The sequence below is a fragment of the Papaver somniferum genome, chromosome 2 (genome assembly GCF_003573695.1).
Source record: "Papaver somniferum cultivar HN1 chromosome 2, ASM357369v1, whole genome shotgun sequence".
NCBI classification, from domain to species: domain Eukaryota; kingdom Viridiplantae; phylum Streptophyta; class Magnoliopsida; order Ranunculales; family Papaveraceae; genus Papaver; species Papaver somniferum.
In genome coordinates, this window is record NC_039359.1 from 134,675,807 (window position 1) to 134,747,895 (window position 72,089).

Genomic DNA, 72,089 nt, shown 5'->3' on the forward strand with positions numbered 1-72,089 from the left:
CATTTTGAGTGGCAGAGAGCTGTAGCCTATGCCTATCCGAGTACTATGAAATGTTGTTTAGGTTTTCCTCGGCTCTACCACGCCGGCAGGAGCACTTGAGGGTTTGCCGCTTGACTTGTTTAAGAGTTTGCTGACATAATCCAAAATTAGCACATTACTTTGTGTACATCAAATTAAGGTTTAAATTTCTTCAAATTTGCAGCTAAGCATTTTGTAAGATTTGTAATGCTAAATGTTTGAAGAACTCTGTTAGTTACGCAATTAGATAAATTGTTCAAATTACAAAAGAAAATGTGATATAAACATATAGCAATTGAGCTAATCTATTCTGTTGTCCTCACGTTGATCGATTCCCTATCCTGGCACACCGAGAAATAGCATTGCACAAGGCTCAATAAGGAACAGGTACCCTTACTGAGGCAGGACCAGATTTTATATCCTCCAGAAGAAGATTAAAAAGTGCCAGTGCAACTGGACCTTCTTTGCCTGCCAAAAACCAATCACAATGACAAGTTAAATCGAGTCCCAAACATAATATAACTTGAAACTGAACATCTGTTTGTTCTTACCGTTGCCAATGACCTGATCATCCCACCGCACCACAGGACGCACAAGAGTCCCACTTCCAATAAGCATCATCTCCTTGGCTCCCTTTCCTTCTTCCTCAGTGATATTTCCCACCCTGATTCTAGCAATTATTCCCTTCTGCACAAGCCCCTCGGCAAGAGCCAAGACTCTTTTAGCCGTGCACCCACTAAGAATTTTGTCAAAGTATGGCATCAGAAACTCGTTTTCTTTGGAAACAAATGCCGCATTCATGTTTGGTCCTGTTGAACATATGTCAAGTATCCAACCCAGCAAGGATATAACGGTGGCCTCAAAGCAAGATAAGAAGACCAAGTCATTTATCATCCTCTAATCTAGCTAGATATGCTTTACATAGTCAAGTTTGTTATCTGGGTTTAGGTTTACTGTTTTCATATCCTATTTTATCATATAAATAGGAATACTCGTGTAATTGTAAATCTATCTCTGTGAGTTCTAGAGATCTTTAATACAATTCACCCTTATGGGTTTTATCAGTGGATGTAGGTCAGATGGACTGAACCACTTTAATCTTCTGTGTGTTCTCTATTTCTCTCTTACCATTCATATTTTATGATGGTACAGAGCAGGAAAAGATCCTTGCTTCCTCTTCTATATTTTTCTTTGATTGATGATGTTTTATCTTCCTATTTACTATTCATTATAGTGATCTCACCTGAATACTAGAAGAGCCTACAGTGTTGGATGAGTTTTTCACGTTTTTTTTTTCTTTTTCCTTTTAGCATCATCATATTTTTCTGATCAAAATCAATCACTTCTGCTTCCGCTTCCATTTCAATTTGGTTATGATGCAGTCACTCGTCGCGTTTTTCACTGATTTTTGTTTCCGTTTTATGGAGTTCCAAACACTACAGAGATCCTTCCTTTTATTTTGCATCACAGATCACAACTATTGCTTTTATTTTTAGTCTAATCCAAGACTAAAATAATTTTTCGAGATCCTTGTTTTAAATATCATGGGTTCGAATATATTTTCTGTTCGTAATATGTCATTATCTCACACCTTTATTAAGGTTTCTTCCTAATACCTAATGACTCTTGCGGATACACAGTTTTTTGTTTTCCTTCATTCTTTTTCCCTATATTCTCAGAACCTTTCCGTATCATTAATCCGTAGTTTTTAGTTGATATATTTTCCAAATCCAAACACTCGTCTTCATATCCTTTCCTATATTCACTACAAACCGTAGTTCTCTTTTCTTTTTCATCTTTTTTTTGGAATGGAATACTCCTGTCTGTTAGTCATGTCCACTAATATACTTCGTACAACCCTTTAGCAAACCTATAATCATTTGAATTCTATCAATACCACTTCAAAATCATGCCAATTATTTCTATTTTCTTTCTTCAAGGTGCAGAGTGGCTATCGTGTTTCTTATTTTGTTATGGTGGTTCTTATCGGTGCATCTAGGTTTGGTGTGTTTTTGGTTATACCCAAATTGTGAAGACCGATTGTTATTTGTTTTTTGGTACTGTTGCAGTCCAAGCCGTGTCATATTGCTGTTCAAGAGTGCCGCACCAACGCGAATTGCTTGGTTATTGATTCTCCTTGTCGTTTCAAGAGATTAGTGTGAAGACTTCCATTAATGTTACTGCTATTTCTTTTTGGTGTTAACCTTCAAGGCCAGGGTTTTCGTGTTTGCTGTTCAAACGTGTTTTGCAGCAGTTGGAGCTCGTAATTATTCTTCTCAAGTGCATTTTGTTCAAGTTGTACACTTCAAATCATTCCGTGTCCAACTTGAGGGGGGGTGTTGAACATATGTCAAGTATCCAACCCAGCAAGGATATAACGGTGGCCTCAAAGCAAGATAAGAAGACCAAGTCGTTTATCATCCTCTAATCTAGCTAGATATGCTTTACATAGTCAAGTTTGTTATTTGGGTTTAGGTTTACTGTTTTCATATCCTATTTTATCATATAAATAGGAATACTCGTGTAATTGTAAATCTATCTCTGTGAGTTCTAGAGATCTTTAATATAATTCACCCTTATGGGTTTCATCAGTGGATGTAGGTCAGATGGACTGAACCACTTTAATCTTCTGTGTGTTCTCTATTTCCCTCTTACCATTCATATTTTATGAGGTCCCTCTGCAACAAAACCTTCATCATCCAACCATATTCCAGCAAAAACACCCTTTTCTTCAGCTTCCATCTTTGAAAGCACATTCGGCAAGTAATTGACGCTCTTCACCGTGGCAAATTGGGGTGGTTTAATCGGAATCGTTGAAGTTTACACTTTAACCCCTTTTTGAAGGTGAGGACTTTGACTCTGGAACACTTTTTGAAGGTGAGGACTTTGACTCTGGACAATAGCATACATAGAGGATTGATGACAGCCTGATGAAGATAGTTGGAAATCACCTGGTCCGGCAGAGAGCCAATACCGTAGAGATCCTTCCCTACATTTTGATGTTGCAACGGTTTGTATCAGGATGCTTCTTATATGTTCCCGGTTAAAAGGGAGGTTGATCTTTGCGTTGGTTGCTGACCTTAAGAAACGGTCAATATGTCTAGGATGGAGGCAAAAACATTACCAAAATTGGTTAGTGGTTATCAAAAAGAAGTCGAAAATCAACTAAGTGGCTGACTAGAGGATTGGATTATTTCTATAACCGAACATGAAAGCAAGTACTCATTTAACTGGAGAATTCGTAAAACACTAAAATTATCAAAACCTGAGTGTTAAGCAACAAGCTCAGTCTCCAGTGTGTCAGCATGCAGTTCAGGATGTTAAGCAACAAACTCAGTCTTTCTAGAGTCAGCATGTAGTTCAGTCATCCTCAGGACTAGCTAACAATTCACATTGACTGCGTGCAACTCGTTCCATTTTCTGTTAGCTATTTTGCCGTCTTTTGAACTCTATCTCTGTAACTTCTTATTGTATAAATAATGAATGAAACTCCACAAGTCAGGTGTGGAAGCTATTCTACCAAAGTCCATGTTCTAACTTGGTATCAGCTTTTGATCCAAGCCACCTTCCGCTAATCAAAAAAAAAAAACTCAAAATCAGTTCTGCAACTTCAACAATGGCAGATACTACAAACACCCTTCGCCAAGTGCAAATACACCATCTAGTAACCCTGAGACACACCGAAACAAATCATTTGATCTGGAAGGCTCAATTTAAACCCATTCTTAAGGGTCATGATCTCACAGGTTTCATTGATGGAACTAAAGAAAAACCAGCAAAAACTCTTCCAGATGGTGTGACAATAAATCCTAGTTTTATTGCGTATGAATCCCAAGACTCACTGATAGTTGGATGGCTAAATTCAACCTTGACACCTGAAGTATTAAGCACGGTAGCAAGACTAGACACAACTAAAGAAATATGGGACAAGTTGGAATCAGAATATGCACCAAAAACCTTTGTTCATCAGATGAACCTCAAGAAGCAGCTTCATAACCTCTCAAAAGGTAATAAGACTCTTCATATACTTAACAAGCAAAAATAAATGCGAAGCGAGGAGATAATAAGCTAGAACACACTGAATTGGGTTTGTCATAAACTGAATTGCCAACTCATTTAAAGTTACACGTAACTGAGGGAAGTGATGCTGACCAGTGGAGATGAGGCAGGTATAAGTAAAAATATGCAGTAAATATGTTCAATTCTTACCCATCTATTATTGCTGCTGTATCAAAAACGCCATGTCCTCTATGAACGATGTGATCGTCCATGGGTATGACCATCGCGGAAGAATCAGTAGTAATTCCACCAACAACACTAGAATACATAGCCATGTAGTTCTGCTTACTTTCATGGTTTCGTCTGTAAGCTCTTAGCTTCTCAATAACCTAGAACATACATACATTTAACTTTATTAACTAAAACACACTAATCAAAAATGAGAAAACTTCACAAACATGAACATTAAAGCAAGTCATTAAGATAAACCTCTGAAGATGAGAGAAGCGGAACAGCATCATGAATTACAGTACTGTTATTAGTATACTCTGTTGTTTGATCAGAGGCCTGAACAGCCTGAATTCGTGTTAGAAGTGATTTTCCACGAGTTGTAAGACTAAAATGACGAAACCCAATTCCCTGAAACCCAATATTTTGCCTCGAATCAAAAGAAGAAAAAGAGGATGCAATTTTGGTGTAGTTTGATAGGGGATTTGATGCGGGTTTTTGTAAATATGAATCCATTGATGAGTTCGATCAGAAACTTTCTTTTTGTGATCTCAAAAGAGGAAGATCAGACCAATTATACTGAAGAAGAAAGAGTTGACTGTATCAAACACTCAAAATAATCCCTAGGAGGTAGGGAACGCAAACTAGGGATTGATTGATATTCTGGAGTGGTGATTAACGGTTGCGATATGATAACCAAAATAACCAAAACTACTCCCCTTTTGGTTTTTGATTCAAACCTTATTTTATCGTTTTCAAATGAAAAAATTTCGTAGATTATATTTTTTTTTATTGTCAATTAATTCTTTCAAACTCTATTTAGTACTTTATTTTGTCATTTGAATGACAAATTAGATCTAAAAATTTGAAATTGTTGAATTACAGTTACACAGTCGTCCTGGTATCTCTTCGTTGAGCACGACGATTTTTCATATTTATTTTTAGTCGTCAAGGTTGTAGGATGAATAGAGTGACGACTTTTCAAAGAATTTTGTTTCTGAAAGTAACATTTTATAGGATCGTCATGGTCTACATCTCTAAACCTTGACGACTAATAACCCCCATAAACAATTTTTTATGTATCCAATTTTGTTGTTAGTCGTCATGGTTTTGTAGAAATAAGATGACGACTAATTGACAGTCGTCAACAGTCGTCAGTGTGCTATATTTTCGACCATGACGATTACTGTGTAGCCGGCAGGTTTAAAAATAACTAACATGCTGACTAATCAAGCATTTACAACACCTTTATGTCAAAAAACATATAGTCGGCATATTGATTTATTATCGACTTTGCAGACTATTTGTGGTCGTTATCTTCCAAATTTGTTGACCTTGCCGACTTTTCATACTTTCAGAACAGAAAGTGTTGATTCCTTCTGTCATTTTGAGTATAAAATCACCCAAAAGCTTTACAATGTCATATTTATACGTGTTTGGGTAGTATGGTTTCATTTCTGTTACAAACACAATTCTCAAAAAAAAAAAAAAAAACCCTCAAAAATCTACTCACATAATCCATAAGTTCAATCCAAATAAAACCTAATTTTAATCATTTAATTAACTAAATTAATTAATTAACCTAATCGGATTTTTAGTGTTAATTAAGTAAGGGTAAATTAGCCATTTTGGAAATATGTGATAAGGGATTCACTGTTTTACTTCAAAATGGCCTCATTTTTGTCTCATTGGGTATACCCCAATCTAGACAGTTTTTTTTTTCTTTTTTCATAAAAAGATAAGATATCCACTGACATTACATTTCATAGGTTCTTATCATGATATATTATCATTAAAATACTGAAAATTGGAAAAGTTTAGCAAGCCTCCTAATTCCTCTTCTTTTCATCTATTTTGGATATTATAGATTACAGTAAGTTGCAGTGTTGGCTGTCCACATTACATTAAATTTTGTACAAAAATATAAGTTCTGAAGTTTTAAAATTTACGAATTCATAATTGTTTTTGGGATTTTGTGACCTGAAGTGATAAATAGATAAATAAATAAAGTGGAAATGACGTGGATGTCTAGAGGAACAGTAATTCTACCGAACCGCATAAAAAATCGTATGGAAAAACCGTTTACTCACAGACGGGTGGGTCCTACCCCTCCGCTTGGGGAGAAATTTTATGTTTGGATGATTTTTTCAGTGATTGGCGGTACGTTAATAATTTTTGCGAGAGGAATGGCTAAATCAGAGCACCTTCGACGAATCTCCAGTATAGTTTGTATATGATGGTGTTTTGAGACATCTCTAAAGCAAATATGTGGCTAAATTTTCACGCTTTTGAGAAGTTAAAAAATCTTATCTCCAACCAAAATTACACGATCTTAAAATGGATCATCATTAAGTGTTTAACTGAATTGATGTTCTAATAGGGCCGGCCGGCCGGCCGGAGGGCTCGAAGGGAGGGAGTCCTTTTTATGACCACTTTTTTGTAAAATGAAGCATAACGCAAATGTGCAACAGATTGGAAATGGTTTGGTGGTAGTCTTTGGGACATGAAAAATCGAAAATGCCTCTCCCTTTTAGTCAAATTATTATAACTCCTTATGTATCCTATTTTTTCAGGGGTATAATTGACAAGCAAACTAGAATATAGCATATCTAATAATTCATGCCTTGAAATTTTACAAATTTTATCTCGTTGGAAATATTTTAAAGAGATATGCACAATGAGTACAAACAACAATATCAAATTTAGACTTTTTACGAAAAATTTGGAGGTGTTTATCCTTTTTGGAAGAATTTTAAAAAATTGAATGCACAAGAGTGGGGTTTAATGAGATTACCTTGTAAATTTGTTTGATACATAGTCAAAATCATTTCATCTTCGCAAGTGGATATAGATCATGTTGATCGAATCACTATAAATCCTTGTGTTGTTTGTATGTTGGATTTACTTTGATTTCATATATTTATATTTCCTACCTTCATTGGTTGTGTTAGCTTGTGTCATTTTTTCTAAAAAAATTGATTGGATTTGGTGACATTATTCAAGTGAAGGTGGAGATTTGTTGTATTATGCCTTGAACACAAGCCTTTGCATTCTGTTTGGGATTGTCCAAGTTTCTGGCCCAACAGTCCATTAGTTACCTTGTAACCTAAAGGCTACATGAGATAAAATATATTTTATTTTGTTTGTAAGAGATTTGAGGCATAATGGTAATCATTTCATTGTCTTCGCAATTGGATATAGATCATCTTGATTGAGTCACTATAAATCCTTGTGTTGTGTATTTGTGCTTGATTTACTTTGATCTTAATTCTATTTCATATCTGGAGTTCAAAAGCATTGGGTTGTTCCTTTTTTTAGCGTAGATCAAAATGATCCGGTTGGATTATATTGCCTCTCACTAATCGGTGATTTTGAAAAACTCATCTTAAATTTGATTGATTTATAAATGATTGCATTTTTAGGTGTTTTTTGTTTTTTGATGTTTAAATTAGATTTTCAGAAGAAAAAAAATTATTTAAAAACAATGACGAACACCAAGAACGCGAAGCAGATGAACAATTACAACACCCCTCACATGAAGTGTTAATACTTACAACACCCTCTATATATAAAGTGTTAACTGTTAGAGCATTGCTCGGTCGAACTCGCAAGTGTTTCTATCTCAAGCTTGTTGTAAAATTTAGTTGTCAAAACTATATCTTGATTTCTAGTCTACAATTAGTTAAGTCTCGGGTTAGGATAGAAGACGTAGTTGAGAAAAGGGACATCACAACAGTCATCATTGCGTTCTACTGTTTGAAGGCCAAGATCAACCGAAGATTTTAGAGAACTTCTTCAACAAAAGGTAAGTGAAGACTGAACCACCTATATCTCAAGTTATATTCATCTTTCTATCTATATATGAGACGATGTCGCATAATAATTAGACTATTTCAAGCATATCAAGAATTTCGAGTTAAGTTTATCTTGGTAATTAGTTCTCGAAATATGACTAAGCTTAATGAACCTTTGTTCATACTTCATGAATTTCTGTTAAGAACAATTCATTGTTCGTAATCTAAATTTTGATTCAAGATTATCATTCGAAAATTATAACACCCCGTACTTTTAGCATGGCGCATTCTAAAAGATGCGCCATGGCCCGAGATGAAGCTTCATCCAAAGCTTCCATTGCGTAGGTAAATGAAAATTGTCCCTTGGCCAATGCGTTGACAATGTACAACCATCGTGGCTGCACATCAGGTTGGCAGTGCACAGCCATCAGGGCTGAACATCGGGTTGGAAATGGACAGCCATCATGGCTGAACATCAGAGTTGGCATTCGCAATGAACATTTTTTTTTTTGCTAAGTCAAAAAGTTTATTAAGCAAAAAACGTAATTACAAGAATTACAAGCAGGAGGCACATGGCCTCCTCACCCCCATAAACCAAAGGGGTTAAAATAAATAACCAAAGTAAGTCACAAAAAACTAGAAACTTTTAACTGAAAAAATAATCAAAGAGGAAAGAAGAAGAAAAGACTAGAAGCCTAAATTGCTTCACTCTTTTAAGCGCCAAAGAAATCTACCAAACCTACTCTCAACAAAGAGATTAAGTGTTTCCACCTCCTTTATTTTTCTTCGTCGGAGTCTTCATTCTTTGTATTTCCTTGATATACTCCTTTCGAAAAATTAAATCATGCAAAAACTTTTGTTGATTATCAAGTTTTTTAATAGAACAAAAAACTTCATTTTCCACTTTTGTTAACTGAATATTCTTGGGCTGTGGATTTTTGCTCCCAGAACTGGAATCCGAGCAAACATCAGTTTCTTTGTAAACATCTTTCGTGTCTTCCTTGGACTCTGTTAAAGAAACCCCATCCTGTAAAACTCCAAATTTATTCGGAGATAACACTCCAGAATATGAAGTCAGATCTCTCTCCAAACCCTCACGCGCCTTCAGCAATCTTTCTAATTCTTCTTCCCTTTTTTTTAAGATCCATAACAGTATGCTCGTCAACCATCAACCCAACAGTCTCATCTACTAAAGATGTATTGGATACACCCTCATGCTGACCATGCACAACATTAGATAGTTCATCATCTTGTTCAACTTGCACCTTACCTTGTGTAATCTCACCAGTATTTGTAATTTGTTGTTACCAATGTGTTGAACGTCATCTGTATTTACAACTTCAGGAACAAAAGGAATGACTGGATCATTCTTTCCTTTTTTTCTTACGGCCATCTTCTTGCCATTCATTGTCACCATTAGAAACCTTACGGCCCCCAATATCAACTCCATTTAACTTGCGTTTTCTGACCTTGAGCTGCACTCTGAACTTGAACGTTGTTAGAATTGTTCTTTGGGTTTTTTCGACATTCTTAATTAGAATGACCAATAAGCTTACACTTGGAACAAAATTTAGGCTTTTTTTGAATCTCAAAATTCTGCCAAGAAATCCAAACCACCCACTGTTATGTGAATTGCATCTGTGTTGAGCTCAGCAAAATTTATATCAATAAGGACTGAAGCGAAATTCACATACTCATGATCAAGAGTACGTTTATCTACCACAATGGGTTTTCCAAAGGTTTTACCTATAGCCAGCAATGATTTTCAATCCATAATTCCATAGGCAAGCCAGGAAACTTGACCCAAACAATATCATGGGAAGTCTTATGCTTATCCGCATCAAACCCTGGAAACCATTCCATGAGGTTGAGTTTTTTTTGATCAAAAAGCCATGCTTCCACGTTGAGTAACTTATCTTTGTCTTCCTGAGATTGCAACTTAATGATAAAAAATCCCCTATTCATGGGAACGAACTATACACGACCCTGACCTAATTTCCATTAAAGTTCAAAGTTATTCTTCACATCTTGGAAGCTAATCCCCTTTTGATTTAAACGACCAATGAGACTGAACTTCCAAATATCGCATCCTTCATTATAAAAATCATCAGGTATAATAACTGTTGGTTTCCCTTCTTTTACAGTAGGGTTTGGTAACTTGGATAAATCAAAAGATGTAGTCGGGAGTTGTTTTTTACCCAACACATTTTCAGCATAGGTTAGAACTCTCTTTTGAGATGGATCAGGAAGATCCTCCATCTCAAATCACCCAAAGATGATTGAGAAGGAAGATGAAAAATGGAAACCCTAAAAAAATCGCCAGATAAGGAAAACTTTTTAGGAGAGAGAAAAAATCTTGTTTTCTTTTGTTGCCGTAAGCTCTAATAGCACATTCGGAAATGAACAGTCATCTTGGTCGGTTATTCAGAAATATATGGCAACGGCTATGAATAGTAAAAGTGAGACTTGGTGAATGATTTTTTCTTCTCTGATCAAAGTTGTAAAAATGTCAAGTTAACATATATAGGGAGGGGTACTTGGTTGAAGGTGCATATACGGACCATGCACCAAGTAAGATAGCCTTGGATATGTACAACCATCACGACTGGACATTGGAGTGGCCTATGGGCCAAAGCCGGAAATACAACCATCACAGCCCTTCACGGGACCTGGCTCAAGAAGGGTTCAGCCATTATGGATGGACATTGAAACTAGAATGTGAGCCAGAACTGAATGTACAGCCGTGACGGTTGTACATTGCTTTTGGCCAGGAAGTTATGTGCAGCCATCATGGCCTTGGGACTTGGTGAAGTCATTTTGTTCCCCTTTCCAAAGTTGTAGAAATTTCAAGTTAACATATATAGGGAGGGCTAGTTGGTTGATAGTGCATATGCGGCCCATGCACCAAGTAAGCTTTATAGATTAGCTGGAACGGTATAAATGATGATTAGGACTCATTTATAGCTGCGTAGACTTTCCAATGGAGCATGTTAAGCATGGGCATTACTATGCCATGCCACGGGCTCGATAATGCATATCATGTATGCATTTTGACGAAACGGACTACATGGACTAGGCCATTACCATTATTTCTTGGCCACGACCTCGCAAACGAGTTGGTTTAAGTTTTATGTCCCTTCGATGATCAAATATTGTATGTTCTTGATGCCTTTAGAGTATGGAAGGGTACGTAGGCATCCACAATGAGTTGCAGCATTGGCGGTCCAGCACTTTGTCGCTCATATCATCTAACTGTGAGATGATTGTGGCATACTTCCCTCTCATATCATCTGGCTCGGTAGATCGACGCAAGAGATGATTGTGACCAAACTTGATAGGAAAAGTTGATGCAGATGAGCAAGTTATAGCCTATCTGGAGGCTAAAAACCCGAGTGTCATAATTTAGCTCAAGATGGGTCTAAATTGATTGGAAATATCACAAAAATCAAGACGTTATCTTATGCATGACGGTCTTGGAATTTTAGCCAAATTCTATCGTTTAGGGCCTCAAAAGGTCGTTTTTGCCGTTTTAAGAAAGTTTTTGTTTTCTTAATGAGCTCTTTGCGGAGCAAGGGTAAGTTGGAACGGTGTGGAAGCTAAGTTAGCTGCATCATGCACCACGAGCGTGCTTGCAAGGAAAAATGGACGTGCATTTGTCTAGCTATAAGGCCCGGTAAGTAGCATCATCATGGCGCAACGGAGAAGTTGTGGCCTGCGCGCCCAGGCGTGTCAGGCGTAATTTTCTGGTCTATCACAAAAATAGCCTGGAACACTGATATGTGTCATTGATGTTATTTGGGAATGTTTTGAATTGATTAGAGAGAAATATAGAACTACTGTAAATTCGGATATAAGACAGTATACATATCAGTCTTACAAACCGGAAAAAACTGTTAAAGTCTGAAGCCGCAATACATGTACTCAGTACACGTAATGGAGTAGTTATATGTTGACAAACAGTTTTTTGGTACGCATACCCGTATGCACACTTTAAAAAGACAGTATCCATGTCGATACGCATACCATAAAAGTTACGTGACCTGCGGAACTCGGCTATGTTTTAATGGTATCCATATCAGTATGCATACCGAAAAAGTTCTGTGAACTCCGAGACTCGGTTATGTCTTAAGGTATACATACCAGTACACGTACCATGACATAACTGTTCACGAACATGTTAAGTATATGTACCCAGTACGCCTACTTACCATGTCGATTAAATTCATATGCACATAAAATTATTTCTCCGAGATAATTAGCATTTGAATAATATCTAAAAACACCATAAACATATTTGATCACATAATTATGACTCAATTTAAGCCTTAAGTGTTATATGAAATTGCTCAAGTTTATAGTTTAGTTGGCTAGTTTCGACTAACCATTCATGAGCGTGGTCTTTGTACACGGTTCGGTTGCGGTTCATCCTAACTAGAGTGTATATCTCGTTATGTTAATCATATTCAAAGATTCATATAAAGTCTTCAATTGAGTTGAAGCAACTCTTAGGCTGTAAATGACGTCAGCTAAGGGAATCATTTGTGCGGAGTCCTACTGGGATTCAAGAGGCGTACGTGAAGGTTTAATTCGGTTTCAATACATTCCAGTCTGAAGTTAATTGGTAGTAGGCTAGTGTCTGTAGTTGCTTAATACAATTTTGGTGTTCAAACTGGACTAGGTCCCGGGGTTTTTCTGCATTTGCGGTTTCCTCGTTAACAAAACTTCTGGTGTTTGTATTATTTCTTTTTACGCATTATATTTTTTATCTTTATAACTGAAATATCACAGTTTGTGAGTTAATCAATCAAAGTAGATACATCCATCCTTGTTTGTTGGATACAACTTGACTGGTGCTTGGAAATTGATTTTTGGAATCACCAAGTACTCTAACCTGCAAATCAGGTTCACGGACTTGTCTTTGTAAACTTTCTGTCTGTGAGTGAAAGAGATATGAATATTATTCCTTGATTTAGATTCATCAAGTTGAACTCTCGGAATTATATTTAAGTTTGTCCATATAGGTTTCCTAAGAAAAAGTTGGTGGTGTATTTTGGTACTCCGCATTTTCATTAACATTTATAACCTATACAGGAAGATATTGAAGTATAAGTTGTAATACCTCGATTTGGAAGGTAGGGTCCGCTGAATGGAATATAGGTAATGGTTTGTCCTTTCCTTACACCGAGATCTTTTCAGTACAATTGTCTCCAGAGTTGGCAGAAAATTCTGTAGTTAGGCGTGCTCAGACGGGAGTAATCCAGGGATTGGTGGTTTCCCGGGAAGCTTCTCCTGGATGACCACAGCGGTGCCCATTGAAAACCTCATACTGGCGGATAACTGCAGAGGCTAAGTGGGGATAGAATCGGTGGAGGGCCGGGTCATTACAAATGGTATCAGATCCGACGACGGTTCACCTGTCCAGTGTCAAAAGGTATGCTGGACGGGGTTTCTCCAAGTGATTGTCTCATGAGGGTCAGGGAACGTCGAAGATCTGGGTATATTCCGGACCCGAGTACGACTCCAGTTTAAGGTGGTGGTACTGTAACACCCCGATTTGGAAGGTAAAGTTCGCCGATTGGAATATAAGTAATGGTTTGTCAGTTCCTAGCACTGAGGCCTTTTAGCCAATGTTTTAAAAATCAGACCGGCCATCAAACCAGTAAAATTAGTGGGTCATGGTCAAATGATTTAACCAGTGGTTCAACCGGTGGTTCACTGAGTCACATATATATATACAATAATCTTCTTCATTTTTATAGTGACAAATACTCCCTCCGTTTCTGGAAAAGTGAAAGTATCACTTTTCTAGAAAAGGAGGTAGTATTGTATTGTGACATTTAAATTGCGGTGATCATGATAAGTCAGTAAATTATTAGTAAATGGGGGTGGTAGTAGTAAATAATACTAATATAATGCAAGGACGTGAATAGAAATAATTATTGTTGTAAATTCCACCCGTAAATTGAATCTGCTGATTCTTTCCCTTTTCACTTTCGTTTCACATTCTCCATTTCTCCCTCAAACGTATTGTCTGTAGAGAAGAAAGCATGACTCTATAACCTTCTTCATCTCCTTCTTCGTTAATTCAACATCTTTTGATCTTCTTTAAGTTTGACCTTTATAACATTTATAATATTTTTATTAGAAGCTCAAATTTTATTTTTTCATTTCCACATTTGATGAATAAATGAATGGAATTTGATGCACACTCGATCTGATTCCCAAGTTGGTTTTTTAAGGCATATGTATTTTTCTTTCGATTACAATTCGTTTCAAGAGAGAAATAAATCAACTCTATGAATAATGAAATTTTCAGATTTAAGATATGAAATTGTGATTGAAAATGACCCGTGAATCGGCAGAAAAACCCATTCGGGTCGACTGGATCACCGGTTACACCGTCCGGTTTGACCGGTTCACTGGTTTTTTGGACAAGTTGTTGGGTCACTGTTGACCCAACCCAGATTTCTCACTGGTTCAGTGGTTCACCGGCCGGTCCGGTCCGGGTTTTAAAAACACTACTTTTAGCATAAGGACAAACCAATTGTACTTTAATATCCTTATGCTTAATAGTTTGTCCTCTTTAGCAAAAAAAATCTGCAATTAAGCATGTTTCGGCTGGAGTAATCTAGGTACGGGTGATCTGTGATCTCCCGGGAAGTTGTTGCTGGATGACCGCAGCGGTACTCGTTGAAAACCCCACACTGCTGGATAAAAGGAGTGGCTAAGCGGGGAAAATATCGATGGAGGGTCGGGTAATAAAAGAACCTCATATATGTATCAATAAATATTGTTAACACTTACAATACCCCTACGTGAAATGTTAACATTTACAACCAGTGTTCACGTGAATGGTATCCAATCATAAAAACCTTACATGTGTCTCAATAAATGTTATTAACACTTAAATTATCTCCCACATGAAATCACATTTACAAAAACCTACCTGAATTGTGAACAATTAATTAATACACCCTTTACATGAAACATGAAATACATCCAAGCAAAAAACCACCACATACGTCTCAATAAATGTTGTTACCACTTACACCACATCCTACGTGAAATGTTAACATTTACAATACCCTCAGCGCGAAATTTTAACGCTTACAACTCCCCTTACGTGAAAAGAAACAAAAAAAGAAAAATCCTAACACTTTGATCCATTTGTGGGTTGTGGAGTATTGTTCCTCGATGAGCTGAGAATTCAGATAAGCAAAAAGAGTGTGGGTTTTATGGGAATAAGTGTATACTTAAAATTTGTAGGTTGAGAAAATGAATTTTGATCAATTTTGTACAAGATTCATGTTTGTACCATGAGTAAAATTGTCGCATATAGGGCCAGAATGTTGCCTGGGCCACTGTTCAGCCGTCATCCAAGCCCGCTAACCAGTCAACCGAAGCAGCCCACCCGCCTGCCCAGTATTACAGTGATCGGTCAATGGTCAAAATCAACGCTCTGTCAATGGTCAAAGTCAACCGTTGGTCACCTGTCAAAGTCAGGTCGCACGTCGCACCTCTAGCCATGTTTCCAGCAATGTTTCTAACCAATTTCCAGCCAAATACTCTGCCGCACTGCCAACCAGTTTCGAGCTATGTTGCCAGATGTGCTGCTAACCAGTTTCCAGCCATGTTGTCATATGCGATGTCATCCAGTCTCCATCCATGCTGCCAGCTCATTATGCTTGTCAACCATCAATCCAGTCAGCCAGCATGCGAATTAATTCAGGAGGCATGCAAAGACAGTTTCATGCAGAATTTAACATGGAGGCATGAATGAGCAGTTTCATGCAGAATTAAACAGGGAGGCATGAATGAGATGTTTCATGCAGAATTTAAAGGCATGAATGAGCAGTTTCATGCGGAATTAAACAGGGAGACATGAATGAGCAGTTAATGTCATTTAAGTTTGTATTGAAATTAGGAATTCAACTATATAAATAGGGAGGTCCTGAGGGCTAGAAGGGGGAAGCTAGCAATGAGAATAAAATACTACTGTAATTCTAATATCAATAAAATACCACCCCAAGAGGACTCGTCCGTGGATGTAGGCAAACCATGCTGAACCACGTTAAATTTGTGTCTGTCATTCTTGACTATTTTCTGTTATTAGCGATGTTTCCATCAACAACACCAAAATCATCGTGTTTAGTGTCTGGAAATATTTCTAGGTGCAAACAATTCAGTTTTGATTAGTGAACTTTATTTGAATTGATATATTCATTAGCAATAATAGATCCTTCCATTGTTTGACTAGCTACCATGCACAAAGGCAGGTTGTTGGTTGCTAATGACTTCCATCCTGTAACAATGGCTTTTAAAGTAACTATGTTGATACCGCCCATGTTACTTATAGGTTTAAAATCTAAGATATGCTTAAGGTATTAAACCTTCGGAATTAGCACAAGGAAAGTAGACTTAAGCCTCAAATTGATGACTTTGTTATAATAAGCCATATCCATGACCTGCGTGATATCGCTTTTAATAAAACTGCAACACATACATATGGAAAACAATAAGCATATCTTGAGGACCCAGAGTTTTACCTGGCCTAATTTTGATGGCATCATCATTGTTAGAGATTGTCGCGAAAGGAGCCCATCCACCTAGGTGTATTATGCATTTTCTTATTGAATTAATAAACCTTGATAAAAGCTAGCTCACTAGCTCCTTCTTGATAAGAGGTGTATCTGTAGTCATTATCCCATTGATATTTAGTTGAGAGAGATCAAAAAGTGATGGATGTCGAACAATTTTATCAAACACTTAAGCAATGCGATCTAGTAATTCAATACAAAATTAATATTAGAAATATACGTTTTAAACAAATTGATTTTCATTTATTGTTCTCTTAAAAATTGTTTTCAATATTCGTAATCTTTTACATGAAAAGGAATTTATTCTTTTTATAAATGTTACACCGTATTATGCACAAGGTTTTAATGACTTTAATTATATCACAATAATGTTTTCGTTAAACTCCGATGAAATCTTTGACTATAGGATCATAGTTTAGTTAGAAAAGAAAGAGATATTTAAAATAAAAAGATTTATTGTGAAAGACAACAAATATGAAACCTTATTTTGTTTTATGTAAGTATGATTCTGAGCAAGAACAAAAGTGTATAAGTATCACATTATCTCGCAGTGCAATAGAATGAACTAGTTGTACAATTTTGGCAGAGACGAGAAACATTTCAAAGGCCATACACAAGCTTAAGTCTAGACCCATAAAACCATGCATGCATGAAAATTGAATGACTAGATTTTAAAATTTCTGTTTAAACAATTGTTGAAATTTGACTGCAAAACAATTACAGTTACAAAAACAAAATAAATAATGTTATGCCTCAGTCATTTTGTTGGTCGAACTGTGAAATATTTAAGTTCATGTTTATATCTATTTTTCCTCCTCATGAAAATTAATAACGCCTTATAAAATGGAAAAGAATAAATAAAACTAATCAAAAACACAAATAATCAGATTTTTGTTTTAACCAGTTGAAATTAAAATACTAGTGGGTTCTTCATTTTCGACCAAGTCGATCCTGAGGTTTCAACCTTTTTCTTTTGTTCAGTTGAGGTTTTTTTTTTTTTAAGTTTTACATTCATTTTGTTGGTCGAACCTTGGAAAATTTAAAATCATTTTTTCCTCGCTAGTAACATAAAACACCTCAAAAACAATGGAAAAGGAAAAAAAAACTAAGCTAAACCATATAAGTAATCGATTTTTGTTTTTTCTAATCCGACGAACGCAAAATTTGAGTGCATTTTCCATTTGGACCAAGTTGAACATGAGATCTTGCTTTTTTTTTTTTTTTTGTTCATTTGAGGCCCAACCAAATTCCACAATTAATATTTTTCTTAATGAAAATAGTAATTTCTTATGTTGAATTTAAAAACTCGGTCTCTTTTTAGTGCCATCCCTTATTATCCTATCCTATATGGTAATTTCCGCGGATTATAAAGTGTCAATTGCCTCATTATGTGATGTACTATGATTGTCGCTTGCTGGTGTTACTTAAGAACATGTCTGGTGGTTTTCTTAATAATATGGTCTGCCGTAACATTGAAAGAACATGTGTGGTAGTTTTGTTTATAATACGTCCGGACTATGTTGTTTGTATAACTACCCGGTTGTTTTTTGTATATTTGACTGAATATTCTTCATTTATAATATAATAGGTATATATGGGTATCCACATCGTCCGGTTCTTCGTGTTCTTGTTAATGAAGAACATCAACTTAGAATCGGTATTCGTGTGACAATGTATATGCTTCTAGTTTGATGTTCTTAATAAAAATAACTTTTTTCATGTCTTGACAATTAATGAACACTAGTTAATTTCACATTAACATGATTGTTTAGTACTAAAAAAACCGAATTAACACTAATTAATTAGAGACAAATTAGCCATTTACAAAAATAATTGGATAATCCGTTTTTTATTTTACTTCAAGATGACCCGATTTTGTGTTCTAGTGGTAGGCATCAAATTATCCAGACAATTAAAGTCAAAGTAGTGAACTAATAAATCCCAGTAGAACTTGTATACTAATACAATAGAAGTTCCACATCATCTTAGCGTTTCCCTGTGAAAGAGAGGATTCATTAAGCATATTTTCAAAGTAAATTAAGATGATAGATTTTGATTATGTTTCTTTTTTCTTCTAACTCACCTGGCTCGTCCAAGTATGACTCATAATTACATTTAAATGTGATTTACTATATATCTGACCTAAAATGAACAAATAATATGACTTAAAATTAACAAATAGTAAGATTATAGTGTTATCGAAAACCTTTGAATACATGCAGATATATATACCACCGATACACTAGCGAGTTACATGTACCTTATGCTGATATCCTCAAGGTGCATATATGAGTCTGATTCAAGTCTTCAGTCAAATATTAGAAAAACAAAAGATCAAGCAGAGTGATATAAAATCAGATCCAGATTCCGAGTCAGATCCAAAAAAATAAGGTGTTAGATGGACCTACCTACCAGCTGCAAGCACCTGCAGTTAGGGATGTTAATGGGTACCCAAATACCCGGACCCGGCCCAAAACCAGGTGAATCGGTTCAGGGTCTAGGTCCCAAAACTGGACCTATTAGAGAATTCGGGTCTTAATGGGTAGGACCCGAATAGACTCGATAATAAACGGTTCCATCCGGGTCCTTCCCGCAGGGTACCCGCGAGTAATCGGGTACTACAAGAGATACAGTTTCAGAGGCTAGTTTTGTAATATGCTTAAAAAGATTTAGGTTTATAGTGTTTTATTATTTTTTTTTGAAGCATGCATTTTATTGAGTTAAACTGACACATGGGAATGTTATGCCCATAGAGTCTGCTATTACGATATAATTTATAGGTGGGGTAATTATATTGTCCCACACTCTTGTTGCAAGCTTTTCTATAGATCAATCATCTAATGCTCGATTTTCCAGACCGTCCGCTGCTTGATTTCCTTCTCTGTAGACGTGCCTAATAGTATATTGCGGAATTTGGGTAAACCTATACTTGATTTCTGCAATCTGGTTAGAAATATACCATGGAGCGCCGGCGTTTGAGGTTAGAAATCTCGTTAAGTTCTCCGAGTCAGTTTCAAATTCAACTTTTGTACATCCTCGTTCCGTTGTCATTCTAGAAGAGATGAGAATGTCCCAAGTTTCCGTTGCAAGTGCAGTGGTGATACCCAGTGGTTGTGCTATTGCTAAAATTGTACCGGCCTCCTCGCTTCGACATATAATACCTGCTTCCGCTATTTCAGTATATTCCGTTGCTTCTTCGTCCGTGTTAATTTTGATCCAATCTAAGTGGGGTCTGATCCATCCACAAAGATGGTTGTTGTTGCTAGTGTTGTTTGCGATGAGTTCGGATAAGGTTGCGTCCCAGGCAATACTGGCGGTAGGTGGTTTTGAGACCAGATATATTCCTGCTGGAGTTTAATGGCCATCTGCATTATATTCGTTGGATTTGGAAGTTGTTGGAAATAGACTGCGTCGTTCCTAGCTAACCATAAGGACCAAAGAAGGAAGCAAAAAGTTGTGGTGACTGGGGAAGGAGCTTTTGTTTTGGAGAGCAGGGAGATTTTTGTATGATGGGCAGTGAAGTGTGTATGCTATGAGTAGGATTTTGGTTATTTGTAAGATGAGCTAGTAGGAGGTTCCAGGAATCAATGGTTGTTTGACAATGAAGCAGAATGTGACTAGACGTTTCAGGACTAGAATTGCATTAAAGACATATGTTGGAGTTGGTGAGTTGGATGCGGTTGAGAATGTTGAGGGTTGGTAGACCCTCATTAATTGCTTTTCACAAGAAAATCTGTACTTTTGGGGGACACAAGAGTGTCTAAAAGAAGGTAGTTTGTGGGAGAGGGTTTTGATGGGTTTGTACACAGTCGTTGATGAGGCAGTTATATCCTGATGCCGTCGTATATTTTCCGCTTTTGGTAAAAGGCCAAATGATCTTGTCTGGTTGGTTATTCTGTGGGATGGGATTGCTAATGATTCGTTGAAATATGTGTTGGGGAAGTAATTTCAGCCTATCATGATTCCAATTCCTTGTTGACGGGTCGATGATGTCAGCAACCGATTGAATGGGATAGCATAGAGCTGGATTAATGTTGTTATTGAATTGTAGAATCCAGTTTGATTGGATAGGGGTATTTAATCCATCTCCAATTTGATGTAAGAGATGATGTTTAAAGGTTGGTATGAGCAATGCTAGTTGTCTCCCTTGTCGGCTGGGAGACGACGGGAGGGGAGGAATGTTTTCAAAAATGGGTGTCTGTTTGAGGTATTTAGCATTATATAATGCTAAAATGGAGGTAGGTTTTTAGTGAATGTTCCAAATTCGTTTCATGAGAAGTGCTTTGTTGTGCTCCTTGCTGCTTCTGATGCCTATTCCTTCCTAAGCTTTGGGTTTGTATAGCTTGTCCCTTCCTAGTGGGTCGAGCTTCTTGATGGAAGAGTCACGGCCTTAATTTTTTTTTGTTGCGGTACGATCTATTCTTTTGTGGATATGTGTAGGAAGGGTTTGTATTTACATAAGATGATTGGCTGTAGGGGTAAGGTACCATTTAATGAGTGTGAATATGCCATCTTGGTTTAGGCATTTAGTCATCCAACCTTTTGCTTTTCGAGTTAGACGCTGAAGGATTGGGGCAAATATATGGCTGAAAGATCTCCCATGTTTAAATTGCACTCATAAGTAGGTAGTGGTGGTGGTGGTGGTGGTGTGGGGGTGGGGGGTGTTGATGTTGTTGGCATATTGAAGGCTTGTTTTAGTTCATCCAGTTGGTGTTGTTCAAACTTCGGGTGATGGATGACTGTAGATTTTGATGTGTTGATTTGTTGACCTGTCGAATTTACATAAGCTTGTAGCAGATGTTTGAGGTGATTGGTGCCTTCCAGAGTTTCTTTATATGTTATCAATAAGTCATCAGCGTACACGAGATGTAAGTATTGGCGGCCTTCTGGGAAATGCGGATCCCTTCTATCTTTTTATGGTTTTCAAGGATTCCCAAATTTGTGGATAGTATTTTCGTGCATATAATAAATATATAGGATAAGAGAGGATCTCCTTGCCTTATTCCTCTAGTTGGGGTGATATACCCATGAAGAGTGCCGTTGATATTGATTGAGTAGGTTACTGTTGATATGCACAACATAATATAATCCACAAAGGTAGATGGGAAGCCTAACCTGGTGAAAGCTTGTTTGATGAAACCCCAGTCCAAGGAGTCATAGTCTTTTTGAATATCTAGCTTAAGAGCTATTTTTGGGATCTTTAGTGCGGTTTGAGGTTCTGATGTAGTAAAAAAGTTCGGCAGCGACGACTATGTTGTCGCGAATGGATATTTGTTGCACAAAGGCACTCTGATATGTGTTTATCAAAAATGGGAGTAAAGGTCTTATGCGATTGACCAGTATGTTTGAAATAATTTTATATGTGACATTACGTAGCCCTATTGACCTAAATTGGGATGGTTTTGAGGGGTGATCAATCTTTGAGATTAAGGTAAGATTGGTATGGTTCATGAGATGGTGAATACTAAGGGAAGTAAAGAAACTTTGAAAAACTTACTGGTATATCCATCCGGTCCTGAGGAACGTTTCGATCTCATTGAGAAGAGCGCCTCTTTGATTTCCTCAGGGGTCATTTCGGCATTTAGCATGTTACATTGTTGTGGGGTTAGCCTTGGTGATACTGCTTCAAACAGGCTTTCCTCAATTATTGTATTGGGTGTAGTATACTGATCTGTGAAATGCTCAATCATGAGCTCAATAGTTTCTTCCTTATCTATTAATCCACGTGTTTTGATGATCCTGGAGTTGTTGTATGTTGTTACAACTTCTATAAATTGTAGTCATGATATGAAAGAACGTTGTGTTGCGGTCTTCCGATTGAAGCCATTGGATTCTGGATCTCTACTTCCAATAAATTGCGTGACAATCAAGTATATTTAGATGTTCAATTCGGAGTTGCTTTTCTTGTTTATACTGTTGAAGATTGAGAAATGAAACCTAATTTCATCCTCCCTTTCATCTTCAATTTCCATCCGAAAGACTGCATATACCAATGTATTAAAGAGATTCCGAAGTGGGATCAAGTTAATTTTAATCAGAACAACTGTTATATTTCAACATTTTTTTCCAAGTAAAGTTGTTTTTAATTCTCTGTATCTATTCAAAGTCATTTTACTTTGATATATAAATAGAGAAACAATAGATTTAATTCTCAGTATGTTAACTGAACCAATCAATAGAGAACAAAGGGATTTAGATCAATCCTTGACGGTTGTGATCATCTGTGTCTTGCTAGCCGTGTATTAATTAACCACTTTTTAGTTGCCCTTTTTTTATTGAACTCGTTCACCTTGTTCGTTGCTTGACAAACTTGCATTTTCGTCATCTTGAAATTAATAGTATGAGCGAGCATTTTCATCATTTGCTATTATAAGCTTATTGATTTTTCCTTCAAAGACCATGGTGATTTCACTTATCTCACATTTTTTATCCGATCAAACATATGAATATTGTAATATACCTGTTTTATCATTAAACTTGAAAACTATGCATCTTGTTGTTTGATCGAATAGGTTGGATCTCCTCTATATGTAAGTTTAAAGATCATTCTTCAGAATTTAAGAATGATCAAACATATGAATATTGTAATATACCTGTGTTATCATTAAACTTGAAAACTATGCATCTTGTTGTTTGATTGAATAGGTTGGATCTCCTCTCTATGTAAGTTTAAAGATCATTCTTCAGAATTTAAGAATGTTTCTCACGATACCCGATAAATACCCGGACCTGATAACTACCTGTTATTTTAATCGGGTCCAGTTCTGGATCCATAAAATTGAGAGTTGAACCCGAAACCATTAATAGGGTCCCGTTCCGGGTCTTATGATATCCAAGAGGACCTGGACCCATTGACAACCCTACTTGGAGCCTTCTCACGTGACAAGTTCGATTGGATGAATCTACCAGGTCCATCGTACTTATCCGTTATTATTAAATTAAAAATTAATAAAAATTCCGTGGAGGATCAATATATAGACAGTTTCATATATGGACTAATGGACGTAACAAAAGGGAAAAAATTGAAAGTAAAAAAGCAATCTTCAAAGAACCGCAACGACACGTTACAAACAAATACAAAAGGGTGGTGTTACACCTATCTATCTAACTCATCACGCCCTCCCTGTCTCAAACACACACACGACGACGCGGTCGAAGCACAAATTCTGCCAGACCATAAAATTCTCATCGGCATCTTCTCTTCGTCTTCATGGAAACTGCGAAGATGGAAGACTTCACTTCAGGTGCAAGTGGAAGAATAATTCATCTATTCAGAAACATTAAACGATCTGTCCTTTTGTTAACATCTTGAATCCGTTTCTTCATTTTTATTCAATCGTTTTTTCTTTGGTTTCTCCTTCTTTTACCTCGAAGAAATCATCCTCCGTTAAAAAAGAAGAAATGGGTTTTTATTAGGAGGAGGAAATTTGAAGATGAACATGATGTTTTGAGAAGAAGAGAATTAGCTGATAAATTACAGACTGGCCGTGGTGATGGTGATAATGGTGGTGGTGTTGTTTCTAGTACTTCTTTGTTCTTTGGGTCTAAAACGTGAACAATTAATACACCCCTTACGTGAAACATGAAATATGTCCAAGCAAAAAGGCGCCACATATGTCTCAATAAATATTGTTACCACTTCCAGCACCCTTACGTGAAATGTAGGGTTTTATGGGAAAGGGTGCAATCAATTTTTCATAAGATTCTGTTTTGATTAGTACACTGCGCTGAATTGATACATTCATTAGATATAATAGCTCATTCCATTGTTTGACCAGCTACCTTGCACAAAGGCAAACTATTGGTTTCTACTTCCATCCTGTAACAATGATTTTCAAAGTAACTACATGTTTATACTGCTCATCATGCTCATGGGTACCTAAAATCTAAAATGTGCTTAAGGTATTAAACCTTCGAAATTAACACAAGGAAAGTATTCTTAAGCCTCCAGTCAATGACTTTGTTAAGAATTAGATAATTTTGTTGTTTTCCTTAATCTAGGTGGGTTACATGAAATAGGAGGATCGGGTGAATAATGAGTTAATTCATTTCGAAAAATCGATTTCAAAATTTTGTCATACTATGATCTCCATGCTTCAAAATTCATTTATTATCTCTGTTATCGTTTTCTGTTGATGTTCTTTACAAATTTCTTTCATTTGAATTTCTTCCTTTCGATCAGAATTAGTGCTATAGATTTTATTGATTTCTTTCTAGGGTTTCAGTTGTTTTCACTATTTAAAATTTACATCTTTTATTTCTCAATCAGTTTATCCATCTGATTTAATGGAATTCTAATTCACTTTTGCAGGGTTCCTCGTTTATCATCATGAACAAAATCCAGTATGGGTTCTCTCGGTTCTATCTACTCTTTCTGTTAACTTTATTGTTACAATCAACTATAGTATTTTTGGTTTCGCCAGTAGTGTTGCAATTCATCAGTCTCCAGATGTCTACCAACAGTATGTTCCAGTATTCTAATCAAGTTAATCATGTGTATGATCGTATGGGTTTCTGTAAAAAATTTCAGATCGACTCAGTGTATCCGATTCACCAAAGTCGTAACCAATTTTTGAAATTTGAATTTTCAAGTTTACCTTCTTTCACGGAGCGGAAAAAGTTCAATCAAATTAGATGTCTTCTAAGTTTGTTTCGGTTGACCATGCATTCTTTAATGGATAAATACCCTGCTGCGAGTATACTGGATAATCTGTTATTTTATTCCTTTGTCATAGATCACGGCAAGATATGCAGTCAGGATATATTCTCTCCCCATTTATCTGCTTTAAAAGGAGAAAGTTCAACATCGAGAAAAACCCAGTCTCATTCCACAACAAGTTTTCGTATTCACTTCATAGCAATGACGACTACTTCCAACACTCAAGTTTCAGCCATAACTAGAAAGATGCAAAACTCAACCATTCGAGATCTCTGTGCAACACAAATGAGAAGAACCTTAGGGTCAAAAAAAAACTCTAATTAATGAGGCTTCAACTGAATGGAAAAATACCTTGGTAGGTAAACTGTTCTCTGCAGATCCCATTGATACTGAGGATGTAAGGAAAGCTACAATCTCTTTATGGAAAAGATATAAAGTTAAAGAGGTACGTGGTATTGACAAGAATGTCTTTTTGTTCAAATTCCATTCAGAAGAAACAATGCGTGATGTTCTTAAAAAAGGGCCATGGAATGTTCTCAAGTGTTTGCTTAATCTAAAGATCTATGACCTATCTATTAAAGTTCAAGACCAAAAGTTTACACACCAGGAATGGAATGTTCAATTCCAGCATCTACTTTTAGAACATCACTCTCGGTCAGTAGTCAATGATGCAGTCAATGAGATAGGTGAAAAAATCTCGATTATTCCATAGAACTGTAGACCAGGAGCAGGCAATCCAATTACAGCCGGAGTGAAGATTGATTTATCAAAACCTCTACATCGAGGTGGATGGTGGAATACTGCTGAAGGAGGAGTGGCATGGGTACGCTACCATTGGGAAAGACAGTCTCATAACTTATGCAAAGAATGCTTCATCTTTGATCACAATGATGAGGATTGTACAATTGTAACTGAAGATTTGAAAATCCGTAGATACACAGATGAGGAATACATAACACATATTCAAGATTTAGCCAAAGCTTATGGAGTTGAAGTTATTGAGGATATTGATTTAATGGTGCAACAAATCTGTGAAGCAAGCCAAGCTCAGCTAACAAAAAGCAATGCGGATGAGATTGAAGAAGGCCGAAAACTCAAGAGATCTAGAAACACTGAGGTAGACAATGATTTGGCAGAGGATGATGATCTATGTGAAATTTCACAGAACCAAGAACTTGATAAGAATGCTGGGGAGGGGACATCTAATACGGTGACTGATGAAATGGAACGTGATCTAATTGAAGAAGGAGTGCAAGCCGAGAAGGAGTATCTTCATGGTATTAACGAGAACCCTGCTGCTATGGTATTAATCTTTCATCCCTTTTTGGTCTTTTACTACCAGCATTACTTTTCTAGTTGTAGTTTTACTATTTTTAGTTTTCAAAATTTACTTGCAACAATGAGAATTTTATCCTGGAATGTCCAGGTGTATGGTAACAAGAACACTAGAGCCCATCTTAAGGATTTAGTGAGAACTAATGACCCTACAATTATTTTCCTCTCTGAGACTAAGTCCCATTACAAAAAAATGGAGAAGCTAATTAAACCTCTTGATTATCCTAACCATTTTATTGTTAATACAGTTGGCATTGCAGGTGGCCTTTGCATCATTTGGAAAGATGGTATCAATTTGAAAATTATTAGCTCTGCTTTTAATGTGGTTAACTGTGAGTTTTTTATTGATGCTAGATCTAAAATCCTAATGTCTTGCATGTATGGTGCCTTGCAAAATGGTAAAATGGATAATCAATGGGACTTTGTTAAGTCTTTCAGTGAGAATGTATGTTTACCATAGATTCTCATTGGAGATTTAAATTTCATTATTAGTAATGATGAAAAAGAAGGAGGTATACCCCATACTCAAAATACTCTATATATTGCTAAAATTTTTGTTGATGATCTAGGACTTCAGAGTATTAATTTCTCAGGTAATCCCTTTACTTGGTCAAACAAAAGGCATGGTGATGAACTCATTCAGGAAAGACTAGATAGAGCGCTTGGGAATGATATTTGGTTTAATCTGTATAATGACTGCAATGTTTATCATTTAGCTCCTATATCTAGTGATCACATCCCCATTGTGTTAACTAGCTCTAGAGACTCTAATCCTGTTAAGAGACCGATAAAATTCAACAGATGTTGGTTCAGAGAAGTGTAAAGATCTTATTAGTGATAACTGGAATGTTAGTACTAATGGTTCTGAAGCCTATAGACACAAGAACAATTTAAAACATGTTAAGTTTGTTTTAAAAGATTGGAATATTCACACTTTTGGTCATATTCAAACTAATATCATCAGGATTAATAACCCAACTAGAGTCTCTCCATTCTCAAGGGATGGTGGACACTATGGACAGTAGGATCATTAGTCTTAAAGGTGAGTTGCAACATTGGCAGAACATACAAGAGGACTATTGGAAACAAAGATCTAAGGATGACATCATAAATCTAGATAATAGGAATACTAGGTATTTCCATAATAGAGCCAATTATAGGAAGAGAAGGACACAAATTGAAGTTATACAAGACTCCACGGGAATTTGGATTACTGATGGGGAAGGAATAGATTCAAACCTAATGCATCATTTCTCTAAAATGTCTAGAACTAGTAATCCTCCTAGAGATAGGAATTTTTTTGAGCATATTAACCCTTGTATTTCTGCAGATGATAATTTGGCTTTGCTTAAAATGCCTACTCATGAAGAAATTAAGGATGTTGTCTTTAACATGAAACCTTGGACCTCTCCTGGTCCAGATGGTTTCCCTCCTGGGTTTTATCAACAAATGTGGCATGTTATAGGAAACAACACAGTTAAAATGGTTCATGCCTTTTTTCATAGTAAGTTCATTCTTAAAGAAAACAACCATAATTTTATCTCTTTAATTCCTAAGATAGATTGTCCTAAAACTGCTGCAGATTTTAGACCTATAAGTTTATGTAATGCATCTTATAAGATCATTTCTAAACTGTTGTCTAATAGTCTAAAGCCCCTTTTGAATAAGATTATCAGTCCTTTTCAAACTGCTTTTGTGCAAAAATAGGCTTATGACAGATAACATTGTAATTGCTCATGAATTGGTAGACACTTTAAAGAAACATAAATCTAAGAAAAGCTTATTAGCTATTAAACTTGACCTGAGCAAAGCTTTTGATAGGATAAAATGGACTTTCCTAGAAGACTGCTTGAAATGTCATAGGTTTGATGATGGTTTTTGTAAGATGATAATGCAATGTGTTACTACTGTGTCCACTTCTGTCCTTCTAAATGGTGCACCAGGTACCCAGTTTAAACCCACTAGAGGTTTGAGACAAGGAGACCCCTTGTCTCCTTATCTCTTCATTCTTTGTATGGATGTTTTCTCCAAAGCTTTGATGCATGCTGAAAATAATAATCTTATTAAGGGTGTTAAGGTTACACCTGCTAGCCCTTCTGTTTCTCATCTAGTTTTTGCAGATGACCTGTTGATTTTCACTAAGGCTAATCCTAAGGAGGTAAGAAATCTCAACACTATCATTGAGCAATTTAGTAGAATATCTGGCCAAGCTATCAATTATGATAAATCTGGACTTTCTTTTAGTCCAAAAACTTGTAACCAGGATAAAAATACTATCACTAATATTCTTAATATTAGAAGGATGGGATTACAAGAAAAATACCTAGGAGTTCCTTTATTGCTGCAAAGGAACAAGTCTGAAAGTTTCTCAGGTATGTTTGACAAATTCGGTGGTAGATTAGGAATATGGAGAGCTAAACACATAAACCAGCCTGCTAGGACTGTTCTTACACAAACTGTTTTACGATCAACAGCTACTCATCAGATGAATGTTTTTCCTATGCCTAAGAAACTTACTGATAGGATGGATGGTATACAAAGAAGATTCTGGTGGGGTAAGAACAACAATACTAGAGGGTTGTTTTTTAAGAATTGGTCTACTGTTGCTAACTCTAAATGCATAGGTGGTCTCAGCATCAGACAAACTGCTATTTTTAATCAAGCTCTCTTAGCAAAACTAGCTTGGAGGATGCTCCAGGATCATACTGCTCTTTGGGTCCAAATTTTAATGCATAAATACTTTCCTAACTGTTTTCCTCTTTCTGATGAAGTTAATGAAAATGGTAGCTGGATTTGGAGAGGTATCTGCAAAGGTTTGAAAATTGTTAAACAACATTATTGTTGGGAGCTAGCTGATGGAAAGGATATCAATATTTGGAAGGACAAGTGGATTCATGGGTGTCAGAGTCTAGTCCCTTCTACTAATTGGTTTTCTAATATGGTTAATGTTTCTCAACTTATAGATCAAGATACTAAATCTTTGAATTTAAGTATGCTTAACACTCTTTTTCCAGCTGAAACAGTTAATTAGATATGTAGGATTATAATTCCTATGTTAGGGAAAGATAGAATTAGGTGGACAAAAACTAGAAATGGACAGTTCACAGTTAAATCTGCTTATAACACTCTTTTGGATGAGGCCTCAGCTAGTAACACTAGTAGTAACACTAGCTTTCCATGAAAAAGATTATGGAGCATGAAACTGCCTCCTAAAGTTCTCCATTTACTTTGGAGAATTCTACAGGATTGTTTATCCACTAGAGATAAAATAGTCAGGAATGTTCACAATATATATGACTTTTGTCCTCTTTGTGGTAGAGAAAAAGAAAATGCTGAGCATCTGTTTCTTCACTGCTCTATTGTCCAGAGAATTTGGTTTGCTATGGATGCTACTGTCCTTGTTAGTGTAGGCAATAAGAATTTGGTTTCTTGGCTTACTGATATGTTTGTCTCTAATAATTTTTATGCTGATTTTGTGCAGGTGAAAATTAGATTTATAAGTTGCATTATGTGGAACGTACTGAAACTCAGATGCTTCATAATCTTTGACAACATGCAATTTAGACCTGTTGAATTCATTCACAATGTAAATTGTTTAATCTCTGACATAGAGAGAAATATCTGTCATGTACAGGCACCAAGTGCTAGTACACTTTCAAACCTGAAGTGGACTGTACCTTCACATAATGCTGTTAAAGTGAACTTTGATGTATCTTTTGTAAGTAAGGATCTACCTATTGGAATGGGACTAATTGCTCGCAATTCTGCAGGGGCATTCCTTGGAGCAAAGGGGACTACAAATACAACAATAGATGAGGAACAAGGGGAAGCGATTGCGGCACTAGAAGCGATCAAATGGGCAGCTGGGAGAAATATTTTTGATATGCATCTGGAAGGGGATAACAAGAATGTAGTGAATGCTGTCAATGGAAGAACTGGAGGGATTAAATGGACAACAAACAATGATATTCTGTAATATTTTAATTTACTTAGAGTTTTTAATAATTAGAAATGCTCTCATGTTAAAAGAGAAGCAAATAGTGTAGCCGATGATATTGCAAAATATGCAAGAATAAACACAAACACTAAATGAAAATTTTCTCCTCCAGATTTTATCTTAGGCAAACTGGAGATAGACAATGTAACCATCTAAATCCATAAATAAATTCTTTTTCTTATAAAAAAAAATGACTTTGTTAAAATAAACCACATCCATGACCTCTGTGATATCACATTTAATAAAATCCCAACACATTCATATAGTAAACAATAAGCATATCTTGAGTACTCAGAGTTTTACCAGACCTAATTTTGATGACATCATCATTGTTAGAGATTGCTGGGAAAGGAAGCCCTTCCAACTAGGTCCATTATGCAATTTCTTATTGAATTAATAAACCTTGATAAGAGGTGTATCTCTATCTATAACCCCATCGATCTTTAGTTAAGAAATATCGAACGAGTTTATCAAACACTTAATCGATGTGATCTAGTAATTCAATACAAAATTAATATTGGAAATATATGTTTTAAGCAAATTGATTTCTTTATTATTCTCTTAAAAATTATTTTTAATAGTCATAATGTTTTCCATGCAAAGAAATATATTCTTGTTATAAATATTATGACCGCATTATATACAAGGTTTTAATGACATTAATCATATCACAATATTCTTTCCGTTAAAATCTGTTGAGAACTTTGACTATAAAATCATAGTTTGGTTGGAAAGCAAAGAGATAATTTTCTTTTATGTGCTAATATTAATTATATGAAATTATTTATACAAAGTTTTTGGTCGGAAACCTAGCAACAAGCTGGGCACCAACATTCCTTTGAATAATAATATCTAATCTATGAAAAATAAAGCTACCAAAACCACTATTAGCGTCGTTACTAATTAAATATTATGAGATTAATTAAAAGAAATTTTTTATTGTGAATGTTAACAAATATGTGACCATATTTTGTTTTCTACAACTATGATTCTAAGCAAGAAAAAAATAGTAGAAGTATCATATTATCTCGCCGTGCAATGGAATGATCGTGAAAGAGGTTTACCTCATTTTCTTTTATCTAGGGGAAGACGCGACATCAATGAATTGGTTGCACAATTTTGACAGAGAGTCGAAACATTTTAAAGACCTTGCACAAGCTTAAGTCTACTTTCCTTAAGGACCAAAAGTTCTCATGAACTTCTCAAAGACCCAGAAAACGATGCAAGCATAAAAATTGAATGTCTAAATTTTAAATTTTCTTTTGAAACAATTGTTGAAATTTTCCCACAAAACAATCACAAAACGAAATAAATAATCTTATGCCTCAGTTATTTTGTTGGTCGGACTGTTAAAAAGTAATTTATTTTTTTCCTTTTATGAACACAAAAATGGAAAAGTAAAAAATAAAAACTAATCAAAACCATAAATAATCAGATATTTGTTTTTAAACCAGCTAAAACAAAGGATCGACTGGGTTTTTCATTTTCGACCCAGAGGTTTTAACCTTTTTTCTTTCTGTTCAATTGAGGTTTTGCTTTTTAGTTTTACACTCAATTTGTTTGTTGAACTGTGGAAAATTTACAATCATTTTTCTTTTCCTTTTCCTCATAATGAACATAAAACACCTCAAAAACAATGGAACAGGAAAAAATATAAAAGACACTAAACTATATCATAAGTAATCAGATTTTTTTTTTCTAATCATCAAACCCAAAATTTGGGTGGATTTTTCATTTCGGACCAAGTCGAATCGAGATTTTACTTTTTTTTTTCTTCTTTTTTGTTGCTCATTTGAGGCCTTACTTCTCATTTCGAATTTAAAAACTCAGTCTCCTTTTAGTATAAGCCATCCCTTATTATATTATCATATAGAGCGTCAATTGCCTTAATCGGCTGATATGATGTCCTATGATTGTCGTTTGCTGGTGTTACTTACGAACATGTCTGGTGGTTTTGTTAATAACATGGCCGTCCACCAAAGATCATGTCTGGTGGTTTTGTTAATAATTCGTCCGACCTATGTTATTTGTATAGCTACTTGGTTGTTTTCTTTTATGTAAGTTGGCCGGATATTTTTCTTTTATAATACATTAGGTATATATGGGCGTCCACATCGGCCAATTCTTCGTGTTTTTATAAATGATGAACATCAACCAGAATCGATAAACGGATGACATCGTATATGCAGATTCTAGTTTGATGTTCTTAATAAAAAATAATTATACTTTTTCATGTCCCGATAATTAATGAACACTAGTTAATTTCACATCTAACACGATTTTTTACTACTAAATAACCAAATTAACACTACTAAATTAGGGACAAATTAGCCTTTTACAAAAAGAATTGGATAACGAGTTATTGATTTTACTCCAGAATGACCCGATTTTGTCTTTTAATGGTAGGTCTTAAATAAACAGGATAGGTATCAAACTAGCCAGACAACTGAAGCTGGACTAATAAATCCTAGTAGAAGTTGTAGCCTTCCTAGTAAAATATAGAAGTTTTTCATCATCTTAACGTTTTCCTTGTGAAAGTATGGATTTACTGAGCATGTTTTTCAAAGCAAATTAAGATCTTACATTTTAATTATCATTCTTTTTTCCCCTAACTCATCCGAATCATTCGAGTCTGAGAATGTGACTTCTATCCGACTCAAAAAAGAAAAGAAAAAAGGGAAGCCAAATTAGACAATTGACTCGATTCAAGTGATACAAAACCAGATCCTCGACTTACAAGATGCGAGCACCTGCTCATTGGACAAGATTCAGATGCCGAGTCGGATCGGAACAAACAAGGCATTAGCTGGACCTACTACAAGCTGCAAGCACCTGCCCATGGGACAAGTCCGATCGGATGAATCTGCCAGGTCCATCGTACTTATCCGTTACTAAATAAAAAACTAATAAAAATTCATATAGACGTAAACTAAGGGCAAAATTGTGAAAGTCAAAAGCAATCTTCAACGAACCGCAACGACACGTTAAGCCAAAAGGGCATTGTTACACCTATCCATCTAACTCTTCACGTCCTCTCTGTCTCTCAAAAACACACACACGACGACGCGGTCGAAGTAAGGATTCTGTCAGACCATAAAATTCTCATTCTTCTTCATCTTCCATCTTCTTCGTCTTCATGGAAACTGTGAAGATGGAAGAGTTCACTTCAGGTGCAAGTGGAAGAATTATTCATCTATTCAGAAACATTAAAAGATCCGTCCTTTCGATAACATCTTTAATCCGTTTCTTCATTTTTATTCAATCATTTTTTCTTTGGTTTCTCCTCCTTTTGCCTCGAAGAAGAAATTCGCCTCCGTTGAAGAAGAAGAAATGGGTTTTTATTAGGAGGAGGAAATTTGAAGATGAACAGGATGCTTTGAGGAGAAGAGAATTAGCTGATAAATTACAGACTGGTGATGGCGGTGTTGTTTCTACTACTTCTTTGTTCTTTGGTTCTAGATTGAATGCTTTGTTCTCTCGCTCTTGGTTTCCTGTTTCTGGAGATATCAAGTAAGTTTTACTCTCTTTTTCTAGGGTTTTTATCTTAAAATTTATGCATAATTTAAGTATTTTCTGCAAATTATGTGGTTTGATTGAGTTATAGTAATCCGATTTGTGATTCACTTAGGAAATAACTGTTTGATTATATTGAATTTTGTTATGCTAGTTTTAATTTTCAGCTATTCTTTTGTTAGTCTGGTTTCGTTTTTGCATCGGAATATTGACAAATTTTGAAGTACCATTGTTCTTAAATTGTAGTTATTTATCAACCATTACTTAGAAAATTCGCCTCCTTTTGTCTGCAAGTGGCATGCATGGGTTTTGCGTGAATCGGATTCTTATTCTGTGAATATCTGCACTTGTAAGTGCAAAAAATGATGTAAAGTTTTGTTATTCTTTCAGATATGGTTAATGATGTAATTGTGATATCTTTTTGTCTTGCACCATTTGATCAAATCATTACGCACTTCATTGATAACGTTTTCTGAACATCTCAGACTCACACTTATAATATGAGGTACTTGGATTATGTGGTATGTAAAGTTACTTGCGCACCATGCACCTAAAAATTGCTCTTTTGTCTTATTACAAACCCTGTTAATGCCGTGCCCTTAAAGTGGTATTTCGGTTCTTCCCACAGTTTCGAATTAGTTAAACTGGACTTAATTTATTCGCAATCACCATAGCAAGTGAAGGAAACCTATCTTGCCTATCAATATCTTGGTGAAATTAGTTTCTTCACTTTGCCTGTTAAGTGTGATATAGTAGGAGTCGAATTGCATTTGTCTGAAAATTAATGAGTTTCATGGTGATTTGGTTTCCTGGAAATGTTTATTTCAACAGGATCTATAGTCTATTTTATCTTTCTAACTCATCACAGACTCCGCCTGGGGACTAGGCTCCGCCTAATCCCGCCTAGGGAGAGCCTTTAACTGATTGTTTCTGTCAAGTTTCTTGTATGCTGGTCTCAAAGTCGTTGATGTTTCTTGCAGGGGTATTGTCATCGTTATACACGGGCTTAACGAACACAGGTAATGCTATTGTGTCCTCGCTTATTTTACAGCTTTTCTACCTTGGTTGGTGCATTAGGAACATATCTCCGTGAAGGATATCTATCTGATTATACATGATCCCTGTTTCCAGTGGAAGATATGCTCAGTTCGCCACACAACTGACTTCATCCAACTTTGGGGTCCATGCAATTGATTGGATTGGTAAGTACTGCTTTGATTCCTTATATCAATTTTTATCTTCTTCTTTTCCTTGGTAGTTGCATGACAATGATCTTAAGGTACTACTACCTAGAAAGACACTTGTTATCTGGGGAAGCTTTGTTAATTGCATACTTCCACCCCTTGCAAACTAGTTTAAAACTCATCCCTTGATGGGATTATGAAAGCAAAACAAGTAAATGACTTACTCGATTGCATAATTCTTAAAATTTTTGCTTTCAAACTGTTATTCATAGTTTGGTAATCAGGTATGACTGTCTAATTTGTATAACCTTTTTACTGTGTTCTGTTCAAAGCATGATATCAAGTGACCTAGATCAGGATTTCTCCTAATATCTTGAATATTTATCATCAATCTCTATTGTTCGTTTTTCCCGTCCGACGTGAATCTTGGTCATGATATTTTTTTTTTTTTAAACCGATGGAAAGAAGGAAAGGAAATTCAAGAAGCCTGGCTGAGTGCTCAAGTTTTGGTGAAATTTAATATAGTTCAACTTTTACCTTAACAAATTCTAATGCTTCAGGAAAATGAAAAATTAATCATTACCAACCATATCTAGATGATGTACTGTATTGCGAGACCTGGTCTAATACTTTGTTTTTCTAATTTTCAACAGGCCATGGCGGAAGTGACGGATTACATGGCTATGTTCCTTCACTTGATCATGTTGTTGCTGACACAGTAAGTCTGACATCAACATTCATTCTCTTCCTTCTGCTTATACTAGTGTCTCCTTGGTTGGAGTCCATATAGATATAGGATGTACATGTAAACTAACTGGAAGCAGAAATAGAAATGCTGATTAAACCCCTTGGAATATTAGGCCAAAGGACCATAATAACATAACCCATAGTTTTTAGGGGACACATCTGTTTCTTGTAGCAAAAAGGGCCAAAATATCTAAATTACCATCCACATTTCAGTGTGCCTACCCACATTTGTGAAGGACACTGCACAATTTTCTAGGCATGCCAAACCAGAAGTCTGTACTCTGAAATGTGCGAACTGAAATTCATTGTGTGGTCCGTTTTGCTAAAGAAAAAATGTGTCTCCTAAAAACTGCATGATTTCAAATTTTGTTCTTGGTCTAATTGATAATAAGCGTAATGTAAGGTGTGACAATTGTCAATTATTGACTCTGAAGTTTGCATCCAACCGATGTAGAAAACGGAAAAGACTGTCAAAATGAAGTTAAAGTTGTAGTATTATTTATTTCAGTGATTCTTTGTGAACCGCCTAGTTGGACTAGGCAAAAACCGCCCCCTCACATGGGGGTGGGCTCTGCTTACATGGAGTTAGCAGGGGGCACTTTTGGTGGGGCCCATTGAAAAATTTGTGAGGGTACGGTTTTTGCCTAGTCTAACTAGGCGGTTCACAAAGAATTTTTGTATTTACTTTGATACCCATTGGACACCTTCTAGCGAAGTCAGAACCAAGTATGGTATCAGTTTCTTTTAATTATTTTTATAACATTGTCTTACTATCTATAGGGTGCATTTTTAGCGAAAATTAAATCTGAAAATCCTGCAGTACCAATCTTCCTCTTTGGTCACTCTACTGGAGGGGCTGTTGTTTTAAAGGTAAAGGACCTTTGCATATTTCTTCAAGTTCCGGAACCAAATGTAGTTTATGGTATACATGATCCATGAAATTTCAACAGGCGACTTCGTATCCACACATCAAAGGAATGGTGGAAGGAATCATACTGACCTCACCAGCACTGCGAGTCAAGCCAGCTCATCCAATAGTTGGGGTAATTATCTCTCTCTCTCTCTCTCTCTCTCTTCTTATATTATTATGCATAGTATACGAACAAAAAGTGATTTTTCGTGGAAGGTTATGACTTGTGACAAGTTTTAATACTTGTGTTGGTTCAATTTCCTAAACTTCAAATGCTCGGCAATATTCGCGGTAGGGTGGTGAGCATGATTCAAGAGCACACCTTTTTATGTTCAGTGAATAGCATTTAGTATCTTTCTTTACAATCTGTTCTAAGACTTCCTTTTTCAAGAAAATTTAAAGAACTTAAAATTTGTACATGAAAGAGCTCTGGGTGAAGTGAATTTCCCTTGAACACCAATTATCTGGAATCCTGGCGCCTGTTCTGAAAGTCTTCCATTCTTTTATTCAGGCTGTAGCACCTCTATTTTCTCTTGTTGCACCGAGGTATCAGTTCAAAGGCGCTAATAAGAGGGGAATTCCAGTATCAAGGGATCCTGCTGCTTTGGTGGCGAAGTATTCCGACCCGTTGGTCTACACTGGACCAATTAGGGTTCGTACAGGTCATGAAATTCTTCGCATCTCTTCTTACTTGATGAGGAACATTAAGTCTGTGACTGTACCATTCTTGGTTCTCCACGGAACTGCTGATAAGGTCACAGATCCTCTTGCCTCGCAGGATCTTTACAATGAAGCTTCGTCACCTTTCAAGGACATAAAACTCTATGATGGATTCTTACATGATCTTCTCTTTGAACCCGAACGTGAAGAAATCGGTCAAGATATCATCTCCTGGATGGAGAAGAGAATCGAAGCTAACTACATGAATCTGGAACAGGCAAGTAGTCTCTGGTAAATATTTGTCTTCACAGTCAAACATAGTTCGTTCACTAATGATTTTAGGGGTTTAACTTATTACAGCGTGAGCAGGTCCAAGATGATTTGTGGTAAATGCTGGGAAAATCATTTATAGCTTATTTGCGTACACTCGAACAAATATATGATCTCTTATATGATAAAGAAGTATATATATATAATCCTGGTTATAATTTACAAGGAAAGGCAAGAGGTTTCGCAAATTACAGTGTCGGAATTGTACTTGGCAGATAGTGGTTACCAACTTGTTTATATAAAAATTCTGCCTATTCGTCCAGAACATGATATTGACAGTTAATTTTTTTATTTTTCATACTGCATTTTACCCACATGTTATGTGGCTCTCAGCCAAGAAGTTTTTATCATAAATTCATGACAAAGTGATAGATGATAAATGGAGTAGATGGTGCTCTTTTTTATTACCGCATGACAGGGAACATTAGGCACCTTTTCAGATCTGTATGTTGGTCTGAAGATAGAACCTCCGGAAGATGCCGTGTCAAAGCAGTTCTTAGATCAGTTTTTTTGGCTGCAGAATATTTCTTTATCAGTTTGCAGTGTCTGTGTTCCAGCATGTCCGAGCAATACAAACTGTCTGGTGTTCGGCCTAATTCAGTGGAGTACTTAACTCCGTAGTTTCAAGGAATCGTGAAGGTAGTTGCAGGATGACCCAGATTTTGGTCCAACTAGAAAGCAGTTTTAAGATTCGTGATTCAACTAGGATTTTGATCTTTCATGACCAACTAAGATTCGTGATTCAAATTTTGGTCCAATATTTTTTTTTTTTTTGGCCGATTCCCTGACACACCTGCACAGTAAAACCAATAATGCTTCTATAATAATAATAATATAAAAGCCAGCATTTGTCACGTACTCACCTTATGCTCTGTGTGTCCAAAATCTGCACCACGGCCCTAGTTAGCGAAAATGCTAGTCTTCTCCCAACCATGTCCACCATGACCATGAGTTATCATGTAGATAGCCACACAAAAAGCCCCCTGCTAACTCGAATCCAAGGGTTTAAAGGCTAAGATCAATGCCACCTAATGGGAAAGAGAGTGGGGGAAATTATAGCAGCTTCGCCTAGTTTGTCAATGTGTCACGAGTTCGTCAACTTGTCCTATCAGCAGCAATTCTACATCATGACCCAAAATTTGCAGTGTGGTGGTTCTCTTGTTACAGAGTGATCGACGATCAACTCATGCACCCCAGACTCTTACCATCCTGAAATTTTCTTGGTTAGTCGATGATAAAATTGCCTGGTGATCCAAATTTGATTTGTCCCCAAAAATTTCCGCGTGGCCCAAAATAGTACAATGTGAGCCATACTCTACATGTTAGTTCGAGCTATTCCACAACGAACTGAAATTCGCTTAACGACTCGATTTCTGTATCATGATCCATAATCTCTCATTATGGCCTTAAATCTGCCTCATAAACCAAAAATATGTCATACCATTATGACCCAAATTATATCTCGTGATTCAAAATTTACAATTACAAGAGGATCTGTCTTATGACTTGGACAAGTTGATGATACTTCACAAGTCAACTATCGACAATTAATAACTTTATGGTTCCCCCGTCCTTGCGGAGAACTCTATCACGTCGTCTGATCCTAAAGTACGGGTTTGTTCTTTGTTGCATGACGCGTTTTAGGGAGCGTCCAAATCACGCAGCATAGTCCTCCCACTAAGTAAAAGTTACTAATTCTTGATAAGTCAACCATTGATTAGAATATGTTCGACGTGAAACCAACCATGTGGGTTTGTAACTAAGCCATAATTAAGAACATATTCGATTCTAAATTATATCCATCCTTCGGCTGAAACAAATTTCTATTTACTCGCATTAAATGTGCCCCCTTGCACATGCAATGGAGCCTTGGATATCATGGTAATATGAGGTGTGATGCTTGTCTCTTGCGGTCAACAATCTCAAAAGCATCCCAGGTATGATGGCATCACGAAACCAAAGAGTGCCGTTACGAGTGGCAGAATTCATTGTACTTGGGAGGCCAGTCCAGGAGTGCTAGCTAGACCATGTTTCAATAAGATGCTGTCTAAAGTCTTCCTTAATTTCCTACTAATTACTAAATTAGTGGGTTCAGTATTTTAATAAAAAGATATGAAGTCTTCCATTTAAGGTCATTATTATCATTTGTTCTCATCTTTAAGCATATAATCTCTATAAATTAATTTTCCCTGGAGTCTTTGTTACTCAAACTACCAAGCATCTGTCTGTATCTCTCCCTCTCTCTCAGTCATGGCACAGGAAACAGCTGAAGAACAGAAATGGAAGGGGAAGGCAACTACCAATCTAAAAGACATAACAGCGGAAGAAGTATGGCCGTTCTTTGAAGATTTCCTCAGTATACATAAGTGGTTACCAGGAGTTGACGCATGTAGTTTAGTCGAAGGCGTATCTGGAGAACCAGGTTGTGTCCGGTACTGTACTGGCACTGCCGTTCCAACAGACGGCAGTGATGAATCAGTGATTAGTTGGGTGAAGGAGAAGTTATTGTCTATTGATCCGGTCGAAAAGTGCATTAGTTACGAAGTAATCGAAGGGAACGTTGGGTTTGAATCATACATAGCAACCATCAAGATTTCCTCCGGCTCTGAGGATACTCAAGAGAATGGTCAAAGCGGGTCAATGATTGAGTGGGGATATATTGTTAATCCGATCCCGGGGTGGAAATCTGAGGATTTGGCTTCTTATATTGATACTATTTTGCATACCATGGTTAAGAGAATGGAAGAAGCACTGCTTCAGGCTAAGTCGTAGTACGACTTTTGTTGTTTTAACTCAAGTTTTCACTTGTGCATTACCTGAAATAGCATAGGAATTTGAATGTAATAACATAGACTTTCCTATCATCTTCTTTTGAACATGAGTATAATGGTTGGTGTCAAATCATTTCTTAATTCTTACATAAAACATCTACCTAAAATGGCACCGGAAAATTGCGTCATCAGTGTGAAAAGAGTTTGAGTTTGCCAAAGACGTAAGTATAGGACTGTAGGTTTTTGTTCTTATCGTGTACAAAAACAAACACTTGTACGATTTCAAAAAGAGATACTTCCACGCTTTGTACACACTTTAAGAAAATCAGAGAGTAGAGTAATATGCTAGGGAGGCTTCAATTTGAGAATCCAAGGAAAACACATAGTTAAATCCAAAGTTGGTTCTCCATCAAACGGGAACGAAATCCAAACAGAAACGAGCAATGGTTTCGTGCCGGTTGGTTTCGTACTTGTCAGTGGTCACTGGAGAAATTTAGTTCCCCTTTTCTTGTCTTTTTTTTTTCCTAACGCCAAGTCATTACGCATTTCACTTAAATTCTCATGAAACACACAAAAATTACGTGTTGCAAACGAATAATGGTTTGTATTCTTCCTAGTTTTTTGCAAAATATGATGTGGAAAATGAAACGAGGGTCGTCTACAAAACTCGACTATTATCAAAAACAGTCACACAATTTCATAATAGTCCGGTCACAAAACCATCGTACTTTTACAATTTTCTTTCAAAATGGTCACTTGGCCGTTTGTTTCAAAGTTATAGACCACCGTCCCACATATCAGAGTTAAATCAGTGGGAATTACCTGCTCATCCCTGAAACTCCATTTGCTTTGTAACTCCATTAATGGATGTTGAAGATAATGTTGTTGTTGATGGAACCCATTAATGGATGTTGAAGGTGGTGCTGCTGTTGATGTAACTCCATTAATGGATGCTGAAGGTTTTAAGTTGGAAGTAATCGTGTGATTGAAGGGTGTTGGTGTTGCTAGTGGTGGTGCTTCTGGTGATGGTGGCTGCTGTTGGTGGTGGTGTTGCTGTTGTTGTTGCCCTTGAAATTTCCTTAGGATCGTTATATAGCACCGGGACTGAAATTGCTTAAGGATCATAACATCACATTCAGATCAAAGAGTTCAATGATTGCTCTCTTGGCTATAGCCGCCACCGTTGCCATCACCCCCACCACTTCATCACTATCACCTCAACAAGTGAGGAGGGGTATTTGGGACAAAATTTAGTTTTTTTTTTTTTTTTTTCAAAACAGTTAAATCGTATGGAAAAAAGACCGTATTTTAAACACTAATTAAAGGTGTGATGATTTTGGGAAACCAACTAGAAGAAGGTAACCATTCTAAAAAAATGCCCATAAAAGTCTTATAGCATCCGTATAAGAGCCTTTACAAGAGCAAAAACCGTGGTTGATAAGGGGCATTTCAAAGTTGATTAGAAACCAATTAACTTTGGAATCCAAAAAGAAAAAAAAAATATCACTTTTGCTTTGTAGTTGAAATGACGAGGGTACCAAGTATACCACAATTTTTTCGATATTAACCTATATGACCGATACGTTGCGTGATCTAATATGGATAGAGACTGTCAAGAAGATGGCAACCACAAGGTAGACACTTGGTATATAATATAAGGCTGAAACCGAACCTAACTATAGGGATCAACCCAAGTGTTTTGATTAATGCAAAAGTAAAATTACTTTATTATAACTAAACAAATTTTTATAACGTAGAAAGTAAAGTAAAAGCACATAACAAGATTTTGTTAACGAGAAAACTGCAAATGCAGATAAATCCCGGGACCTAGTCCAGTTTTGAATACTCTCATAATTAAGCCGCTATACAAAGACCACTAGCAACTTCGTATAGTTGAGACCAAGTAAACTACCACTAGTTACCTAGTTTACTCAGTATCCCTGCGCCTACAACTAATCAGGTCGACGCACGTGAATCCTTAGATAAAGTTCACTATCTTAAGTTGCTTCACCTGCTTGTGAAGACTTCAAGCACTCAACTCCTTTGGATCGTCTTCCAAAACAGTAAAGAACTAATTTGTATTCGATAACCTCTCTATAAATATCAAGAAGCAAATCAGAGATTAATATTGAGTTCAACAAAGGATCTCTAGTTTAATATAATAATTAAACTCCCTTGTTCGGTCAGATCAACCAAGAACTAGATTATCAAGATAAGCATAATTAAGTTTACAAACTATCATATTTGGATACCGAAGAATACCACAAAGTGATAGATTTCCGATCTACTAAGACTAGCAATAAGATGTCTATCAAAGATAAAAACTGCTTAAAATTTCGTTTGTTCATTTGCCTTCTATTGGAAGATCACGATGAATTATTGTCATGTAGAATCCAAGTATTGTGGTTATGAAAGAATCATTGTTGAGAGCTTTTTCTGTCACTTTAAAATTTCGGAATTCAAGCGACAATTTCAAGTGGATGTTCACTTCTGTCTATGGAGCTACTGACCATAAAGACTATGATCAATTTTGGAAAGGGCTAAGAGACATAAGATTTTTGTGGGATGATGTTCCATGGCTCATGGGAGGTGATTGTAATGTTATTTTGTTCCAGTCTGAAAGAAATAGAGATGGTGGTTGCATGATCAGTAGAAGACACTTTAGAAGTTTTCTTAACTCTTGCGATCTGATAGCTTTACAAATGACTGGAGGCAAGTTTACCTGGACCAATTCAGAAAACCCTCTTATTCTGTGTAGACTTGACGGATTTGTGTGTTCTGCTGAGTGGGAGGAATATTTTCTAAACTTGGTTCAATACAGAATGAAGAGGCCTATTTCAGACCATGCTCCTATTATGTTAAACTGCAATGCTGATAATTCTTCTAAACCCTCCTTCAAGTTTGATAATTTATATCTTTCTCACCCTGAATTTCTTGACAATTATGAGAATATGGTAGAATGCTTTAACTTTTATGGGAAAACCAAGTTTTATTTTTGCAAAAAAAAACTTTAGGTTTGAAATTTCTTTTTAAGAAATGGGGCAGGGAGACTTATGGGTCTATCCAAGATGAAGTTGACGGGCTAGAAAATCTTATAGATGTTTATGACAGTCTAGAAGAAATGAACATCTTGTCAGCTGAAGATTATATTGACAGAGAAGTCACTAAAATTAAAAAGGGCTATTTTGCGTTTCCTCCCCTCCCAAGATCGCTAATTAGCGTTTTCTCCCCAAAAAAATTCGAATTAGCGTTTCCTCCCCTCGTCAAATATTCTGTCCATTTTCATGTTAGCTGAGTCATACTCGGTGCACACATGGCATAAATAAAAATCTTTTTGACAAATTATCCAAAATAACCTCGTCTTCTTCGTTCGCTTTTAAGTTTCAACAATCCTTGGTTCTTATTAGCACCTCCATCGATTTAAATATCAGAGAATTGAAGTTATATTCGGTCTCTACATCCTACGAGAAACAAATTTGATTTATTAATTCACCAAGGGGTGAAAACGTAGGTACAAGATGAGAAATCAGCTAAGATTGATGATGAGAAAAAAGATAGATCAACTGTAATTGAACGAATCTGGTAATTTCTATGCTTTTATTATCTATGAGATTGATATCCAAGTTGGGGTTTATCTCAAAATCTAGGGTTATAATAGTTTCTTTCTGAAATATAATGGGAGAAAAGGAATGGTTTGATGTTGTTCCGGTGATACTAACTGAAAAGATGGTGAATAAATTAGAAATTACAAGATGGGTTTGTTAAGAAATGGTGTTGTTAGAGTTGAGCTGCAGGAATGGGAGTTTGGTGCTGCTGTTATGGAGGAGACAAACCATAAATTACAAGATGGGTTTTTCTCGATTTAAAATTAAATCAGTAAATTAATGAAGAGAGCCTGCTGATGTTATGGAGGAGATGGAAGAAATAAATTAGGGTTTGCTTTTGTATCAAGAAGAGAAGAAGAATTAATTAGGTGGGTTCTAATCGAATTTGTGTAGGGGTTTGTATGATTGCAGTTACAGTGCTTAGATGGTGTTGTGTGTTGATGATGCGTATTTGATGTTGGGATTACATGGGAATAACGAAAACTAAATTTTGTTGAGGGAACTGGAGGTGATGTTAAGATGAATGGAAGAAGGTTTGAGTTGCTGGTATAGATGAATGTTAGGAAAAATCATTGCAGAAAGTGAGTGCTTGGCTCAATCATCTTGTATCTACCATCCCAGTGTCATAGAATTCACAAACATACTTATCAGGAGGTATCATTTTTATCACAAAAAAACAGGGAATAAGAGATAGATGATTGGAGATGAAGGGAAAGTTTTTGCTGCTGTCGTTAGTTCTTGGGTGATTGAAGGAACTTGCCACCATGAATCAATTGATTTATGTCATGAAAAAATGGGTAAGAAAAGAACTTTGATGTTGTCCCTGGAAATCAACTATGTATGGAAGATGACTCGGTTGATGCCATGATAGTTTAAATGGTTTTGCAGTTATATTGTTGAAGAAATTCTTCAGGGAAGGACATAGAGAACTATTTGGAAATCAACAGAGAAGTTTTCTCCATTACTGAAGTCACACACGGAAGGTGTTTGTATAAATGCCTAAACCATTGTTGTAAAATTCCTCCGTTAATTGTTTTGGCTTTAGCTACCATCGTCAGATCATATTAGTACAAGAGGGTATTCTGGGTATTTCAGTGACATGTGTTTATATTTTCCACGTGTACATTTTTGTTGACTCAGCTAACATGAAAATGGACGGAATACTTGACGAGGGGAGGAAACGCTAATTTGAATCTTTTTGGGGAGGAAACGCTAATTAACGATCTTGGGAGGGGAGTAAACGCAAAATAGGCCAATTAAAAATAAATCTGCAACTTTAAACCTATCTATAAAATGGCATGCTAGATCTAAAGGGCAATGGATTGCTGATGGTAAAAGAAACTCCAAAATTATTCATAAGAATGTGCTTCTTTCAGACAGAAATCAAATAACATTAATTCTCTTATTATAGATGGTTCTTTGTCTTATGACAGGGAACAAATAAATGAAGAAGCAAAGAGTTATTATGCTAAGTTTTTTGAAGACCATATAAATTACAGACCCAACTTTGATGATCTGGAGATGCCTTTTTTATAGTTCAACATAAAATAATGCTTGAGAAGCCTTTTAATGAAGAAGAATTTAAACCTGTTATATGGAATTTTGGGTCTAACAAGTCACCTGGACCGGATGGTTCTGGGATATTATCAAATTTGATTTAATGAATGTAATGAAAGAATTTAAGAGGTTTGGTTTTCTAGAAAGGAGGTTAAACTGCACCAATTACTGATGCAACTGTCTTTATGATCCAGTATAGACCTATAAGTCTCATTGGAGGTGTCTACAAGATTTTCTCTAAGCTTCTGGCAAATAGGCTAAAATCAAGTCTTCCTTCTTTGATCTCTGAATTTCAAGATGCATTTGTTGATGGCAGGCAAATTACTGATGTAATTCTAATTGCAGTTGAACTCATTGATGCTAGAGAAAGATCTCAAAACCCTGGACTAGTAGTCAAAGTGGATCTAGAAAAGGCATTTGATAACCTCAATTGGAATTGTTTAGATGTTCCAATGCACAGTTTTGGATTTGGAAATGTTTGTAAAAATTGGATTCATTGGTGCGTATCTTCTGTTGGATTTTCTTTGGAAATCAATGGTCAAGCTTCAAGTTTATTTATAAGTGGTAAGGGAGTTAGACAGGGTGACCCTATTTCACCGTTTTTGTTCATTATGGTTGCTGAAGTTCTTTCACTCATGATTAAGAGAGCTGATTCTACGGACCTTATCTCTGGATTCAGGCCATCCCCTCAAGGCACTATCATTAATTACCTTCAGTTTGCAGATGATCTTATTATCTTTACTGATGATAATACTGAACAGATCCCAAATTTGAAGAACATCTTATTTGCTTTTGAGCTCAATTCTGGCCTTAGAGTTAATTTCAAGAAAAGTACGGTGGTGCCTGTGGGAGAGACTCAAAATGCTAGAGCTTGTGCTGATCTTTTTGATTGTTCATGTGTTAACTTTCCTATTAATTACTTGGGTATTCCTTTGGGCGGTAAATCAAAAGCTACTTGTACTTGGGAAGTTATTATGCAGAGATTCCAGAAAAAATTAAGTGGATGGCAAAGAAAATACATTTCTAAAGGAGGTAGAATCATCTTAGTCAACACCGTTCTCTCTAGTCTCCCAATTTACTACCTTCCTTTTTTTTCAGCTACCAAAATCTATTGAAAAAGAAATGGAAAGAATTATGAGACATTTCAAAAAAAAAATTGGGGTGGGGGTGGGGGGATCTAAAACAGTCAAGAAAAGATGTTGGGTGGGATGTGATAGAGTCAATGCATCAAAGGTGAGTCAAGGTGTTGGTATCAAGAAACTTAGTACCATGAACAAAACACTTCTACCCTATTTCTCCTAATAGGCCAGTTAACAAGAGTTTATGGACAGGGATAGTAAAATGCAAGGATATTGTAATTTCTAACTCTGTTATTCATGTTAACAGTGGTAACATGTGTATTTTATGGAAAGACTTGTGGTGCAATGGAGCGTTTTTGAAAAATAGGTTTCCCAACATTTTCAGGATATCAAAAAGCAAGGATTATACTATCTCTGAAGTGGTTTCTATCTGCAATGATATTAAAACTTGGAATTTGAACCTGTCAAGAGTTTTGAATGATGTTGAATTAACTGCACTGGTGCAGCTGTTGAACTTTATTGCAGAGCCAATTCACTAACTATTAGTGATGATGTCAGAGTTTGGAGATTGGGTGCCACCTTTTTTGTGTTAGGTTGCTATACTTATCTAGATAATACAGAGGGGATTAGTTTTCCATACAAGATTGTTTGGAATCCTAAGGTTCCAATGAAAGTCTCTTTTTTTTATATGATCTCTTTTTTTTATATGCTCCTACAACGGATAAGCTGGGGAATTCCATCATTGTTAATGGTTGTTTGCTCTGCAAAAAAAAGTTGCTGAATCAAATAATCATATCTTCCTTCACTGCTAAATAACTAGACAGATTTGAAAATTTTATCTAGACTGTTTCAATCTGCAATGGGTTTCTAACGATTGTATCAGAAATACTCTATGGGAATGAAGGCAAAAGAGGAAGAAGAAGTCAAAGAAATGGAAATTATGGGAGCTAATCTCATTTGGTATTTGATGGACTGTCTGTCTTGAAAGAAATAAAAGTTATTATCAAGGGTTGTACAACCCTATTGAGAGGCTAATAGATGATATTAAGACTTTTCTTTTCAATTGGTTGATGAAGGACGAAGTATTTAAACATATTTCTTTTGGGATGGTGCTTCATAATTGGTATGCATCAATCATGTAACCTTGTATTTTTTGTTTCCTTCTGTTCCAGGTTTTTTTTAGCCTGTTTTTCTACTTGTAACTCTTTTTAATGCCATTCATCTTCTTTATGAGCGCTTATTGTACCTTTTAATAAACTTTGTTCTTTTCTGTGTTAAAAATAAAAATAATTTATAAGGTTGGATGTAATAGCATCATTTGAAAGGAAAAACAACTTGTCAAGAAAAGATGATGATACCCTTATCGCGGGTTTTCCACCTAAGGTGAAAGAACCCATGTACCCACCGAAACAGCACCCCCTATTTTTTACTTTATTTTGCTCAAGTCAGTCCTTTGTGGAAAACCTGTATCCAAACTCAAAAGAGAGATAAAGAAAAACCTAGGAATATTTTGATGTGCCCAGAAACTAAGGGAGACAAGTCGACAACCATCATTTCTTATCAGAGAATCAATGTTTCAACACAAGAATCTCCTCATCTTTACACGGCTGAACACAGTCACAAAGCGAAATAAGATAATATGATTCCAGCTTGTGTTGCGCTACGCCCCAACTATTCCACAAAATAAAAAAAAAATGATCATCCTCATCCATAATGACATAGCTAGGAATCGAGGACGTAGATAGGAATACGGAAAATGGGTCAAATATTTTTAAATCACGATTCAAATGGACAAGTAAAAAATAGTTTGGGTGAAATGGCCAAAAAAAATAGCAAGGATGAAACTGGATTCATCTTAGCTTAAATTTAAAAAATAGCAAGGATGAAACTGAATACATCCTGTGTAAACTAAAAATAAGAAAATATTTGAAAATGGACACAATGAAATTGGTTACATCCTGCCTATTTTTACATTTTTGTCTATTTAAACAGTATCAAAATCTAACTGTCCATTTCACCCAAAAATTATTGATTTTGGTCTCTTTAACCAATTTTGTGATAGGAATACGACTCTCCCCGTAGCATAAACCCATGCACCCATACGGCCACACATGTAAAATTTAGATAATGTCATTAAAAAAAATACTCCATTAATGCGGTGGTAAAGCATAAATGACATTGAGAATCTCGTATTTATAACTGGCCATATACCGCAAATATGGCATCATTACAGCAAATTAAACACTTTGAGATGGGACATCACTTTCCTTGTTAAGAGTTTCTTCGATCTTTGATGCCATGCCTTGCAAACCAGAATCAAACTTAGATATCAAAGTTTCTAGTTCCCACCCTTGAATTGGGTTAACAACGAATGACCATTCAATCCAACAACCTTTCTCTTCATCATTTTCACCATCACGAGGTACAACTTTCATGGTGGAAACATAAGTCTTGAACCCAATATTACAATCTACAATCTCATACGTTATACTCCGTCGAACTGAGTCAATATCAACTAATCTCTCCGTCGACCAATTGGTTACCGTAACATCACCATCACAACCATTATTGGATGATGATGCCGGAATACTCGACCCTGCACAATAACGGATACAACCGGGTTGGCTTGAAATACCTTCAATTCCATAGCAAGTACTGAGAGAGGGGAACCATTTATGTAAGTTGAAAAAATCATGTAAAATTGTCCATACTTGATCTGCTTTCGGTCCTTCTAGTTTTGCTCGTACTTTGCCTTCCCACTTTGATTCTGATGTAACCTCCATTACTATCTTGGTTGTATACTACTGAGCGGCCTGATGTCAAGACTCAAGAAAGACTAAATGAGGGGTTAGTGTGCTGCGGAAGGGAGAAGAGAGACCGGATATATATTTTTTTTGATCGGCCATATCGGAGATATAAATGACTTGCCTTTCTTGCTCTTAAGAAAACGTGGCGTAAATGACATAAAACTTGGTCAATTGTCCAAAAAAATTTAAAACATGGTTCAAATGGACAAGTAAAATTTAGTATGGATGAAATGGATAAAAGAAAAATAGCAAGGATGAAATTTGATTCATCGCGGCTTAAACTTAAAAAATAACATGGATAAAACTGGATGCATCCTCATATAAATTAAAAATAAGAAAAAATATTTGAAAATGGATAAGATGAAAGTGGTTACATCCTGACTATTTTTATATTTTTGTCCATTTGAACAATATTTTTTTAATTTTTATCCATTTAAACAGTATCAAAATGTACAAGTCTTTTTCACCCAAAAAATGTTGATTTTGGTCTTTTTAACCAATTTGGTGTATATTATATCATTAAACCAAGCACGCACCAGTTGTGTCGGTTTTAATACGGTTTCCTTGTATGGTTTTTCGAAAAAGACGTGTGGCAGGTCACGGGACGGGACAAGACCTAACACCTAACCTCATTCCAAGACTGCATAGAGTCTTAGCAGTTGAAAAGAGCATCGATGATGGCATCAAGGCACAGGAAAAGAAAAGAGGAAAGCGCATGACTGGTGGTAAGCCCATATGGAATACGGCAACCACTATAGCAAATTAGCAACACTACAGTTCCTAAACAGTGTATTGGGATGAGAAAGAATTTTCAAGTAGTTTTTACCGCTGATGGTGAATAACTTGCTAAGTGCATCTCAAGTAGTTTTTACCAAGCACTACTTGCAACACTACTTGAGTAACTGCCACCACTAAAATCTTAAACAGCTCAGGTTCAATACTTCACTTTCAACCAACAGACTAGCTTATTACCTTACCAACTCACATCCATCTACAGAATTTCTCGAGATAACACCAAGCACTTTGCGAATTTCTAGTGTGATTATTCCTCTTGTGGTGGTTTTGGGATCCCATTAAAACAATAGTACTTGAGCAAAAGCAAACGAAAACGAGTTCGCACCCAAAAATTCATTCGCTACTTAGTTGTGTCCATAGCCCATACAAAGAGAAAAATAGTCTTTTTCTCAATTGAATATAAACAAACAAGCAGGAATCTTGACGAACTATAATTTTGGGCATACCAAAATCTTCCAAGGCATACTGAATGAAGACAAAAAAGGTTGTGAAATAGCAAAATCAGATAACCCCTTAACCCAAAAAATTTTTAATGGCAAATCTGCCCTTTACGTATTAGTGTTAATAATCTTGAATAGTGATTAAATATTTTGTTTAGTGATTAAAATAATTTTCAGAATTATAAGAGTTGTTTAGATGAAAAATTTGAGGAAAAAAAAATCAAAGTTTTGGTTTGGTTAAGAATGAGAGAAAGAGAAGGAGAAAGTGAGAAAATTCTAATTCTTGATTCAATGGAGGATGAGGAGGGTCATCATTCATCTAAAAAACCTAGGAAAATACATATCAACTACAACAATGATCCAGAAATGGCTGATTTCTTAGATTATGAGAATGATTTTACACCCACTCAAACTCAAGATCAAACTCAAACACAAACTCAAGATGATGATTTTTATGAGCCAAATCCTGATGATGAAGACATTGATGAGGAACCCAATGCTTCTAATACACAGGTACACTTATATCCTATACTTAATCTCACTTCGATAGCTCTCAATTATCAAAAGTTAGGTTTTTTGAATCATGGTTCGGCGAAACAGGTTGAGGTTCGGCTCACATCTATGAGCCGAATATACCAATTGATGAACGGTTTGGCTTACTGAATCTGTTTACTGCATGCGCCGAACCTATAATTTCCAATTCCAACCCTTTTTCTAGACACTAGTTCGGCTTATATGAAAGTTTCATAGTAAGCCGAACAACATCCTGAATATCCCCGAATAGAATCATTACTAATTCGGCTTACATATCCAAAATCGTATGTGCCGAACATAATTTTTTAATTTCTGGGTTGAAATATTGTTACTGGTTCGGCACATATGGAGAATATCGTATCAGCCGAAACCTCTTATGTCCAAGGTTCGGCACATAATATGATTATCGTCTGAGCCGAACATGAATTTGTTAATTTTTGGGTTAAAATATTGTTCGTGGTTCGGCACATATTGAGGATATCGTATAAGCCGAAACCTGTAAATGTTTATAGTTCGGCACATAATGTGATTATCGAATGCGCCGAACCTTGTTATTATATTCCCTTTCTAGTGTTTAACCTTGTGATATTCTTTGTAGATCGTGCTTGGACCCATGGAAAATCAACCTGATCCAGTAGACATAATTCACGAGGATACCAAGGATCACTAAAACATGAAATTGAGGAACATCAACCTGATCGTACTTGAGGAACACCAATATTGGGTTACACCAATAATGATTTTTAAGGCTCGGCTTATAACTCAAATTATAGAAAAAGCCGAACCTGAAGGACAAATGATTCGGTGCGTAACTAACATTAGAGGATAAGCCGAACTCTATAAATTCGGCGCATAACTGTTAAGTTATTCATTAAAACATGAAATTGAAGGTGTCCATAACCCAATGCCAGCACCATTAAAAACAAAGTTCAGCACCTAAAATCAAAGGTGTTTGCAACACCATAAAAGTGTACTTAAAACTTAAGAAAAAGTGTACCATAAAAGTGTACATAAAAGGGCATTTAACCACGACCCCTCTTCTTAGTTGCAAGACCACCTCTTCTTCCACCTTGGTCTTCATCTTCCGACGCATCATTACCGGGTTGGACGGTAGCACCACCTTGGCTTGTACCTTCACCAACTTGTCGAGACCTCTTAGTGGTAGGCCTTTGTTCGGGTTCCTCGGGTCCTTGTCCTTTGTTGATGATTTCATCCCACTTGTTGATGAGGTATTTTTGTACTTCCACGGTCATTGGTGTTTTGCAACCAAGTTTGGACTTCATTTTTTTCAACATCTCCCTACCCGCGGCAACCTATTTTTTCATTTGTCAACAACTTATAACCATGAGGTTGAAGACATTTTTACCATAACTAATATATGAAAATAGTATAAAGTGAAGTCATTCTTACCATAATCTTGAAAGCCTTGACTACATCTTCGGAAGTATACTTATTGGTGATCTTGATTGGCTTCGCCTTCCCCTTATCAGCTATCTTTTGCCTTTTCTTATTGATAATGAAGGGATGAGAAATTTGGTTATACCAATCCATATTGCCCGGATCCTCTTCACATGGATCATCAAGTAAAGATGTTAACTTGGACGAATCTAATGTGTGATTGTCTAAATTATTCCAAAACTCAACGGTGGGATCAGGATCATACTTTGGTTCCCAAGATGAAGTGGTGCTTTTAGTTCCCTTACCACTCTTTGGTAACAACCTGAATTTCTCGTCAAACAAAGGAACCTTTTGGACGCATCCTAATTGACGGAGTACTCGCCTAGGATCGTATATAACATAACCACCGGGATACCACAATGGCCCATGATACATACCTACCGGCATATCCTCATCTTCAACAACTTCATCTTCTTCATCTTCCTTCTCATATGGTTGAAAAGTGACATCATCAACACCAAGACGGTCTAACGTCTCTCTCAAACTTGCCACCAACTTCTTTTTGTTCCTTTTCTTGGAGTCCTCGTACGCGTACCGTGCTGCAGTTGGCTCTGTATCAACATAATCGACATCTCTCTCAAATACTTTGGCCAAGTTCAAAATTGGGAAATGGTCATATATCCACACCTACATCCAAAGAACCACATTAAAAAATCAAAATAATTGAATTGATAGAAACAAGTTTTACTTGGAAACATCAAAGTAAGAATAAAGTTTGCAAACTCAGAGAACTGTTCGGCTTATATGGATCAAGTATTATAAGCCGAACCAAGTAAGTAAAAACTTCGTCTTAAAAGATTTTATGGTTATAATCCGAACCATACTCTGAACTCCCAAAAGTTACCTGGAGCAAAGTGAAGTTCCCTCCGATGTTTGTGCTTGTCAACCTAGACGCGGTGGCAAGTTGGTCCAGCAGGTAAGCGAGTGTAGCCGTTCCCCAAGCAAACTTGTTACAAGTTTCAAGATTCTTTACCAATTGGAGATAATTAGCATTTACCTTTTTTCCGGTAGTGTTGGGAAAGATGTCTCTACCAAGAGTATAAAGCAAGTAGGCAGTTCCGGTTTGCTTCACTTTGACGGGATCCATTATCAACAAACCTTGTGTGACTCTTTCCTTTGTGTTCTCAAACTCCTTTTTCAAGTTAGTCAACTTGATCTTCTTATTATTCTTATTTCTGCCACCTGGTATGCAAACGGTATCGACATCTTTAACTGATCGACAAAACTCCAACTCAGTTTTCTGTGAACCCCAACCAAGGCATTCCAGGTACAAATTGTATAGCTCATCCCAACTCATGTCATAAAAACCAGCATCCACACTTACACCCCTTGCTTTAAGGCCTGTAATCTTACTAGCCTCATCAGGAGTGATTGCCTTCTCTCCAAAAGGTAATTGAAATGTGTAAGTTTCTGGACAAAAGCGCTCGGTAAATGCAGAGGCCGACACACTATCATATTCCTTATGTCCATAATTGATGATAGGCCATAAAACCTCAGGAACCTCTTCATCAAGACTCCATTCCGCTGCCCTATGGTGTCTCAATACTCGGACTGCACGGTTGTGATCAGGAGTCTCATAAATTTTCTTCGCCCAAGAATCGGCATAACCAATCAACACATTTCCTCCATCTTCCGGAATACCATGAGGCAAACCATCTGATCGAGGTGTAATTACGTCATCTTCATCAGGAATGTGTAAACCAGTGATCCGTCGATCATCATCGTCCTTCTCTTTCTCGGGTTCTTCCACCTTCTTACCTTTCTTGTCTTTCTTGGGTTTTCCTTGGGGTTGTGTTTCTTGATGAACTTCTTGATTATCATCAACTTCTTCATCTTCAGCTATTCCTTCTTCTTGTCTTTCAATTCTTACTTGTTCAGCGTCTTCTTCTAAAATTCCTCCTCTACCTCCCGCTCCCAATTTTTCCTTACCTCCTCCTCTAGGATCGGGAGTTTTAGAAGTAGAACTCATATGATTATGAAAGTTATAAGACTAATTCGAACAACAAAGAGATTTGGAAAGCCAAAAACTTGTAAGAAAATAAGAAGCCCCGGCTTACCCGAAATAACACATATGAGCCGAATCATGTCTTGAAATTTTTATTAGCTTACACAGAGAGTGGATCGGCTCATACCACAAAAAAATTATAAGCCGATCCTATATATTCGGCTCACAACCGATACCTTCGAATAAGCCGAGTCTATGATTATGAACTCAAACATGTATTCGGCGCAACATGATATCATATAAATAAGCCGATCCTATACACTTGTAAAATTTATGAAATTTTAACAATGATATTCGGCGCAACCCTAATACTATCGAATAAGCCGAATCTAGACTTATGAATTGAAACCTTTATTCGGCGCAAAACTAATACAACCATACAAGCCGATCCTAAGCACATGCAAAAATTCTGAAATTCAAACAACATTTATTCGGCACAAAACTAATACTACCATACAAGCCGATCCTACGCACATACAAAATTTCTGAAATTCACAAAACGTATTCGGCACAAAACTAACACCATCGAATAAGCCGATCCTAAATATAAGTCTCTGTGTCACTAAGTTCGGCTCAAAACGGATTTCAGATATACGCCGAGCAGTTCATATGCACTTTCAGGGTTCATTTTCAAAAACAGCTCGGCGCATATCTAAGATTTGTTTTGCGCCGAACCATACCCTCTAATCGCCGCAGAAACATGATTTTGACGAATTAAATCGACCAAACCAATCTAAAACATCAAATACGAGATGGGTTTGTAGAACTAACCTTCTTATTCTCATTTCCGGAGTTGGTTCTTCTTCAATCTCTTCTTCAGGTTGATTTTGTGGTTGATTTTGAGTTTGTTCTTCACTCTCTAAATCTTCTTCTTCAATGGGTTGTTGAGTCGCTCGATTTGAACGAGATACTGGCTTACGACGACCCATTATATATAGATGAGTTTAATCGTCGACTAAATTTTCACGAATCGACGATTAAATTTCCGCGATGAAAAAAAAAAGAAAGGGAAGGGTGAATGAGTTCGGCTGTGGAGAGGAAGAAGAAGAAGGTGAATGAAACTGATTTTAGGTGTAGTTGATTATAGGTTTTGTATTAGGGTTAGGGATAGCTTAGTAGTAATTTAAAGGATTTAAGGGCATATAGGTAATTGAACCACCCCATAGGGTACCCCTTATAAGGTCACCCAAGTTAGGACTAGTGCTTTGTATGCCTAAGAAGATTTTGGTATGCCCAAAATCAGGGTTCATCTTGACGCTTTGAACGTTTTGATAAAACACAAAATTGGTTTAAAAGACCAAAATCAACAATTCCTGGGTGAAATGGACAGTTAGATTTTGATACTGTTTAAATGGACAAAAATGTAAAAATAGGCAGGATGTAACCAGTTTCATCGTGCCCATTTTCAAATTTTTTTTCTTATTTTTAATTTACACAGGATTATCCAGTTTCATCCTTGCTATTTTTTAAATTTAAGCTAGGATGAAACCAGTTTCATCCTTATTATTTTATTTTTTGGCCATTTCACCCAAACTAGTTTTTACTCGTCCATTTGAACCGTGGTTTAAAAATATTTATACAAATGACCCATTTTCCGTTGATAAAAAGCCCTTTTGTTGTGCTCGCTCGAATTTCACCAGACAACTGCCCACTGCTGGTATTAGAGCTCAAGAGCGGCAAAAACATCCTTTCAGTGTATGCGCACGAGAAAGAATTTTCTTTGAGATGCAGCATGACCAGCCTAAGGCAGGGAGAAGAAAATCACAACTGGCCTTGCTCAGAATGATTTATTTCTAACCATGTCTCAGTGCAAGAGTGGCTCGTTGCAAGTTATGCTGCAATTTCGCTGATAACTCATCCCTTGATAAGATCAGTTTGTGCATTTCAGGATTAGTTGAATTGGCGCTTAAGCCTCTACGTGCAGACCTATGTAAAACTGGGTCACCAAGTTGAGCAGTACCTTGACTACTGAGAAAAATGTACTCCATATGGTAATTTCTTTGATGTAAATTTTGCCGATTATAATTACAATTAAACTTGCCAGCAAAAGTTACAAGGTAGAACCATACAACCAACAAACGAAGAAAAGAGACACTACAAACCCAGCTCATGCATCGGCGATGTTTGTGTTCGAGGGTTCATTTGCGGGTTCGGTAGTCCTACTGAGAGATATAAGTTCCTGGAGTGGATCACTGCCTTCATTGTTTTCTGAATCAGTCACTTTCTTGCTAAATTGCACCTCGTCATCAACTCCACCATCCAATTCAGATGATTTATCAATGTCCTCATATATTGTTGTATCTTCACCATGACTAGTCTCATTATCTGAACTTGGAATGGTTTCTTGATCAGAACTTGCATTAGGCTCGTCTGCTTCATCCGCATTGGGAGAAGATTTTACAAGTTGAAGACCATCTGGTGGAATTCCATTGAAATCTTGAAAACTATCAACGCCGTCTTCCGTTTTACTCGCATCAGCAGCACTTGTTGTCTCCCTTTGAGAAGGCTGTATTTGCATCTTATCGACCGAGCCATCCTGGCTACTTAAATCCATTCTTTCATCTCTATTATCAATTTCATTTCCTTCAGAATCTTCTTCTCGTCTGTTCAGCTCCTTTTCAGTTTCTTTCTCACCAATGTCAGCACCTATAGCTTCATTTTCATCTTTGTTCAATTCCTTTTCATCCACTTCTTTGTCATGATTCATGACATTTTCATCTGCATTATCTTCATTCATATCTTTCTCATTCGTATCCGAAAACTCTACATTCTCATCTTTAACATCAATAGGATCTCCACTTCTTTGTGAATCCCCTTCTTGCGTTTCAATTTCCTCTTCATTCTCTCCTTCACCGCTTACCACACTTCCCATCAAATCTTCGTTTACCTCAACAACATTCTTATCTAAGTCATTATTTCCATCTGCTCCAACTTCTTCCCTTTCACCAATATCCTCAACTCCACTCGGACCATTCCTATCTCTGAACACTTCCACAATGCCAGCATTAGTTCCGGCCTTCCCCTTACGTCCCAATTCTACTGTCTGGGACACTTCACTTATCCTCCTTTCTGCACTGTCAACATTACTTGACGCTTTCTTATTAAAGTGCTGAAGTTTATAAAATACCCATATACAAACTGCCAAGAGTAAACCAAATTGCAATGCCCGTTTAACTCTAAACCCTTTGGGTCTTTGACCCCGGCCACCAGACTGCTGAAACATCATCACGATTCTCTCCCTAATCGAAACAACAATAAATTAGGATGAATTGTTAACCAACAAAAACACAAAACATGTAAACGATTTAAAACTACGATCTAAATGATCAAAGGGGGAAAAGACCCCAAAAATATCAATTTCGCACTTTGCATTCAAAAACTCAACAAGTTCTCAGTAAGTTAAGATCGTAGACAACTTTTGACCCTAGAACAATTGTGTAAAGCTACGAACAGAGAGTCAGATAAAGGCGTGAGCGGACAAGAGATGAATAATCAGTCTACAAGTAAATAGATTCAAAAAGCACCCAATTGCACAAATTACGATCTTTAGATCAATCAAAAACCAAAACTCAATGATTACGAGACTTAAGCAACCTTGAATCAAGTAAAACACAATTACTAAGCAAAATCAATTAAAAGTTTATACAAAATGAAAAGCTTTCGAAGTTACCTTTGCGAGTAATCTATACTGGATAATTGTGAACAAGATATGATCAGTAAGAACTTCGAACCATGAAGAAGAAGCCAATAGGGTCAACGAGTATGTATCGATAATTTTAAAAACCCTATTATTTTCAGTGTATTTTTTATTTCTTGAGCGACGGCTTTGCTGACGAAGAATAGAAAGAGTTGAAAATTTTAAACAAGACAGTTGGGATCTCAAAGCCATCAGTTATTTTCTGTCAATTATTCCCAGATTACCCCTTGGATTTCTTAGGTGTTGTTCAGATTTTAGTGTGATTATCGAGGGTGTTTAAGGTAAGTAGAACGTGTGATAGGAACTGAGTTCCCAATGTGATGGGGAACTGACTTCCCAATGAGATTGAACCGTTGAACATTTAAACCAATGACTTCCTGACACGTAGGAATTGAAGACAAGTGGGTTCGATGGTTGCGTCGTGGTACACAACGTGCTATCCCATGTAGATGTGGTGCGGAGGATTACCGATATTTGCGTAAGTCTTTCTGACGGTCAGATCAGGACGAGAATGAATATATAACAAGTTAGTTTCTCGATGTCATATAATGCAGCTACCAAATTTGGTAAGTATTACCTTTTCCGATCACAAGGCGGGTTTTTTTTAGAAGAATATTATTGGGTCGTCACATTTTATTAGAAGGGCGTCACGTAATAGGACAAAAACGGGTCACCTGTAAATAATTTCAAAAACCTCTTATCTCAAATAATTATGTAATGACCAAGCAACCCTTATTTATTTTGTTAATTTTAATTAAATTTAATTATTATCTAATTAAATTAAGAAGGTGAATTTTGATATATATATATATATATTTGTAAATTCTGGAACAAAGTTTATGTGGGAAAAAAACTAGAGAGGAGAAAAAATTGGAGATTTTTTTCAAAACCTAAATTGTTTGATTCACTCAACAAAAATGGATGAAACAAGTTACAAATTCGAGGTGGGTGAATCTTTGTATGATAGAGAAAACAAGTTTTACATTCCTCATGTTGGAGACCAAGAGATTGATGATTTGTTAGATGGTAGAGAGGGTTTATCACAAAGTGATGATGAATCTTCACCAATTGAAGAAATAAATCAACAAAGTGAAGAACCAATGGTTGAAAATCAACAGGTACACCTCTAAACTATCTGTCATGGGTTCAATTTCGTTGAAAACTAGCTTAAGGACGATAATAAATTTGATAATTTTAGACTTTCATGGCAAATTACGGTTGGGTTGGGCTTCGTTCCAACCGTAATTAAGTTTTACGTCTGGGTTTGGAAGAGGGTTTTGCTTCGTTGCCAACCGTAAGTTTTGTTTACGCCTAGATTTTGAAGAATTCCAAACGTAACTGGTTTCCGATAGGTCCGATAGGAAAAAACTTGAGAATTACGCCTAGGTTAAATTCATCCAAAACCCAAACGTAAATAGTTTTTGCATGGTATTTATTACTTGTTTTACGTCTTGGTTAATATTTTGGATTTCCAAATGTAAGTGAAAACGTCTAAGTTATATTTTCATCGTTCCCAACCGTAATTGAAAACGTCTAGGTTAGAGGTTGAATTTTTCAACCGTAACCTTTCCTATGCCTAAAACGTCTGGGTCCGTGTACCTTATAACTTGTACGTAATTCTAGTTTTCTTTCTTTTTTTTTTGACTAATATTGTGATATTTTGGTTGGTAGATTGTGCTTCCACCTAGACCAATGCCTTCTCAACCTAATGCAAACGAAATTCTAACCGAAGATTCATCCCATCACTATTTGAATGACTTGGTAAGTGTTTTTTTTTTCTTTTTTGAAACTAATGGAAAGATATGTTGCTCACTCACTATGTTTTTGTTTTTTCTACTAACTTTGAGTTTTTGGAACATGTAGAGATGAAAAGATAAAGAATATGCAAAGAAATGGGCTAGAGAACGTGGCAAGTTAATTATGTGTGTTATAGTTTGTATGACCGCCACTTTCAAATGGTTTGCGAGTGTAGTGGAGAAAGTAAAAGTCATGTGAAAAAGGGTATTGTATATGAACCAAAGACGAATAGGAAGAATACTACTTCACTAAGAAGACTAAATGCCCGTTCAAGCTTCAATTCAAGCACAACAAGAAAAGTGAGGAGTGGTATTGGTATTTGAAGAAAGTTGTATGCGGTCGTCATAACCATCCCATACCGGATACTTTGTTATCCCATCCTTATGCGGCGCGGCTTAATGATGAAGAAAAACTCATTGTAAGTTCCATGACGGAAAACCGTATGAAACCTGTTGATATACTTGGTCATATAAAGCTCGTCAACCCAAAGAATGTTTCAACTTTGCCAACCATCTACAACGCCAAAACAAAATTGATAAATCAACAATGGGAAAATAGAAATCAAATGCAGCAATTAAGGCATTTGGGGGAGAAGTATAATTACTCGGTTTTCCATAATGAAGATGATAATGAACAAATAAAGAATCTCATATTGGCTCTAATCATGAGTGTAGCTTCAGGTGAAGCAACAACAACTTATTTCCCTTTTCCTTGAACAACAACTTCTTCTTCTTATTGTTGATTTGGTGTATCTCTAATCATGAGTGTACCTCCCGATATCACAGGTAGTTGAAATTGATCCCCTTTAATTTCTAGATCTTGGAAAACATTATCTTCAATTTCAGGACATGTTGAGATACTTCCTTGAATCATATCCTTCTTCTTGTTAGCATCCTTGGGGAGACCTCTATAATCGACCCCACAATGAATTTCATGGCGAGGTGTTAAGTTATTTCCTCTATTTTTTTTAGGCTTTGCTCTATCACAATTCCTGCAAATTACAAGAAATTCCACTTAACCAATCAGTATTGATGAATTAGTAACACAAGTCAATCTATAGAAAAAAAAGATGTTCAGGATGAATTACGCCTAGACTCGACATATAGAAAACCTGGACGTCCATCTTTACGTCTGGGAAATGTAGTGGAAGAACCTAGGCGTAAACCTAAAGTTGGAATTCTTCAAAACATCTAGGATAAATTACGCCTAGGTTCGACATATAGAAAACCTGGACGTCCAACATTACGCCTGGGAAGTGTAGTGCAAGAACCTAGGCGTAAACCCAAAGTTGGAATTCTTCAAAACATCCAGGAAGAATTACGCCTAGGTTCTACATATAGCAAAACTAGACGTCCTAAATTACGCCTGGAAAATGTGTGAAAGAAACTAGGCGTAAACCCAAAGTTCGAATTTTTTCAAAACATCCAGGAAAAATTACGCCTAGGTTTCAATCGAAACGTAAAACTAAAATTACGCCTAGGTTCACGATGGGAAAATTCAATAACTAAACCTAGGCGTGAAATTGGAATTACGCTTGGAAATCAACTAAACCTAGACGTGAACGACATGCAAATCAAAGTTTACGCTTGAATTGAACTAAACCTAGGCGTAAGTTCTTCAAAAACTAAATTACGATTGAAAAATCTAGTACCGTACCCAGGCGTAATACTAGCAGAAAGTAAATAAAACCCTAATTTTACTTCGATTTCCATTCGATTTAAGCACAAAAACGAGTACAAAAAGATGGGTTTGTTCGATTATTACCTTACATACACCATGGTTGTTGTTGAGGAGTTTGAAAACTTGATTCTTCAATTGATTGAATCGATGGAATGAGTTGAGGATGAATTTGAGGTTGATTGAGATGTTGATTACCATAACTGGGATCAGTTTGCTTCTTCCTCATCTTTCATATAGATTCCAATCCAACGATGTTAAGGTTTTCGAATCGCCGATTAATCGAAAATGATGAAATGAATTGATGTGAAAATATAAATTTATTGTGAAGAAGAAGAAGAGAAAGAGGAGAAGAAGAAGAGAAAGAGGAGAAGAAGAAGAAGAAGAGAGCAGGAGTCAAAAGGTTGAAAGTGTGAAGATTAGATTAGGTTTTTATTCTGTTTTTGCTTTAATTTTAATTGAAGGGTAATTTGGACAAATTTCTATTGAATCAAAAGTATCCCTTAACCAGATTTTTGGTCACCAGATATCCAAGTGAAGCCCCTCTAATGGAGTGTGACGCCACAATAATAGCCTTCTTTTTTTATTTCTTTCTTTCTCTTGGCATGTTTGCCGAATGAACTTTCCAAATAGGCACTATCCGGCATGGGTTCCGATTTGTAGTCGAAACCATAAAAAAAATAACTATAGTAAAACTCATGCGGTTATTCCATAACCTGATGATACGAATTTCAATATGGTTGCAAATATTTGAAATCAGGAACACTTATTTTATTTTTTACTAGAATTTTTTTTATTGAATAAGAGAAGAATTACATAGTAGAGTTGAGAAATTCAGGGAGATTTCATATACATTCTCCTTCTCCTGAGGTTCTAGACCTTCTACTAAGTATAATTTTGCTGCTTGATAATATGGTTCCTAAGTAAGAATTCAAACTTAACAAAATTAAAGCAAAAAATAATTTTTTTACAGTCTTCTAAGACTGGAATATTATACCAAAATAATTGGTTATTATTACAATTAAAAGAGTCAATGATTTGTTTAGCATCACTGACAAAGCACACTTCTCCAGTCTTTTTTCCTTTGCCCGCATTATAGCTTCCAGTAATGCAAGACTTTCAGCTTCCTCTGCGTTCCTCACAGTCCCTACTTTAAGTTTACATCCAAGGAAAGAACCTGTTGTATCATGCATAACCAATCCAATTCCAAAATGTTAGAATTTTTATCAAAAACAGCATCACTAAAAATAATATAACAGTCATTTGGTAATGAAAAGATGACTATTGTGATATTATTTTCTTCTACAGGGACTGGATTGATAGTTTCCTGAGAGTTTGTATTACTCAAATACAACTATGTGTCGTTAACTAGATTAAGGTCTTGTCTTGTTGTGGAATGATGATTTAATGTTTTTCCTTAGCATATACAAGAACATCTATCTTTCCATATAATCCAAGCAATTGAAAAAACAGCTCCTGCCTTTTCTTTCAAATTGTTATCTGAAATTCACTTAGTGATCTATTCTTGAAGGATAATATTTAAGGCATTGTCCTTCTCAATAAGATCTGCATAGGGAGTTAGAAACCAAACCGATTTTGAAAAGACACGGTGAAGAATAATATGCTTAGGGGTTTCAGTAATGCCTGAATTGCACATGTTACAAGAGAAATCATGGTCATTTACAACCCTGTGGAGAACAGATTTAGCTGGGAGAATATTCTCATGACACTTCCGGGAAAAAATCTGGACTTTAGGCAAGATGGGTAGACTCCATAAGGATTTATATAGTGTATTACTACTTTGGGGATTATTGATATATGCATTTTGATCAAAAATGAGTTTGTAAGCTGATTTAACTGAGAACATACCATTCTTAATATGTGGCCAGATAAGTCTTGAAATTACGAGGGTACCCAAATACACCACAATCTTTTATTTATCAACCTATAAGTCCTCTACCGAATGTGATTGTCTACGGACAGAGTCGAGACAATACGACAATTCAGTTCACACTTCGTGTGACCATCTATAGATACGAGATCGAGACCATACAACAATAAGATCACTTGGGTGATTGACTATGGATACAAGATCGAGACAATGCGAAAACAAAGTGTGTACTTGATAATAGGTTCGGAAATAACCGAAACTCTATAGGATCAATATCAAGTATTACGAAGTTAACGTACTTGTGTATTTCAATGAATTATAATGACAATTATAATGCGGAAAACAAAGTAAAAGACACAACAAGATTTTGTAACGAGGAAACCGCAAATGCAGAAAAACCTCGGGACCTAGTCCAGTTTTGAATACTCTCAGAATTAAGCCTCTATAGAAAATATAATACCAACTTCATATAGTTGTGACCAAGCAGACTACCCCTAGCTACTTAGTTCCCTCAGTATCCCTTCGACTTCTAGAGTTACGCACGTGAATAACAAGTCATTTTGGATCGTATTACAAACAACAAAGGAAGAATATGTTTGGTAACCACTCTAATCAATCTTGCTACAAGATAAGATGAGTTGTTGACGAAATATATTATGTTTAATATAATAAACTCCTTTGTCTGGTTAGATCAATCTAAACAATAACTACCAAAATAGTCAAGTATAGATTCACACTCAATCAATATAGATCTCAAAGAGAAATATAGAGAATGCCGATCTCACGCAACTAATCAATCAGATCTACCAAAGATAAACTGATTCTAGTTGGATCCCAACCGATCAAGGTTTGCTCACGAAATCCATAAGATACGAAAACTAATAAGAACTCTTCTTCGTCATCAAATCTTCTATTACTTTCAAATGCCTGCACAACACCACTTGAATGTCTTGTGATCAATCACGCACATAACGGAGTTTGTTAATAATGGATTATCACAAGATGTCTTTAGATATAACAAAAGTTCTAAAGATCCCATCGATACTTTGATCTAGTCTAAGTGAATCTTATATCAGAATAGAAGATTCTCAAGAGTAAACAAACTAGTGCAATCAAAGTTTCAACAACCATTAGTCAATCAAATCAAATCAAATCGAGAACAAATAACACTGCAATTATCTAGTTTTTCACCAACGGTATTCGTAGAGCTTCTTGATTCCACAAAAGTCTTTAAACGAGCGGTCGTAAGATAATTCACCTAATTGGGATACTTTCCTCTCCGAATAGACGGCTCCACCAGAAATAACAAGAAATGAAGTTTGCCTGGCTCTTAGGATAGTTTGCTAGAAATGCCCAAATTCTCAAGATAGTTTGCTATAAATGCAAAGTTAGGTATTTATAGACCAAGGATGTTTGGACACCAAGGAATTTTCAAAACCGAAAATATTCTCAAAAGATATGCAATGAATGGCCAAATTCAATTTTCCTAATTCCAATAAATGCTTGTCCAATGTTCCCGAAATCTCTCATAGAAAATCTCCAATTAGTAAATGAACATTACTAATTTTTATTATCTAGAGCTATGCATTAATTGCTGGTAATTAAAGCATATACAACCAGAAACCTTAATTAAAAGATTCTTAATTTATTTCAGCACATGATCACCTTGAGTACCAAGGAATATCTTTGAGCAATAAATGATAAGAGTTACTGCTCGTGCTCAAAGTATGTTGACATCTTTTCACTGCAAATCCTTATTTCGTATTTACATGGATTTGCTTCTTGGAATCGGTTCTACCACACTTCCAAACAAGTTTAGAATTGGTTCTACCAGTAATCCAAGGAAACTATGTGATCGGTCATACCAAGTCACAATGGTTAGTTGTGATCGGCCTTACCAAGTCATATCAATCACTAGGATAGGTTCTACTTAAAAATGGTATCTGCTTGTGATCGGTCACACCAGTCACTGGATCTGTTACACCAATTACAAGAATTTGTCACACAACCACTTATGATCGGTCTCATTAATTATCAGAATCGGTCACACCAATTATCGGTTGTAGTGCTTTTATAACGACTATGTGTGTTACTCTTTTTTTTCTTTTTTCTTCCCTTCCTAAATTGTCCAATATTTTTGTATCATTTATACTAGTTGATGAATTCTTTTTATTGCAAATAATAAACAAGCGAAAAAAAAAATGTTACTGTATATCATATTGACTTGTCTCGATATATATGTCCTTACCGAACGCCAAAAGATATTTGTTTTTTTGTGGCTTTTAGCCCATAATAAGGTTCAAGTCAATGAAACTCTTTATCGCCTTGGTATTAGACCTTCACCAGGATGCCCTCTATGTCATAGCCAATTTGAAACTGAACTGCACCTATTTTTCCAGTGCCCGTTGGTTCAACCAATCTGGAATACGCTTGCTTCAAAGTTCGATTTTAAGTTTCAATTAGAACCTATTACTGCCTCTTTGATTGTTAATATTTGTGTTGCTGATGTTTCTTTTAATGGTCTACAGGGAGTGACTTTGCTTCCTTTCCTAATTTGACATGTCTGGCTCGCTCGCCATGGGCTGGCTAGTCTTTCACTCTGTCTTTTTTAAGGATCTCTTTGTTTTGGGAAGGGCTTATCGCTGCCGATGAATATAGTTCCATTATGTCGTCTGTTGCTCATACAGATCCACATCAAGAGATTTTTGTCTCTTGGACAACACCTTGTGCCCCTTATATTAAATTAAATACCGATGCTGCTGCTTATAGGTGATGGAATTTGAGGTGTGTTGCGAGATGTTACGGAACGGTTTTTGGCCTGCTATGCTAACCATATTTATAAAAATGGTGACAAGGTTGCAGAAATATGGGCAATTCGGAAAGCCTCTTACTTCTCGCCCTTCAATTGGTTTACACTTTTGTGCACGTTGAAAGTCACACTATTTATGCAATTCAGCTATGTAACAAGACCATTCCAAGCACTTGGTATTTGACGCACTTGGTAGCTGACATCCATTTTTTGGTATCATGTTTTTGTAGTGTTCTGTTTATTCATACATATAGAGAAGCCAACTATGTGGCTAAAAAAGCAATTCAACGTGATCTTTATCAAATCTGTATTTCTACCTCCAGATTTTCTAACAACTGAACTTTTTGATGATACACAGAGAAGGGCCAACCCCCGTTTTGTTAGGTCCTAGTTTTTATTTAGTTTGTTGGTTATAAATAAACTAAAAAAATACTACTAATAAGTACGAGCAAAGCAAATAGTAACTGTTTTTTTATTTATTTTCTTAATTCTTTTTTAGTAAACATTATTCATAGAACCCCAAAATCTAAAATAGAGGCTCAAACAAAATCTAATCTGCTAACTTGAAAGATCATAATTGCGACTAATGGGCGGCTAACTGAGCTAGCCCCCATTGAGTTTTGTACAAGTAACTAGGTTACTTAAGCCTTGAGGACCTGTCAAAGGAAAAGAAAAAAAATCATTCAAAGGACATTACAATGAGAAGGCCCTTAGTGTGCGTTGTTCTTGGCTAGGCTAGTCATCACTAAATGCTATGAATGGTGCCAAGTGGCAGTTTACACAAGTACTTGCCTTTTATTAGATCAAAGTCCATTGCACTAAGTGTGAATATCAAATTTACATGGAACGAGAAGGAAAAAACGTTTGCAAGGCCGAAAACGACTGGAAAACAACATTCCAACAACTCTAAATATCTAACAATCAAGTAGATTATGAAGTCAAAATAGGTTGGCCTAAACTAGAGAATTGAAAGCATACCAAGTGGAGATATAATAATGGTTCCTCATAAGTAATTTTATATCATTCCTTTAAATCTTTTTCTCAAGTTTCTAGTAACTTTTTGTTGTTCTTCTATTGTTGATTTGTTAGTGCCCTAAACTTTACCTAATTCAGCTCATGCTTTGGGCCTATCAGTCACGCTCTTAGAGCAACCACAGTCATGAGACGGACCAAATACCAAAAGCCAGACTAAAAGCCAAAAAAATTTGGTATTCTGGGTGTTCAAGCGCAATGGGGGACGACCAAAATTTGGTGAAGCGTAACTTATACGAACGCTTGGTGCAGACGGAACTTATACTCACGTTTCTTGACCGAGCGTTCTTTAAAATATGCGTCTGAATGAAACGGAGTTATTACGTGCGCCTGATTGAGGCGTAGGTATAGTTCACGCCTAACATGGGACGGCGATGGAAAGTGCGTCTACTGGGACGGAGAAGTTATGTGCGTCTGATACATACGGAGATAGAAAGTGCGTATGACTCGGGCGGACATAGAAGGTGCGTCTGGGTAGGGCGGATATGGAAGGTGCGTCTGTGTTGGGCGAACATAGAAAGTGCGTCTAGTTCAGGCGTAGATGGATTGTGCGTCTAGTTCAGGCGTAGATGCAATGGCAGAACCAGTCAAGTTTGTAACAGAACACTAGTAGCACCCCCAGAAACGTAAATCGCTTTACACCCACGGTTTGTACTTACAATCAAACAACCTTCAATAGTAGCCATTGGTACTGAATATTCTCTCCCATCAAGTAACAACGGACCAGCAATACCAACAGACGTTAATAATACGTCCGTCTCCCGCATACGGTCATAATACATGCGCCCGGACCAGGCGCTTTTAGTAACTGCGTCCAAACCAGGCGTTTTTAATAACTGCGTCTGCTATGGGGCGTAGGTTTTATCTACGTATGGCCCGGCGGTGTTTATAATAACGCCTAACTCAAACGCTCTATATACATCCGCCCCATTATCATACGTTATTTATACGTACGCCCGATGTGGAGCGTCCACTATACTTCCGTCTGAAATCATACGCCCACTATACTTCCGTCCCACTATTAATCATTTTAGTCTGGGTTGGCGACCACATTTGGTCGCAAACCCTAATTAACTGGACTAAATATGGTTTTAGTCAGTACCACTGCGGCTGAATTTGGGACCAAATTTGGGTATAGTCCCCAAATTTGGTCATGACTGTGGTTGCTCTTAAGCCCCTTTTCGACCTAAGGAATCTCCAACCTCCAGCTAAAAAAATATACACCAACTTCTCAAAAGCAGCAATAGAAATTGGCGTACTTTGGCGCAAGGATGGCAATATTGAACCAATCTTCTTTCTTGGTAAAAAGGAAAACGCATAACGAGCGTGTTCACCATGAGAGCATTATTGTAACGAGAAAAAACATTAAGTGGATTCTTGATGTTGATACTTGATAGTTCATAAGCTTTCTTTTCATCATTAAAGCTAATAAGAATGGCGATATGTGCACCAAAGAAAGGTGTGCACCATATTGCGACTCATAATAAAACTAATTTTAGAGACTTTTGTAAAACGTAAAGAGACTTCTAAGCCAAAAAGTATTCCAACATGACAGCATCTCTCTCCTACGTTCTCCAAACCACTAGTTTCTTCATCCCTGATTAGATTCATTAGTCTCCTTCAACCTAGAATTCCTAGAACCCCTAGAACTTTTAGATCCATTAATTTATTTAGTTTTAGAATCCATGGCTTCTGAGCATAAGTACGTAACCATTGATCGGAAATTTTTTCGATTATCCTATAGTAAAACAATTCCCTCATCACCCATTACCCTCTCCGAGTTTCATTCTCATGGAAAGTTACATGGTTCTTTTACCTTCAAACTTGCCACAGATCTACAGAGTCTTTTGTTTGATGCTGCGAAAAATGGTGATCTTGGAAAAAAGGTATGGAAGCATGAGGACAATCAACAATGGTTCTGTGCTACAAAGCTCTGCAATACAAATGGGTATTTCTTGCACATCACGCTCTCTAGATCTAATCCCAAATTATATCCTTCTTCTTTCTACATTCCTTCTGGTCCACGCTTTGAGGGTTGGTTTGACATTGCTGCAGCTATGGAAGCTATATTAGCTTTCTCTTCATCTTTATCAAATCCTAAATTTCAACCCTTAAAACCAACCAAACACAATAACCAAACCTTCATCTCCCCTGAAACCTCATATGCTCAATCCTTGTTCACCCAAAACAGATATACCAGTTTGCAACCCAAACCTAAACAGTCCAAATCTCCTTTTCTATGTGAAACACTTTCTGCACAGTGTTCTGTCCAGACAAGGAACTCCAAATTTGGACGTTTCATTAACCTTGATCAAACCAAATCCAATGTAGGTGGGTGGGACAATGCTTTCATCATCTCTTCGTCCACAAAGGTAGAGTCTTGGCCATATATTGGGAAATTATTATGTGCTGAACTTCAGATTCTTAACCCTTTTGAGTTATTCCCAATGAACTCCACCCAAGCTATATTTCATGTAGATGAGAAATCCCATGCAGACATAGAATTCAAGTTTACTACGGACAACGTCACATATTCTATTTTAGGTGGCATAATCAGATTTGGAGTTCTCCGGTCAACCATCATTATGATTTCAACATTGAAATAATTGGAATTCCATTCCAGTTTTGGTCTCTTAATGTTATCCATGCAGTTGGAAACATTTGTGGTGAGCTATTGGTTGTTGACACTGCAACGCTGAAGTTACAGGATCTGCGAGCAATGCGTATGAAGATTAAAAATAAGAGTGGCATCAACTCGATCCCAAGGGTCATCAAGATCTTCATAGGCAAACGTATGCTCACTGCTCATGTCAAAGTGACAGAAAAGACTACAACTGTTGACCGTAACTTTCTCGTCATTCCACCTACAAACCTGGATCTCATTAAGAACGTATCTTTGGTGCCTGATTTGATGGAAACAACTGGAGCAAAGAAGAGAAAGTTTGTTATTCAATCCGGTAATACATATACATGCAAGACCGTTCTTGTATTATCAGATTTTCCAGCAGATTTCATAGCAAATTCTGTTTCTCCGTGTAAGTTTGAAAATACCAGAGTAACGCATGGGTCAAAGAAGAAGAAGAAGAGAAGGCCAAGAAAGAGGAAGAATAAGTCCAAATCCAATATGGTAAAGCAATTATGGAAACGAGTGGAAAACTTAAACCTCACTAATAATGATTCGACCGTATTAGATGACGTGGAGGTACATCCCGCTGACATGGAGATTGACGAGGACATATCTACAGCTGATGTGGTAACTCATTCAGCTTCTTTCAGAATTGCAATTTCTGAATTTTCTGGGGATAATCCAGGCCCTAATCCACCTGCACCACCTAAATCTACTTCACAACAATTGTCTATCGTTGCAAGCTCATCTATCATACATCTCAAAACAGTTGTCCATAACATACTGCATTTCCCCAGCCCTGCTCCATCCATTCACATATCAGCACTCTCACATGTACCTCGTGTATCTAATCCACCCTCACCTTCACCTGTACTTTATCCAGTGATGCTTCCACCAAAACCAACAGAGATTAATATTAGTCTTAATGTAACACGAAAGCAGCAATCTTTTAAACTTTCAGTACCAACTTGGATATTGAATGAAGTAAATCGACTATTTGATCTTGGTATCACTCTTGGCATTGGTTTCTCATCCATGCCAAACCATTCACGGAAATTCTTAATCTCTAAGATTTCTAACACTGGACCCATTCTCAAACCCATCCCTATCTTACCACTCAAAAAGCAGATACATGAAGATTTTGCTGTTCAAAGTACTGTACACATATATGGTGTTGATTTCCTACCTACACATGAGGGAAAACAACATGCACTGCCTCTAGTAGGTCTTGAAGATTCTTTCCTGATGAACATTGGAAACGGTACGGAATCTCCTTGCTCCTCAGATTCAAACATACCGTCGTACCCACCTGGATTTGAGCAATTATCCGATGATGCATGTACAAATAACTCTTTGGCTTCTGACCTGCAGCCGGTAATACCGTTAAAATTGAAGAATGAGTTGAAAAGATTGGGTATTACTGTTGATCTTATTGCTTCTCCTCCCACAAGAACTAGAAGAGCAGTTAACTTAAAGGGCAGTTATAGTTCCAAATGTGTCTGAAAATCCTCACTTGATAAGAGCACCTATTATAATTC

At 36.5% G+C, this 72,089-nt stretch overlaps 4 protein-coding genes and 1 pseudogene across 5 annotated transcripts; 2 read left to right on the forward strand and 3 right to left on the reverse strand.

Moving 5' to 3' along the window:
• Positions 1-391: 391 nt before the first annotated feature.
• LOC113352008 lies at positions 392-4,346 on the reverse strand (annotated as a pseudogene).
• A 29,295-nt stretch (positions 4,347-33,641) lies between these two features.
• Positions 33,642-38,308, forward strand: LOC113349184 (monoacylglycerol lipase-like). Of its 2 annotated transcripts, none has more exons than XM_026593115.1 (8): positions 33,642-34,137; positions 35,121-35,159; positions 35,272-35,342; positions 35,978-36,042; positions 36,852-36,941; positions 37,022-37,114; positions 37,493-37,918; positions 38,011-38,308. In XM_026593115.1, exons 1-8 carry the CDS (start codon positions 33,764-33,766, stop codon positions 38,029-38,031), a joined length of 1,179 nt encoding a protein of 392 aa, XP_026448900.1. In that variant the 5' UTR covers positions 33,642-33,763; the 3' UTR covers positions 38,032-38,308. The 2 variants fall into 2 exon arrangements, with proteins under 2 accessions (XP_026448900.1, XP_026448899.1); XM_026593114.1 differs by having other exon boundaries at positions 33,643-34,137; positions 38,002-38,308.
• A 1,544-nt stretch (positions 38,309-39,852) lies between these two features.
• Positions 39,853-40,853, forward strand: LOC113353986 (lachrymatory-factor synthase-like). Its single transcript, XM_026597446.1, has one exon. It carries the CDS (start codon positions 40,222-40,224, stop codon positions 40,741-40,743), a length of 522 nt encoding a protein of 173 aa, XP_026453231.1. The 5' UTR covers positions 39,853-40,221; the 3' UTR covers positions 40,744-40,853.
• An 8,224-nt stretch (positions 40,854-49,077) lies between these two features.
• On the reverse strand, positions 49,078-49,862 carry LOC113353987 (lachrymatory-factor synthase-like). Its single transcript, XM_026597447.1, has one exon. The coding sequence runs from the start codon at positions 49,764-49,766 to the stop codon at positions 49,221-49,223; it is 546 nt and encodes a 181-aa protein (XP_026453232.1). The 5' UTR covers positions 49,767-49,862; the 3' UTR covers positions 49,078-49,220.
• Positions 49,863-56,975: 7,113 nt separating this feature from the next.
• On the reverse strand, positions 56,976-58,832 carry LOC113353988 (high mobility group nucleosome-binding domain-containing protein 5-like). The gene is made up of 2 exons (XM_026597449.1): positions 58,693-58,832; positions 56,976-58,261 (listed from the first exon to the last, which is right to left on the reverse strand). The coding sequence occupies exon 2, from the start codon at positions 58,246-58,248 to the stop codon at positions 57,130-57,132; it is 1,119 nt and encodes a 372-aa protein (XP_026453234.1). The 5' UTR covers positions 58,249-58,261; positions 58,693-58,832; the 3' UTR covers positions 56,976-57,129.
• Between the last annotated feature and the right edge of the window lie 13,257 nt (positions 58,833-72,089).

Coding starts and splice junctions, on each gene's coding strand:
- LOC113349184 (XM_026593114.1), top strand. CDS start 33,764: ATGGAAACTGTGAAGATGGAAGAGTTCACTTCAGGTGCAAGTGGAAGA. Junction 35,343..35,977: donor CCATGCAATTGATTGGATTG/GTAAGTACTGCT, acceptor AATTTTCAACAG/GCCATGGCGGAAGTGACGGA. Junction 36,043..36,851: donor ATCATGTTGTTGCTGACACA/GTAAGTCTGACA, acceptor TACTATCTATAG/GGTGCATTTTTAGCGAAAAT.
- LOC113353986 (XM_026597446.1), top strand. CDS start 40,222: ATGGCACAGGAAACAGCTGAAGAACAGAAATGGAAGGGGAAGGCAACT.
- LOC113353987 (XM_026597447.1), bottom strand. CDS start 49,766: ATGGAGGTTACATCAGAATCAAAGTGGGAAGGCAAAGTACGAGCAAAA.
- LOC113353988 (XM_026597449.1), bottom strand. CDS start 58,248: ATGATGTTTCAGCAGTCTGGTGGCCGGGGTCAAAGACCCAAAGGGTTT.